The 72,089-nt window shown below is 36.1% G+C and overlaps 1 protein-coding gene and 2 long non-coding RNA genes across 15 annotated transcripts in view; 1 reads left to right on the top strand and 2 right to left on the bottom strand.

Annotated features, from left to right (window-relative positions):
* Positions 1 to 505, bottom strand: part of LOC110007841 (uncharacterized) — a 10,512-nt gene extending 10,007 nt beyond the window's left edge. For all 4 annotated transcript variants that reach the window (XR_016059954.1, XR_016059952.1, XR_016059951.1 and 1 more), the window contains exon 1: positions 1 to 505. This exon is cut by the window's left edge and continues 1,048 nt beyond it. This is a non-coding gene — a long non-coding RNA (uncharacterized LOC110007841).
* A 4,986-nt stretch (positions 506 to 5,491) lies between these two features.
* LOC105421190 (exosome complex component csl4-like) lies at positions 5,492 to 41,956 on the top strand. 4 transcript variants are annotated; one of them, XR_016059955.1, is made up of 8 exons: positions 5,492 to 5,977; positions 6,107 to 6,182; positions 12,751 to 12,837; positions 19,615 to 19,689; positions 20,177 to 20,235; positions 20,358 to 20,760; positions 38,794 to 38,875; positions 41,663 to 41,711. XR_016059955.1 is itself a non-coding variant. In XM_020671576.2 (6 exons), exons 1-6 carry the CDS (start codon positions 5,892 to 5,894, stop codon positions 41,749 to 41,751), a joined length of 495 nt encoding a protein of 164 aa, XP_020527235.1. In that variant the 5' UTR covers positions 5,492 to 5,891; the 3' UTR covers positions 41,752 to 41,956. The 4 variants fall into 4 exon arrangements, 3 of the variants coding, with proteins under 3 accessions (XP_020527235.1, XP_011625911.1, XP_088728966.1); XM_020671576.2 differs by lacking the exons at positions 20,177 to 20,235; positions 20,358 to 20,760 and having other exon boundaries at positions 41,663 to 41,956; XM_011627609.3 differs by lacking the exons at positions 19,615 to 19,689; positions 20,177 to 20,235; positions 20,358 to 20,760 and having other exon boundaries at positions 41,663 to 41,956.
* A 21,404-nt stretch (positions 41,957 to 63,360) lies between these two features.
* LOC105421189 (uncharacterized) lies at positions 63,361 to 70,799 on the bottom strand. Of its 7 annotated transcripts, none has more exons than XR_016059961.1 (4): positions 70,472 to 70,799; positions 70,120 to 70,380; positions 65,325 to 65,455; positions 63,361 to 63,692 (listed from the first exon to the last, which is right to left on the bottom strand). It is a non-coding gene; the product is annotated as an uncharacterized LOC105421189 (long non-coding RNA). The 7 variants fall into 7 exon arrangements; XR_016059959.1 differs by having other exon boundaries at positions 63,361 to 63,722; positions 70,472 to 70,798; XR_016059960.1 differs by having other exon boundaries at positions 63,361 to 63,765; positions 70,472 to 70,797.
* Between the last annotated feature and the right edge of the window lie 1,290 nt (positions 70,800 to 72,089).

Genomic DNA, 72,089 nt, shown 5'->3' on the forward strand with positions numbered 1-72,089 from the left:
TTTCATTAGGACGTTAAAAATGCATTGTTTTTAGAACGAATTAAACGAGCCCAAAAAAACACATTTTTACTTGTATTTAAAAAAAAAAAGAAAAAAAATTCATGATATGTGTAATTTCTAAAAAAACGTATTATTTCCATAAAAAAAATCCTAACAGAGAACACCCATTTTCTTGCAAATTTCATAATCTTCATGTTCCTGAAAAACGTATTATTTCCATCAATAAACCTAATCTTCATGTTCCTGCAAATTTCATAATCTTCATGCTCCTAAAAACCCCCATTCCCAAGAACCCCATTTGATTTTCTCTCTCTAACAGAGAAAACCCCCTTCCCTAATTTTGAAGAAGCATACCCTATTTTCAATGAAACACAGGTCTTCCCAAGACCTTGTTGTTCTATCGAGCTTCCTTATCCGTGAGATCAGGGGAGAAGAGAGTTCTATCGAGCTTCTTCGGTCTTCCAAAGCCTTGCTCCATCTTTTTCCCAAAAGTCTTCAAGCTCACGATTGGTTTTGAAGCGGTTTTCAATGAAAACAACTATATAAACTATAAAGTAAACTTTATATTAACCATAGTTATAAGTGATTTAACCATAGTTAAAGCATTTAATGATAAAAAAAAAATGTACATTTTTTTGGTATATTGATATTTGCTAAAGTATTTAAGTAGATTTGGGTTTTTAAAGTAGATTTTGGGTATGTTGATATTTAAGCAGTTTTGATATTTGTTGATATTTAATTGTGCTTTTTTTTTTTGGTATGGTGATATTTAAGTAGATTTGATATTTATTGAAGTATTTAATGTGAAGATTTATATTGTGTATGTTGGGTATATTGATATTTAAATAGATTGATATTTGTAAAAGAAAAATTGTGCCTTTTTTTTTGATATGTTGATATTTAAGTAGATTTGATATTTGTTGAGGTATTTAATGTGAAAATTTATATGGTATACTTTTTTTTTTTTTTGTTTAAGTAGTTGTGATCTTTGTTAAATTATTTAATGTAAAAGTTTATATCGTGTATTTTTTTTTTGGTATGAAGTAGTTGTGATCTTTGTTAACTTATCCGATTTTTTTACTCCGATTTTTTTAGCCTAGTCCGATATATTGGCGATAGTTTTACATGAAGTATTTTTGCCGATCCGCATTTTTTATCCGTATTTTTGGCGATATCTGATGCCGGTGGCAGAGAAGAAAATGAAAGCCGAATGATCAATTTTGATTCTGAATGTTGTCCTTCTTGTTTCTCTTGAAGGACAACATTCAGCAGGGCAAACTAATTTAGGGTATTTTTCGACACTTATATCCCCAATGAGAATAAAGAGGAAGTCAATCGTGACCTAAGCTCGCAAGTACCAAGTTGCATGCAGACAATGGAAGCACTGTTGAAATAAATCATGATGTGGAACAAATTTTTGAAAGGCAATGGATGGGTCCTAAAAAAAGCATGTGGACGTAGCACTTGACTCCCTAAGGACACCTGCCAAGTTTCGTCGCGATCTGACAATGTTAAGGTAAATCAGAAGCAAAACCAGTTTTCAAGGTCGACCATCTAGCATGCTGAAAATGCACCTTTTAATTACAACCATATCACTAGAGCTTCAAATGAACATCATACGACTTTCATTGAATTCAGAAGGTTCGAAAACCCCCAGATATCAAATTTCAGCTCATTCGCACACTTCTAAACCATTATGTGGCCAACTTATCCAAAAATAATGAGTTATGTGCTTTTCTGGTGCACCTTTGGTTAACCAATTTCCATTTAAGGAAACTATATAATATGATTTCAGGATCACCTTTGAAAGGTCATAACTTCTTCATGTTAAGCCGAATCAAGCCCAAATTTCAAGAGGATCTTCGTCTCATCGTCGCACACATTTTATGTGGCACGCCTTATGATACAACCCGAGACGGAAGAAATCTTAGAGAGAATCCGCTTAAGAAAACTCATGTTTTACAGATTTTTGTAAAGAAGAGATCCCTTCAATCAAACGGTCATATCATGAAGCCCCAATCGCGGATCGACTTGAAAGTGGGTCCGTCACGACCGTGACATCAAGGGCTTTGAACCAAAGTGAACACCATATGTGACAAGTGATTGAAAATGTTGTATTTCGAGGTTGAAGAAAGGGTATTTTTCGATGCCCGGAATCCATAATTCCGCAAACTTCGCCAATTCGAAAAGTGGTGGTCCGATCATGAAATCGAGCCATTCTTGTCAACAAAATGCCCGTGTCAACTTCCCCGTCGTTTCACAATGAAAATATCAAACTAAAATGCCAAGAAATGTACAAGATCCGAGATCTAAGATCGTAAAATCTTCATCTTTTTACGGATTTCACCAAGAGCTCAACACTTTAATTCAAGGATCAAAAGATATGCCAAAACGATCGCCTCGTCGAGACCATTACTTTCACGACATTCTTTTCACCGGAAGGTTACCAGAAAGATTTGAAACGGGCTCCGGATGACCACCATAGCCTATGGCCCCCTTTTGGGGACCATATTGATATTTTCGAGATTGTGGGTAAGGGCAAAATAGTAATTTTATCCCAAAAACGAGATACAAATTTAATTCATAGAAAATGTATTTTTTTAGTAATTTTAGTTAGTTTTGAGCATCCATCCTTTTTTCAAAGGGAGCGTTATATAAGTATTTATAACCCTAAGTTCAAAGGAGGAGAAAAGCAATGAGATTTGACCCATAATGTCAAGAATCAATTGAGTTTCCCTTGGTCTTTGCAATAGTTTTATCTACCTTTTCACTCAAGACGAGGAGAGAGAAAACTTTTCCCATAAGCCACTACCCCTAGAACTTCTTACTCTTCACTTGGAATCTCCTGCTTCTCACTTGAAACTCTTTACTCCCAACCTAGCCAAAGGTTCGATCCAAGGTTCCACTAAGTAACCCTTCATCCTTTCTCTCTCTTCCTCTCTCTTTCTCCTCTCTTTCTCTCTCTTCTCTCTCTTCTCTCTTCTTCTCATTCTTCTCTCTCTTTCTCTCTTCATCTCTCTCTCTTTTCTCTCTTTCTCTTTCTTTCTCTCTCTTAGGATCATCCGAGCGGGCAGCTATGTTGAAAGGTATTTTCCAACGCTTATAATCCCTGATGCGAATAAGAGGAAGCAATAGTAGAATAAGCCCTGACCTAGAGTGTAATCTCCAACAATCCCAAAACTGCTCAGTAATGCTAAAAAATGTGGCTATAGGTCTCCTAAGAATATCTTCCAAGTTTCATTGCAATTCGACGAAGTTAAGGTGGATCAGACGTCAAAACAATTTTCAGAATTTCGCATCTAATGCACTAAAAGAAGGCCCTATAACTACACTCATACCGCCGGAGATTCAAACGATCACCAGACCACTAAATTTCGGCTTATTTGGATGCTTTTGGACCAATATACGGCTGACTTACCAAAAATAGGTAGGTCGCACGCAATCCTGATGCACCCTAGGCGAACCAATTTCTATTTATGAAAACTGTGCTTTCCAATTTCGGGGCAAACTTTCAATGGTTGTATCTCCTTCATCCTGGGTCGAAACAAGCCGTAAATTTGGGATGATGTTCGTCTCATTGGCCCCATCGTTTTGATATATGGTATGCCTGATGGCATAGCCCGAACCGAGAGAAATCGAAGAGAGAAGATCACCTTTGAAATGCTTGAGTTGCAGGATTTTTCAAGAAGAAGGTCCCTTCGATCATATGACCATATCATAGCACTCGCATAATTGATTGGCTTAGAAATGGATGCATCGCGGCCATGAGGTCGAGGACTTCATTCGAGTCAAATCTTACACATGATGGACGGTCGGATTTGTTGCATTTCAGGGACGAAGAAGTGACATTTTTCAACCATCGAAATCTCAATTCCGGCCAAAATTCCCCAATTGGGAAAGTGATTATTTGGGGACCAAATCAAGCCATTCTTATTGCCAAATGATCATAACGACTTGCTCGTCATTTTACAGCAAAGAAATATAGTAAAAAGCATAAAGAAACGAGCGAAATCTCAAATCTAAAATCGCAAGTTTCTCACATCTTTGCCACTTCAAGTTCATGACTCAAAACCTAAATCCATAACTCAAAATCTATACCAAAATGATCACCTCACTAAGCTCATCAAGTTTCCATTGTTATTTTGGGCGGAAGATGGTCGGAAAGACCCCGTACCAGCCATGTGAAATCACAAAGAACGTTCATGGTCATGGAAGGACTGATTTGGAATTAGTAGGATTGTGGGCGACGGGCAAAATTATCATTTTACCCTATTTTTTAGCTTTTATTTAATTCATAAAATGTATATTTTTCAGCAATTAGGTTAGTTTTTGAGCATCCACCCATGTTTTAGCGGTTGCCTATATATACCCAGCATGTAATAACCCAATGGTCCGTTTTGGATTGGTTGGATTAGTTGAAAAACTCCCCCTTGTTAAGATTTTTAGCCCACAGTTAATGCTAAGAATTTTGGACTTTTTGCTTATCCCTTCCTTAGAGAGAGAGAGAAAAGAGAGAATATTTTTGACAATTGATCACTACCTCAGGTTCCAGCCACCGAGCCGAGAACCCTAGGTAAAATCTTAACCCTTCCAACAACCAAAAATTAGTCTTGTATTTTATTTTTATTTTTATGTAAATAAAATAACTATTTGAATTTTAGAGTGCAGGTGTATTTTTATAAATATAACAAAATAAAAATAATTAAAAAATATTTCAAATAAAAAATGACTAAAATATTTCTAAATTTATTTTGGTCAATATTCTTTATTTAAAATATTTTTTTATTAATTTTATTTTTTTATTAATTTTGTTCAATCTTACTTATAAAAATGAACATAAAACCAAAATTTCCAAACAATATCATTTTAAATGAAAAATTTAAAATAAAAAATGAGATTCCTTATTGGCCATTGGATGAAGATGGTTCAATCTGGACCATGTGCACCTTTTAAGTGTCCACTAATGTTGATGCAATAAACCTTTTGTAAAAATAATGTTGTAATAATTTACACTGTCTATTTTATTTTGATACTCTAAATTAAATATTTATTAAAAGATGTGCCATGTATTGACAATATTTTAAACGATTTGTTAAATCTACACTGTCCAAATAAAATGAACGTGTAGAGTATCACGACCTTATATATACAAGGTTTACAAACCACAAACTTAAATAAATGATCTTTACATGTGCAATCACTCATTTCTACTTTCACTCATTTTTTTTGTCCCAAGATTTCATGCTCCCTTGCGAGCATTACTATCCATTACCCCCTCAAATAAAAATCTAGGAGAACTTTTAGATTGAATAGCGACTGCCTAAATTTAAAGGGTAAGATATAAGTGCTAGAGAACTCATTTTTTTTTTTTTTTTTTAAATTTTAAAAATAATCGTGTAGCATTTCTTCAAATGGCTTACAAAATTTCAAATTGAAAAAACAAAAACCTTCTAATAGATCTAATACTCAAGGAAGTAGGAATATATGGTATGTTATGGAGTATCATAGACAAGCTGCTCTTTTTCACCTTACTTTTACAAAAATGAGCCCTTCCCAGCACCTGCCAAGGCCCGTGGCCCTGTCCGGCCTCGGCAGAGGACCGGCCGAACTATACTGAGCCCTTCCAAGCAACTACCAATGCCCGAGGTCCTGTCCGGCCTCGGCCCGAGGACTGGCCGGACCGGGCCTTTGGCCGCCCTAATTAGGTCTGAGAAAATGTGTCCTATAGCATTTGGCGGTAACGCATCCATGAACACTTTTCAATTTTAGCAGGGTTGCACTTCTACGTTTCGAGAGAGAGACAGAGAGAGGGATGAAGGAAGAAGAGGAATTCGCCTGTCCGAGCGAGGTGTTGGGCAAAACAACGGAGTTGATTGCAGGAAGCGGCACTTATGTCTCCCCTCTTTCGATTACCATTCGCTCTTCTCTCTTTGTACGCCGCCACATTCTTCCGGCCCCTCCCAATGCCGATCATCAGGTCCCTCTCTCTCTAGACCTGCTTCTCTGCCTCTTCACCACCCCCTCTCTCTCTCTAAAGCATGCACTCGGAAGCTTGCGTCTCTGCTTTCGATAGGTCCTCTCTCTCTCACGCTTTGGTGCTTTTCAGAAACCCGCCATCGAAGTTGTGCGTCACAAGGCCCATGAATTGGTTCCTCAACCTGGCTCCATTGTCATTTGCCCTGGTAAGCTTCCCCTATTCCTTTACCCCCTCTCTCACTACTATCTTTCAATATGAGTTCAGATGCTTCTTATATTTGAATGCTTTAACAATTTCAGAGTAGAGGCTGGTATTCTATGTGCTTGATTTACTTAAAAGTAGAGTTATATGTTATATGAGGATTAATTATTTGATGTTCGTTCACCTTGAGGGTCCCCAAATATGATTAATCTTTACCTTAATAAGCTAATTTCTAATACAAGTACGAAACACCATTTTCAATTTCCTTTCCTACTACGAGAAAACAAATGGAAGCCTTCCAGGGGAAGGTTTCATGACTTGATGGCTTATAGTCATTTTTAGGTCTATGGAGGATTGCATTTTTACTGCTTGAACTAATGGCACAATGACTGAATATCAGTAATATGACAAAGGATGTAGGGGTTATATTATCTTTTGGACTTTTTATATTCTGGGAGACCTTCCCTTAAATGTCTGCTCCAACATGGGCAGTTTTCATTTTAAAAGAGTAGGATAACTTATTGGGGTTTGCATTTATGCATCACAATGGCTATGCGCCTTGTCTTTATTTGAATCTTTTAGTTTGAAATGAGTATGATCTAAGAAAGGGGATGACCTTAAACTTTTTCTTAGCCCATCCCAAGCTCAGGTAAAAAGGGTGGGTTATGTTAAGTAGGCAGTCAACATAAAACTTTGCCAAAACTTCTCATGAATCTGGGATATATGATAACTGGTTCAAGTAGAAAGCTAAAAAAAGGCAAGGGGTAGGCCCAAAAGGACATGGTTGGAAGTAGTGATAAAAGATATGGGGACTTATGGGTATGATCCTTAATAGAGTGGAATGGCGGACCAAGATTTGTGTAGCGGATCCCAATTAGTTGGGAAAAGACCTTGATGATGATGATGATTTAGAATAAGTAATGCCTTTATCCTGTGGATTATGGTCGAAGTTTTCAACTCCAAATTGAATATATTCTCTAAAACTTTTTATGATAAATTGGAAAGTTTCTAAGCAGTGTTTCAAAAAAAGGATCGCCCAACGCCTAGACGGCCGCCTGGACGGTCCAAAAAGCCTGGGCGCATCGCCCTAGCCTAGGTAGCAAAACTAGGTGGTGGTCTCTGGGCAGCCACCTGGGCGCTATGACACCCGCCTAGTTTGTTATTAATTATTGTTTGTTTTGTTTGGTTAGATTTTGAGAAGTCACTATATACTCTTGTTAGTGATCATTTTCTAAGTCACCATATACTGAACATTGTCTAAGTCACTATATACTCTTGCTAATGATTTTTTTCTTGAGCTGTTCTTCTTCGTAACTGATACTGATTGTTGGCTATGCATTGCATGGCATTGGAACCATGTCAAACCCATAGAATGGGAATGGTTGGTCATTTAGTTCTGCACTTTAGGTAATCTTATTTGGCGTGGACTTTCTCAAAAATTTTATTAGTGTGGGGCTATGATATCTTTTGGTCGGTCTTTTTTCTAATTTCTTAGAAACTTAAAATTTCATTGCATTGAATTGAGAACTATGTCAAAAACAAATGAGATTGAAGCTCTTCACTCCTTGCAAAGTTTGTGTGTGCTAATTGGTTACTGATACATATTTTCATCAAGAAGTGGTTAAAGCACCCACAAAACACACTATTTTACAAGTTTGGTTGAGCTTGGTATTTTCAATTTCATCTCGCTTACAAACCAGTGGCATTTTGTTGGTGCGCTAACTACAAATTGGGATTCTAAAGAAGCACCCAAAGCGACCACCTAAACCACAAGTGGTCCCTCATCTGAAAGCAGTGTTTCAAGAAGCGCTAGGCGGCACCTAGGCGGTCGGGGGGTCCAAGCCGCCCAGCGCCTAGGCAGGCGTCCAGAACCTCGGTGGCTCAGTAGAATTTTTTTTTTTTTGGTTTTCTCTCTCTAAAATAGCCTCTAATGGGTTTTAGGTTTCAAATGAGCCTAAAATTCATAATTTTGTCCCTTTAGTATTAAAAAAATGACCTAAAAATACCCTCAAAGAGTCGCATTTCTGCCCCTAGGTGGGGCACGAACCCTAGGCGGGTTCCTGGGTGCCTAGGCGGGCGCCCAGGGATATCTGCCTAGTTTGGCCGCCAAGGCCTGGGCGATGCACCTAGGCCTTCTGAACCGCCTAGGCGGCCTAGGCGTTGGGTGGTCCGCTTTTCAAAACTATGCCTAAAAGGCCACCCGTAAAGTTCCAGTTCGCGTTTTGGGGCGACAAGCAAATGAGGCCGAAGTTTTGAAAGCTGATTATTAGTTATATGTCCTTTGCAAGCAAAGAAAATGTTGCAAGCTTGTGTTTATGATTTTCTTAACTCTCTCCTTAGGAAAGTTTTCACCCTCTCTTTTATGCAAAGTTAAGTCTTATATGTGGCATGACTGGTGGTCTTTTAAATGGTCACAGCTCTAAGATCCTCATATCCTTCATGTTATCTCTCTTCACATAGCTGTTCTCAGAAAAGTTCATTAGCTCTAATAATATGACTGTTTCTTTCTTACTTAGGTTTTTTCACATTATGGATGATGTAGGACCAAGGCCCGTTGGCTCCTACATGAGTGGGACATGCGAAGTGGGCTTAGGAAGTAAGGTTAAATGATTGGATTGGGAGTTCTCATTATGTTGGGATTTAGGAGCTCTAAAGGGTGTACGTTTCCTAAAAAGCTTAGGACAGCAGGGTGTTGAGGTATTGAGGTCTCCTAGATTGAATAGGACTGGGGGTTTCAATGTCTTATTAGGTAGGGTTAAAGGTAAGGTGATAGGGAAGGATTAGGTACAATCATTGCAGCAACTAATGTTAGGTTAGAAGGTGTTAAGGCGGTTGAAAAGTTGCTAGAAAATTGCAGGTCCAGCAAATGTGATTGAAAAATTTGAAGGGAATGGGGCGAGATTAGAGCCAATTTAGGGTTGGAAGCTTATGGTAGGTGATGAGTTTTTGAATTACAGCTTACGAAGAAGTGATTTGATGAGGGATGAATAGGGTAAGGAATTTGGTTATGGGGGATTTTGGATGGGGATGTACACAAGAAGGAAAGAAGACTAACTTGCTGTGGAGATTTTCCCAATCTTAAGCTAGAGTTATAGAATAAATTTCTCGACAAAAAGAGCTGAGGCGCCTCTCCTTGACGTGAATGAACCACTCCCCCAAAGATGGCCTCGTGCCACCAAAAGAAAGAACTCAAATTTTTGTTCTTAACTTCAACTGAATGGCCTATGGCTTGGTACACCTATTTCTAGGATTATATTCCCTGCAATCTTACTTGGCGTAGATTCCAAGTAATCTTTAGACTTCCTAAACATTCAAAATTTTCTAAATTAGGAAAGGCGATCCTTTATAAATTAGGGCACTATTCCCTTTACAAAATATGGAAGGTAACATCTTTTAGAACTCTTCTATCGAAAGAGGAAACTAGGGCTCTTTGAGAACTTTTCCGAAAAATAGGAAACTTCTGTAAATCCTAAATTGGAAAGAAGAAACTTACCACAAAAATCAGAAGGACTCATACATTCCTAACTAAATTAAACCTTAACCTAAATAGCTAGTCAACTTCGTTTTGTAATTAAATATTTCACGTTACTTCAGGCCACAATTTGGGGCTCAAGATGCCTGAATTAGGAAAACTCCATAGAGTTAAGGGTGGTAGATCTTAAAGAAATCATTCATTCTAGCTTTGGACGACTGCAAATGGAGAGGGGAAAGTTTATGCCCTCTCGAAGTGGTCGCATCAACTGATATAGCAAATACCATCCTTCTGAAAATAGCCTGCCTCCCTGGGATTACATGCCTTGGCACCAATGCCTATCTATGAAAGTTATCTAACTGAACATTGCTAGACCATTTGGCAATCCCAACCTGGCATATTTCACTATCTCTGATTATGTGCATCCCTCTTTGAAAGGACTCATTGGTGTGTATAAAAGCTTTCTAGGCACTTGCATTTATCCTTGTTGAACCACGCTGCATACCTTTCCTAAAAATATTTTAGCTGGTTTTGACATTTATTTATATGGTTTGGTCATGATTTCAGCAAAATTTTGTACGGTACTAATATTAGGAAACAGAGGCATTCAAAATTTTAAAGATTTTAAAATTAGTGGGACAGAATGTTAGGTAGTCAAGAAACAACATACCCATAAGATGAGTGTAGTTGAGATAGATGAGTGACAAGACAAGAATGAATATATTTTGGAATGAATATATTTAGGGGAGTGTAGGTGTGGCTTCAATAGGCGATAAGACGGGCAAGGGGAAGGCCCACTGAAGTAGTGAGAAAAAATATGACAACTTATGGTTTTATTGAGGGTATGACTCTTGATAGAGCAGAATGACAGAACATGAGCTGGCTCCACAGAGTTGGGATAAGGCTTGGATGATGATGATGATGAAGCTTTTTCAAATGTTTGCTTCTTCTCTCTCATGCATTCTTTGAGGCTCAAGTTTGCTTTCTATTACGAAGCCTTTCATGTCTAATTACTGCAATTCAGGCTTACTGGATTTCCTGATACCTCCACATTAGAGCTTCTTATAATGATCTGTCTTTAGATGGTTGAAACAATAAATTGAAAACATGGAAATTTCTTGCCTCAGTCCTTTTAATCCTGCTTAAGTTAATTATTAGCTTGAAGTTTATGATTTATCCTTGGGAAGGTAGCATAGTGATCTCCCATGCATGCTATGGAATGAAATTTTGAGAATTAGGTTAACCTATCTGTGCAATTCTCTGCAAAGGAGTTTCATTTTCAAAGATTTCCCAGTCAAAATTGAGGGTTTATTTACAATTCCAACCTAGTTAAAATGGACTATAATGAAAAATTAAAATGGGAATTAAGAATACATTTATTTTTTATCTGTGTAAGATCATTTCTACTTCAAGGTTCTACTTTTTGGACTGAAGTCATGTTTATGGATCAATTCTGCTGAGATATCTATAATTGTAATCTTAATAAAATGCCAGAATAGTGGACTTGGATTTGTTTGAGGTCTTTTCGTAGCTATATCTCATGCAAAGATCCATAATAGGTTCTTTACAATATATTCAGGTTTAAAAATAAGGTCATTTCTAGATATGATCTCTTTATGCATCTTAAGAAGCATCTGGTAGAGTTGGCAAGCTCTAGTTTAAGCCCTAACAGGGCCCATTTCCTTAGATCAATTTTTGATAGTGGATGAAAGCATTACTTTGTATATAAGAGATCATTTTCGCTTCGTGTGCAATATGCTCAGTCAAAATCAATAGGATCTGCCTGATGTAATTCAGATTCATGAAATTCGCTGAAGCTTTGAAAGGGATTTTCCCAGGGATTTGGTCTTAAACAAACAATTTGAAAGAATATTTTCAAAACACAAAATATTATCTACTTCCGCAGAATATGGTCGCTAAATCTTTTCAATGATTCAATAAGTTTTCCTTCTTTAATAAAACATCTTTAGTAAAATACATAACGTAATCCTTAGCGAAAAATGAAAAGACGTGGGCATCCTCACTAGTCTAGGATGTGTGGGCCTCACGTCCCACACCCACATGTGGAACGCCCCTTGACCTCTCACATGGGTCCCACCATGCCTTAAAGATTTTTGAAAATTACGAGAACAAACTTTTAAGGGTTTTTCAATGCTTAAAATGATTTTAAAAATTTCAGAAACTTTCTAAAAATCACAAATATTTTTTATAGTGAAACAAAATTTCTAGAAGTGGGGTAGAACCAATAGGTGAAGCAAAGTGACTGTCTGTGTTCTCCACCAGACCCAGTAACCATTGTTATTGACTGTCCTTGACCCAAGTCTCATGTAGGAGCTCATGATTGACTCTTCAATGTTGGCCAATAATGCTGGAATCACAATCTCGGAATATGGATTAGAAGTTCTCCCTTAAGAGGAAGTCACACACATATCGTTATAGTGCAAGGGGGACTCTCTTTATGCACATGTACATGTATCCCTTTGAAGGGTTTCTTCTCGATATATAGCTTTGTCATATGTACATGCGTTGCAGAAGGCCTTCACTCTTACAGGCTCACATTACCGTATAGGAGACTACAAGGTTCTCTTGGCCTACAAACCATCCATGGGCATCTCTTCTACCTCAACATGGGATAACTCTCTAAAAATCCTCTAAAACCCTCTATGGTAGTGCCATATGTCTAGGGGAAAAGGTTTTAGATGTGACCTAGCCATAGACTACCTAATCCTACACCAATTAACGAACACATACTCCCACTGAAGTATATAATCCACTATATTATATTATTTACATGTTCTCATAGGCTTTAAAGCCACAAAACCCCAACACATAATAGTTGGAAGCTGGATCAAAATGATTAAGATATCTTCTATCTTTTGTTACATTTGATGCTTCCCTACATCATGGAATTTGTTAGGTATTGATAACCATAAGCTTTATGTTCTGTTATTTATGTATATTTTTTATCTTTATAAAAATGCATTCAGGACCTAAATTTCTTGCACTTGCTATTTCTTTTCTTCTTATGATTTGCATCACAGCTAAATTTTTCTTGTTAAAAATAAATAACTGTGTTATACACTTTGGCTCCCTTTGGCAGGTAACGAAGGTGATGGCTAGAGTGGCTTCAGCTGATATCATGTGTTGGACCAAAGTCTGTCAGAGAAAAATTTACTGGAATGATCAGGTAAGTTATGGTGTAGTATGCCAACATTTGTTTTATGCATACCCACTGTTTCATGTGTTAAGTCCTAGTGCTTAGTGAAACTCCAACCTTAGCTCAGTATTATTTTCATCTTCCTTGTTTAATGATCGTTGAGTATGCCTTCATAGCTTGCTAGTTTTGTATTTTATTTATGATTGCAGTTCTGGCTGGATAGGGTTTATCGTTAGTTTGTTGTCATCTTGAAAAATTTGAACTTTGAAGAATGTTAGGATATTTATGATTCCGAGTTAGAAATTATTTTGGGGAAATAAGCATCCTTTTGGGGTTTGCCATTCATATTTTTTATTTGATTGATGGTTTAGTAATTCATTACTTCATTGGATACACATGTAAGCATGTTAAATTCGATCGATGTTATAGGATTGTGCTAGTCCACTCGGCTCAGATGAGCTACTCGGCCTATGAGCGAGGCCAAGTTACCCCAAGTTGTGTACACACCTTAGGGTATATGAAAGAATTCCAAAATATTGTAAAAAATATGGGATTGTTCGATAATTTTATTTTTTATTTTTATAAAAATATGATTTGGATATTTTTGATAGAGATTGGTGAGTGTTTTTGCCATAATCCCTATTTTTATACTTTGAATTTTTCAAAAAATTTTCTATACTTTCTAAAGCTTATTTGGTGAGTGTTTTTTCCATAATCCCTATTTCTATACGTTGAAGTTTTCAAAATTTTTTCTGTACTTTCTAAAGCTTATTTGGATCTTTTAAGGTTGCTTTTGGTTTTATTTTACCTTTATCACCTTTATTTTATTTTATTTTTATATTTATCTAGGGCTTTTTGGCCCTGTGTAAGACTCGGCCAAGTCCACTCAGAGCATTTATATGCGAAGTTACAAACTTAATACATTTAGATGTATATATCTTTCTGACGCAAAATTCCTGCCTCCCAAAACCTAGAGCATCTATATTTCTCAAATACTTTTGTCTACAAATATGTGTCCTTACATTGAGAACTTGATCTTGATTAGCCTCCTTTGGCCATTCTTTTCTTACCAGGTTGGAGGTCCTCTCTTGGGTTAGACTTGCACGGGTGATCACAACCATAAACCAGAACTCACCTGGTTTTTGCTTCCAATTTAGATCACATTTACGATCTAGATCACCGGCTTCTTATATATTGTGTCAGTTTTAGGTGGTTGCAAGTCCAAAGCCATGATACTATTATTCCTTTGTGTAACCCTAATTACTTCTTCCAACTTCCCCGCTGGCCTCCAATTATGTTGGGTTGTCTACCCATGATGGGAGAGGAATATGATGATGATTATGGCTTCATATGCCTAGTCTACGTATGTCACGTCCCAAGAATTTACAATACTGATATTCTTGAGATGTGACAGTCAAAACATAGATACATCTCTTGATAGGACAAATTTATCGTGGCGAATTCTTACAAAGTAACAAAAGACAACTACAATATCTTCCAGAGTTGATCCTGACGAGCACTCAAAATGAAACCGCAGTTATCCTGAAAAAAATGTTTACCATAATTTGATGAGTTTGGCTACTCAATAAGTGATCATCATAATCCTAAAAATAATCATGGTTGAAAGATATCAATATTTTCAAAAAGGAGATCTATTAACAGAAATGCATTAACAGTTTCACTTTAAAAAATGCATAATTAAGTATAATCCGAATAATTGAAATGTATATAATATTTTAACGACAGTGCATAATTCAAAGGATTTCATAAATTACCCTACTGACATCCCAAGTAGGTCACCTATATACCCCATCAGTGTCCTCCCTATCGGCGTCCTAGATAGGTCCACTTAATCCCTGCAGGTCCACTTATACCTCACCGGTGTACCGGATGAGTCCACTTAATCCCTACCAGCGTACCGGATAGGTCCACTTATACCTCACCGGCAAACCGGATGAGTCCACTTGCATACTTAAAGTATTTCTAAATCTCTTTAAACATTCGAAAGCAGCAATATCATGTACTCAACATATCACTGAAATTATTAATATGAATTTCATTGAAACCATTAATAACAATCACTTTCAATAACATTTAAAAAATAACCAGTCAAATATTTTGGGTTCAAATTTAGAAAGGTAGCAGTTCGTAAAGACATTATAGCATAATTGCCAATCTAATATGTATAGAAAAACTCTTATAGAAATTCAAGAATACGAAATTATCACAATTTATGGGATGTTAATTAGCAAATAAAAATTTCACAGATAATGCTATAATCAATTGCAAAAATATCAGTTTTCAAATAATAGGGCAGTCATTTGCACATGAAATTTGAAAAGTCTAAATATTCAAAAACAAAGTCTAAATATTAAAAAACAGTAGAAAGAAATCTCACAATTTTACTAAAAGCAGAAATATCACCTTTATTTTTAATAATTTTACAGTATCTAAAATTTTCTAACAATAGACAAGAAAAATAAAAGAATTTACAACATTTAAGATTTTTAACATAGATAAAATATCACAATTTTATTAAAAAGATTATTTTTCAAAATAATGAGGTCACTTGCGCATAAAATTTATCGCGCTTAAAATTCATGATAATAAGCAGAAGTAATTATTTCATTTCATTTTAAAAGAACGGATTATTTTTCAAGACAATGAAGTCACTTACTTAAAATATTTGAGAGGGAGCTTCCGATAAAAATTCGGCTAAAGAGAGAGAGAGCTCACTGCGTTTCGACTAGAGAGAGAAAGATTTCAAAAATTTTCTAGGGTGGGAGTCCTCGCCTCTCCTATTTAAATTCTTAAGATACTTTATTACATTATCTTATTAAGTTGCACCTCATACATGAGGTGTAACAATTATATTACACCTGAACGTTTAAAGCCCACATTCACTAAAGGACGTGGCAAGGCAGCAAAAACTTAAACCAAAAGCTTTTGAAAGTAGTGATGGTCCTTAATGACCATCATGCTCATATAGACCATCACTTATTAAAAGTTTCCTTTTTTTTTGAAATTTTAGGATTATTACATTTTTTTCTGTGTCAATCGAGTCAATGGGGTTGCAATTTGAGAAAATCCTTCTATAAATTTTATGTAATATTCTGCCAATCTCAAGAAGCTTCGAACTTCAGTCACATTACTTGGTTGTTTCCAATTAACAACGGCTTCAACCATTGAAGGATCAACTGATAGACCTTCCTTTGATATGACATGTCCTAAAAATGTCACTTGTTCATGCTAAAATTCACATTTACTAAGTTTGGCATACAATATATTTTCTCTTAATATTTGCAATACCATTCATACATGCTGCTCATGTTTCTTCTGATTCTTGCAATAAATTAAAATATCATCAATGAATACCACAATACTGATATTCCTGAGATGTGACAGTCAAAACATATATACATCTCTTGATAGGACAAATTTACAGTGGCGAATTCTTACAAAGTAACGAAAGAAAGTTTAAGCACGATTACAATATCTTCCAGAGTTGATCATGACGAGCACTCAAAATGAAACCGCAGTTATCTTGAAAAAAATGTTTACCATAATTTGATGAGTTTGGTTACTCAGTAAGTGATCATCATAATCCTAAAAATAATCATGGTTGAAAGATATTAATATTTTCAAAAAGGAGATCTATTAACAGAAATGCATTAACAGTTTCACTTTAAAAAATGCATAATTAAGTATAATCCGAATAATTGAAATGCATATAACATTTTAACGGCAGTGCATAATTCAAAGGATTTCATAAATTACCCTACTGGCGTCCCAAGTAGGTCACCTATATACCCCATCAGCGTCCTGATGGGTCCACTTAATCCCTATCGTCGTCCCAGATAGGTCCACTTAATCCCTGTAGGTCCACTTATACCTCACCGGGGTACCGGATGAGTCCACTTAATCCCTACCGGCGTACTGATAGGTCCACTCACAAATTCGACCTTTGAATCTTAGCAAATCCTCACTACATATAGAGAATTCGTCTCTCTTTCTTAGCTTCACCTCTTCTACAATTGTTATAAGCTGAGGGTCTTTCTTTTGTACGGATTCGCACGACGTACACTTTGGATCGACTGGCCCAGTTGTACATTAAGGAAATAGTGCGGTTGCATGGAGTTCCGGTCAGTATTGTATCGAACAGGGATACTCGGTTTACCTCTAAATTTTGGGCTAGGCTACAGTTAGCCATGGGGACGAAACTCACCTTTAGCATTGCCTTTTAACCCCAAACTGATGGACAATCGGAGAGGACCATCAAAACCTTGGAAGATATGCTGAGGGCCTGTGTCATTGACTTTACAGGAAATTGGGATGAGCATTTACCCCTGATTGAGTTTGCTTATAATAATAGCTTCCAAGCCAGTATTCATATGGTACCATATGAAGATGAGGTTGGTGAAAGAAAGCTTTTGGGGCCAGAAATTGTCCAGATAACCACAGATTAGATAACATTAATTCTAGAAAGGCTCAAGATAGCTCAGAGTCGGCAAAGAGTTATGCCGATAATCGAAGGAGAGATCTTGAATTTGAGGAAGGTGATCGAGTTTTCCTTAAAATCTCACCAATAAAAGGCATTATGAGATTCGACAAGAAAGGAAAGCTGAGCCCACGTTACATCGGACTATTTGAAATCCTGGAAAGAATCGGAGGTGTCGCTTATAGACTTGCTTTACCACCCGAATTGGCAAACGTCCATAATATCTTCCATGTATCATCACTACGAAAATATCAGCCCGACCCATCCCATATCTTGAAATATGAACCCTTACTGATCAGGAAGGACCTATCCTTCATTGAGCAGCCAATTTTGATACTGGATAGAAGGGTACAAGTGTTGCACAACAAGGAGATTCCTTTGGTCCTTATATTATGGCAGTACCATTCAAGAGAGGAGTCGACTTGGGAACGAGAAGACGACATCAGAGAAAAATATCCCTATCTTTTTCAATAATCAGGTACAAAAATTTAGATGATTAAATTTCTTCAAGGGGGGAAGAATGTAATAATCCTAAAATTTCAAAAAAAAAGAAAAGAAAAGGGAAACTTTTAATAAGTGATGGTCCATATGAGCATGATGGTCCTTAGGGACCATCACTACTTTCAAAAGCTTTTGGTTTAAGTTTTTGCTGCCTTGCCACGTCCTTTAGTGGACGTGGGCTTTAAACGTTCAGGTATAATATAATTGTTACACCTCATGTATGAGGTGTAACTTAATAAGATAATATAATAAGGTATCTTAAGAATTTAAATAGGAGAGGCGTGTACTCCCACCCTAGAAAATTTTTGAGATCTTTCTCTCTCTAGTCGAAACGCAGTGAGCTATCTCTCTCTTTAGCTGAATTTTTATCAAAAGCTCCCTCTCAAATATTTTAGGTAAGTGACTTCATTATCTTGAAAAATAATCCGTTCTTTTTAAAAATGAAATGAAATAGTTACTTCTGCTTATTATCATGAATTTTAGGCGCGATAAATTTTATGCGCAAGCAACCTCATTATTTTGAAAAATAATCTTTTTAATAAAATTGTGATATTTTATATATGTTAAAAATCTTAAATGCTGTAAATTCTTAGAAAAATAAATTTATTTATTTATCTTGTCTATTGTTAGAAAATTTTAGATACTGTAAAATTATTAAAAATAAATGTGATATTTCTGCTTTTAGTAAAATTGTGAGATTTCTTTCTATTGTTTTTGAATATTTAGACTTTGTAAATTTCATGTGCAAATGACTGCCTCATTATTTGAAAACTGATATTTTTGCAATTGATTATAGCATTGTCTGTGAAATGTTTATTTACAAATTAACATCCCATAAATTGTGATAATTCCGTATTCTTGAATTTCTATAAGAGTTTTTCTAACATATTAGATTGGAAATTATGCTAGAATGTCTTTACGAACTGCTAGCTTTCTAAATTTGAACCCAAAATATTTGACTGGTTACTTTTGAAATGTTATTGAAAGTGACTTTTATTAATGGTTTCAGTGAAATTCATATTAATAATTTCAGTGATATGTTGAGTGCATGATATTGCTGCTTTCGAATGTTTAAAGAGATTTAGAAATACTTTAAGTATGCAAGTGGACTCATTCGGCTCGTCGGTGAGGTATAAGTGGACCTATTCGGTACGCCGGTAGGGATTAAGTGGACTCATCCAGTACGCCGGTGAGGTATAAGTGGACCTGCAGGGATTAAGTGGACCTATCTGAGACGTCGATCAGGATTAAGTGGACCCATCGGGGCGCTGATGGGGTATATAGGGTAATTTGTGAAATCCTTTGAATTATGCACTGCCGTTAAAATGTTATATGCATTTCAATTATTCAGATGATACTTAATTATGCATTTTTGAAAGTGAAACTGTTAATGCATTTTTGTTAATAGATCTTCTTTTTGAAAATATTGATATCTTTCAACCATGATTATTTTTAGGATTATGATGATCACTTACTGAGTAGCCAAACTCATCAAATTATGGTAAACATTTTTTTCAAGATAACTGCGGTTTTATTTTGAGTGCTCGTCAGGATCAACTCTGGAAGATATTGTAGTCGTGCTTAAACTTTCTTTTGTTACTTTGTAAGAATTCACCACTGTAAATTTGTCCTATCAAGAGATGTATATATGTTTTGACTGTCACATCTCAGGAATATTAGTATTGTAAATTCTTGCTGCGTGACAACATAGCTTTGCATTCTTTTGATGGCTTGTTTGTTTCAAGGACCTTTGTAACAAACTGTGCATAGCTAGTTACAGAATTTGATATGAAGTGTGCTTGTGAAAGGGAAAAGCACAGTCAAAGAGGAGTAGGTGGGTTTTGTGGAGAAGACAACTCAAGTCATTCTCATTCCTAAGAAAGGTATTTATATAGGTCCCATTTGGAAGGCTGAATGTTTCCAATAAGCATGGGAGTAATTTATGAATGGGAAAAAACCTTTTTTTTTTCCTTTTATTTTTGTACTCGGTTAGGGGCATTTTGATGGTGTTTTGTTGATAAGCAGGTTACAAAATTCTGTATCCCTAGAATAGTGGAGTGGACCAAACTGAGCCATTTTTCACTCCTAAATTGGAGGGAAAAAGAATAACGTTTCCCAAAACTTGATTTGTCCAAATGGGCCATATGGTACAATTAGGCCTGTTAGCCCCCCTTATTAATAGAAAATAATAGTTCTAGCCCAAACTAGGTACCAGGAACCTAGGCATGTTCGTAATTGCCCTCTCAAATACAAAAAGGTAATGTGTCTTTAATCAATAATTAAATTCCTGATTCACCCTGATTTACAACCATATAAATATTACATCACTCCCACCCTCTCCCCTCCCATATCTGATGTGGCCATGTGCAGAGCATCAGTTAATTCACTAGTTAGGCACAACGTTGGTGAGTCATGGCCTTTGTGAAGAGGTATTTTGTTCTTGTAGACTCTCAATTCCTCTTGATCATTTGATATAGTCTGTTGTTAGGTTACTTCGTCATACATCTGTTTTATAGCCCTCCATGCTGATCCTTCTTGGTCCTTCACCCAGGCCGTTCAACTTTCATGGTGGCATCGAGCTATGCAAGAGGACCTTGCAAGTCTTGATTTTAATAACACTTGTACTCCAGTTTCTTTGCTTATTGGGAAGCAATCCATTGGCTGCAAATGAACTTATAAGTTCAAGCAAATGTTTGATGGTACGCATGACAGAAACAGGCGCATCTATTGCCACAGTATGCGTGGGGTTTGACTCTGATGAAACAATTGCGCCTGTGGCAAAGTTGATTATGCTTTGTACCTTGCTGGCTCTCATTACTGCTCAAGAGTGGACAGTGAGGCAGATGTTGTTAAGGAATGCTTTCGGAATGCTGATTTATGGAAAGCTGTATCCATGAGGCAACCACAAGGCTACACTTCTCTTGTTTTCACCTTTGGCATGCAAACTTTGTGAGGTACTTTATGGTCTCAGGCAGGCACCTTGGGCACGGTTTGATAAGCTTTGCTACATTATCTACTCTAATGTAGTGACACATGGTGGTTTGCATCCTGCTTATTCATATGAAACTCTAAGCATGATATTTGCATGCTTCTAGTGTATTGATGGTATCTTAGTTTCAGGCATTGATATCCATGGCAGTAACAATGTGAAAGCGCAACTTCAGGGCTAATTTAAATGGAGGATGGTAGTTTTCTACTTTCTTTGTCTTGAGATTTTGGTAGCGCTCAGGTTCTAGACTCACAATCTTGCCTGCTTTACCTGCCTTCTTGAACAGAAGAGCATAGATACCTTGGAGTTGAATGTGAAACAATTTTGCCACAATGATGACCCTATTCTTGATGCTACCACCTATCATCAACTTGTGGGCTCCCTTGTGTACCTTACCACAAATGACCTGACATCGCACATTTCTACACATTGTCAGTCAGTTCGGGTCTCTGATCCGCACCATCCACATATTGCTGTCCTTCAGTGGGTTGTCTCATACATTTCTGAGGCAATTTGTCAGGGATGATCATAAGTTTATGACTTTCTGCTACATATTTCTCGACTTGTCTCTCATCTCTAGGAAATCAAGAAAATGCTGGTGGCTCCTAGCAAAAAATTTCCTCACCTTTTCTAGTACTTTACTTTGTAGACAAACACACATGCTTTCCTGAGTGGGTGTTTTTGTTTCTTTCTTTGTTGATAAGCATTGATAGATATACATGTATGCTCCTTCCATTTGTTGCTTATGGTTATGCTTGGGTTTTGTTCATGAGATAACTTTTATTGAAGTTAAGGATTATTTTGTTAGAGGTACTTAAGAAGGCCAAAGCCCAAATAAGTACTCTTAGGGATCTTTATCAGAGACTTGCGGGGATTCTACGTGAGTGCCCCGGCCAATATTATAGGTAACTGTTGATACTGGTTTCCATTGCTCTTATCTTTCTCTGTGTAGTTCTCGGGTTATCTTTTGGTTCTTTTGTTGGCCAGATAGTGTTTTAAAATGCAGTCTCATCAAGCGGTATGCGGTGGGCACCGCATCGGGAAAGACTGCATATGCGGTTTGGAGGTATGCAGGCGCATATGTGCCATATCAGAGCTGCATAGCGCATCCGATCGCATACTGTTGCGCGATGTTATTTGCGATTGCGCCCCTTGGGGATGGGTAAAATGGTCTTTTTGACCATAAAAAATTGGGGGAAATAGTTTGGGGGGTATGAAACCCCCTAAGCGAGCATTTACAGCCACTTTTGTGGCTTTTTTAGGATCAAATTAATCAAAAAAAAAAAAAGGCAGAAATTGTTTTTCATTGAGATCTTGGATTTGGGGATTGTTTGATAATTGGATCTTGATTTGAACCTTTTGGTTGTTGATTTGGGGAAGTTTTGATGAATTTGTGACAAGAAATCGGGGGTTTCAAAGGCCGTGAAAAAATTGACTTCAAAATTATCTCTCAAGATGACTTTTATGATGAATGGATGATTGTATTAACGATTAACTCTTCTTGAGCTTGACTTCAAAACTCTTTAATCTTCATGGAGACATGCTTTTTGGTTTGTAGTATCACTATTTTGTAACTTTAAAGTTTGTGGTTGCAAATTTGTGCTTATGGTTGTTGATTGTTGAATGTTTTATGAAGCTAGTTTCAAGTTTCTAGTTTCTATCAGGGGATGGTGGATACAGAATCTTCGACAGCTAATATTTTTGTAGTTAATGAGTAAACTAAAATACCTACTATCACATATATCACCTCCATATTTTTTTTCTATGTATTAACCTACTGTTTTAGATTTTTTAGAATTTTTTTATATTTATTAACCGCATCGTCTCGATGCACCTGCATCCGGACCGCATTGAGCCGCATCGTCGCATCGCCCCCCTCACCGCTTTTGGCCGCGTCCCGCATTTTAAAACACTGTGGCCCGAAGATATGTAATGCAAAAGGGTTCCATGTTCAGTCATGGGTAAAAAATGTAGCTTTGAATGACTTCTTATTTGAAACAATCGACCCCAGAGAAGGATACGGAAGACATCAGGTGAACTATGGTACCATCAAGCATTCAAGATACCAGACACCATCAGGCATTCAAGACCCACCCACCAGAGCATTCACTTCCCGCCCACCATCACCAGCCACCACCTTACTGCACGTGTTGGGAGATGAATACAATATTACTCCCATTGACCTTGACATATATACAATAGTCCTCTTGGTTAAGTACAAAACCACCTTTTGACAATGTTCCTTGAAACTTGCGTACCACTACCTTGAGGCTTGCTTAAAGCCATAAAGGGATTTCTAAAATTTATACACTAGGTTTTTCTTTCCCTTCTCTTTGAAGCTCTATGGTTTTTAAATGTAAATATCTTGTTCTTACTCCCAATTTAGAAATGCATTCTTAACATCAATTTGGTGGAGTTCAAAGTCTAAATGAGCTGCTATAGCTATAAGGATCCTGATGGATGGTAACTTAGCTATAGGGGAGAAGGTTTCATCATAATCTATTTATTCTTTCTGACCAAACCACTTGGCTTGTAATCTAGCTTTATAATTCTCTAATTTCCCTTCCAAGTTCAGTTGCATTTTAAAGATCCATTTGCAGCCTTTGGGGACATAGGTTCACTGAGTCCCAACTTGGTTATGTTTGAATGAGTTAATTTCATCAATCATGGCTTCTCCCCATTGTGTCTTTTTTGAACAGGTAATAGCCTCTTGGTAGGAACGAGGTTCATGTAAGGATTCTTCTTCAGCTCTCTCATAATATTCTCTTTCGGAAGGTGAAGTTATCAGGTCTTCACCAAATTTTGTTACTTCTCTTAGGATGAGGTGGTTCGCGATCCTGGGCTTATGTCGCGTCACTCATTATCTCATAGAAATCAGCTTGTTTGTGAGTGGCTCATCCTTCAAAGAACTCATCCTCAAGGAAATGGGCATCCCTACTTTCGAGAACAACACATGTCAGGGTTGTAAAACTGGTGTCCCTTACCATGTGGTGGGTATCCTATGAAGATGCACTTAACGGTCTTGTGTTATGATTTTGTCCTATTCTGATGAGGTATTAGGACTTGAATAGAGCATCCCTATACTTTTAGGGGGTCAAGGGACGGAGCACGACTTGTGAAAATCTCATGAGGAGTTGGTAGGACAACCTTTATGGGAGTCTAATTAATAATGTAACTGGTTGTCAAAACTGCCTTTGTCTAAAAATCTAGGAAGAGAATAGCAATACCATCATGCTCCTCACCATTTCTATCAAAGTCTTATTGCGTCTCTTGTCTATCTCATTTTGTTGGGGAGTGTAGTGTATAATATATTGGTGTATGATACCATGCTAGGTATAGAATTTGTTAAATAGTGGTAAGGAATATTCTTCACCTCTAACGGTTCTAAGCACTTTTATTTTCTGGTTTGTTTGGGTTTCTACCTCATCTTTGTATTCTTTGAAACAGTCAAAGGCTTTTGACTTTACTCATTGTAAATATACATGGCCCAAAAGGGGAGTTGTCATCAATGAAAGTGATAAAGTACCTCTTCTGACCCTTAGTGACCTCATTTATATGTCCACAACTCTCACTATGGAGTTCTTCTAAAAAGCTAAGCTTTTGTATAGGATTTCTTAACCAACTTTCCTTGAACACATGATTCACAAACTTTGGTTAAGTCTCCATTCAAGTTTTTCAGTAGTCCTTCTCTCTTTAATCTCTCCATTTTCTTATGATTTATGTTCCTCAATCTCATATGCCATATGAATGAATCATCATCATTATAACACAAGGTATTAGATATAGACTCCTTTACTGCAACTGAAAAGGATCTGTTTATCTTGTAGACCATTCATGACTAATTCTTTCTCTAATTTCACTTCCACCTTGTTGCCAGTAAAAATGGTGGGGTATCCTGCCTTAACTAACCTAGAGATTGAAACCAAACTCCATCTTTGGAGCATAACAAGTTTGCCTTAGGACCGTGCTCTTTCCATTTTCTAGCTTAAGAATATAATCTCCAATATCCAAAATCTCGGTCTTGTGATTTCCACCCATGAAGATATGCTAGTACCCCTAGGCAATAGGCGTGAAGTTTCTAAAGCCATCCTTGGTATTAGATACATGGGCAGTGTACCTTGAGTTGCCTTTTTTTAGAATGAGCTGGGCATGCCCTCTATGATATCTGTGGATGGTGTGCCACCCCAAGCTCCCTACGGTGGTGCATGCCACCCCCTTGGACCTAGAGAGGAGAGAGAGGGATAGAGAGGGGCCCGTGGAGATAAAGGCTGGAAAATTTCAGATGAATGAGAATGAGGGGGGTCTGCCCTCTATTTATAGCCTTCAAAAGGGTCTAGGTATGCCTATCGGATTTAGAATTAATCTTAGCCATGGGACTCCTAGCTAATATGAGAGGTGAAAGAGAAATAAATCTGAGCCATCAATCCCATGAATCAGCCATCATGATTAAGAGAGGAATCTAGAAAGCTTATCCTCTGAATCCCCATCCACTTCTAGTCAACCTGTGGTAAGACCAATAAACCACACACCTTCTATTTTGGCTAGAAATTCCTTTTCTCTCACAAAAGATTGTAGGAACTCAAAGCCAAAAAGATTTGGTTAAAATATTCTCTACTACTACAAAATATGGACACAATCTTTTTCAAAGATCGCATTAGGTTTCCTTCTTTAATAAAACATTTTTATTAAAAGACAGCTTAAATCATTAACAAAAATGCAAAAAACATGCGTCCTCACTAGGTTAGACGTGTGGGCCATGCAAGCCCCATAGCCCACACCCCTGTGGAGCTGCCACCTTGTGGTGTTGGGGCCTTGGCCCCCCACTAGGTCCCTTAATGCCTCAGAGATATTTGAAAATTATGAAAACACCCTGTTAGGGTTTTTAATTGTTGAAAATGACTTTAAACTTTCTTAAAAATGTCTAAAAATCATAAAATCATTTCTTAAGCAGAACCAAATTTTCAGGAAGTGGAGTTGTACCAAGGGGTCAAGAATAGTGACTGTCAGGGCATTGCACCCTGCCCAGTAATCATGATCCTCGATTATCTTCTTAAACCAATCCAACGAGACCCATGACTTACAATCTCATGCAGGGACTCATGATTGGCTTTTCAAAGCTTGCTAATGAATATTGGAATTATGGTCCCAAAATGTGGATTACAAGTTCTCTCCCTTAAGAGGAAGTCACACGCACATATCACTATAGTGCAAGGGAGACTTCTCTATGCACATGTACATGTATCCCTTTGACGGATTGCTTCCCACTATATATTTATCATGTATACATGTTGTGCAGAAGCTTGTTGAGGATTCATCTCTCACAATCACATGCCTACATCCGCATACAGGAGATCACGAAGCTCTCCTAGCCTACAAACCATACTTGGGCTCTCTCCAATCTCAACAAGGGATGACCCTCCTGGGATCATTTTGGTAGTGCCATGTACCCAAAGGTAAAGGGTTTTGGCCATGACCAGGGCCATAGACCGCCTAGCCCTAGGTCAGTCAACCAACACACACTCCCATTGAAGTGTGTAGTACACTATAATTTTTATTTACATACTCTTTCAGGCTCTAAAGGTGACAAACGCCAATATCTCCCATTTGGGGGTCTAGGTTAGGGCTCCTCATCCGAACTTGTTGGTTGGGTGCAGGTCCAGGTGTAGGTCTAGTGGACCTGCACTTGACCATGTCCAAGTCCTAATATGGTCGAGTAGGTTAGGATCGGCGTGACTCATACCTAGCTTGTTAACATGTTGAGATATCTGAGATATTAGTGGATGGGAGATTGAAAATAGTAATATGAAATATTAAAAAAGGAAAAATTCAAATTAAAAAATATGGCACAAAATCATATGGTGTCTACCTAGGAATATTCGTCTTTTATGAGGATATATGACATAAGTTATTATGAAGTTTTAGGAAATCTCATTATATGTTCATTGGATTTGAGCATGATATTTTTGTTTCTTTTGACTCAAGAAAGACAGTTGATATTCCATCCTTGAGGCTGGAAGCCAATAGCAACCTCTAGATGATTATTACTTGGGAAAAATATGATTAGTGGAAGGGTCAAAATGTAATTTTCCACATGGATTTGTGTGGCCAAATGTTTACGAATCTTTGCATGGAGTTTAGTGAGGTTTGTTACTTTGGAAATTGAAAAAAGTAAAACTCCTCCACATTGAAACAACTAATACGGTGTATACCATGGCAATTTAGGGACAATTATTGTTAATGAAGGAGCAATTGTGCAACCATGCAAAAATAGGGTTGGTATATTAATGGTTGTTGATGACAATGTAAGTGACATTACGAGGTCAAAAAGTGTAGATGACATTATGAATTACAAAACTACAGTTTTTTTTTGTTCACAATCAATGTTTTCGAAAGTGCAAGGCTCCACCTAGGCAGGTGTAAGAAGACTTGTTTTATGCCTATCTTTGAATTTTCTTGTATTTGGAAATATTTACGTGTACAAGGCATTTTTGTAAAGCTGTTGCCCTAATGTAACACCATTCATTTAATATAAGGATTCATTATCCTGGGCATGGTACTCCAGTTCTGTTTAGGCTAAAGCGTAGCATGCCACTTTGTCTTCTCTCTCTTGTCTTCCTCTTGTTTGTGTTCCAGGTGCAAGATTTGTCGACATAAATAAAGTTAACATGGTATCAGAGGAGGTTTGAATATGCTCTCAATGTGATCAGCTCTAATCAAGGTAACCTATATTTCTTTCTTGAAGATTCATAATCTCTTCCTTCTCTAAACCCTAATCTTTCTTTACCTTCTTTCATCATATTCTCATCCTTCCTAAACCCTAGTATTTCTATCTCATATTTCCTCCATAGTGTTCACACTATTGTTCATGTCGCCATGCACATTACTGTTCACGTTACTGTTCACATCACTGTTCACATGCTGTTCTTTCCTTCAAAGCCTCATATTTCAGCCACAAAACTCTTGATTGGAATCTATAATACTGCTTTTGCTATTCTCCTTTTCGGTTCTTGAAATCTAGTCCAAAACCCTAACTACTTTTCTCTCTCCTACTCTATTTCTTGCTCTCCACTCCAACCCCCTTCTATATTCTCTTATAGTCTATCTCTAGATTCTCTCATTCTCTATAGACCTCTTATTCTCCTTTTTTCATATCTGGTGCGATTATAATCCGAGTCCATTTTTCTCACCATGGGATAATCTTTGAGTTCTAATTCCTTTTCATTCCCAAATCCTCAATATGTCTGAGTTAAACACACTGATAATTTTATTGTCTTGAAAGGAACTGTTGCTCCCTTCATCAAAGGTCAATGCCTGTATGGCCATTTGGATGGATCCAGTATAGGTCACCACCAGAATACATTGTTGAAGAAAGCACAAATTCAGATGAAACGAAAGGGACCACTACAATGCTCAATCCTGCCTCTGAAGAATGACTCGCTAAAGATCAAAATCTTTTTGGATGGATTAATTAAACCTTGTCTGAAGAAATTTTGGGTCAAGAGGTGAATCTACCTACAATATATGATTTTTGGATAACCTTAAGTTAGTTTGACTGTCAAGAATCAGAGGCTTGTGTTATGCAATTCAAATTTGAATTTCAAGATTTTAGGAAGGGGAAGATGTCGGTATCTGAATTTAAAACAAGATAAAGGGAATATGCAACCAACTAGCAAATAATTAGCTACTTGTTGAAGATAAGACAAGTTCCAATAGCACTATGAGGGTTGGGTGAAGACCATAGAACTTTTTGGATAGCCCTAAATGAGTTCGACTTCCTTGATGACAAGGGATTATCTCCCTTTTGTTGCCAACCTTCTACCAATGTCGCTACAACATGAGGCATTGCTCTTTTGCAAAGAGGCTCAAAACTTGTCTTCCAGTAATGAGACCACGTTATCCTTGTTACTAACAAGAGAAATGCTGCATAGAATTCCAATAGTTTTCGAGGAAATAACATAGGTCGTGGTGGTCGAGGTGGCAGAAACTTCTATGATGTTGGTCGAAGTCTCTTACCTACTCCTAATGGGACTGGGAAGAGAGTCATCCGTCAAATATGCGGAAGAGGGCATTTAGCAGGCCAAATGATAGGTTTTTCCATTGGATTCTTAGCAAAATGCCACCAATTATGCAGAGATTTTCCGGCAACATTCACTAGAATTTTCCGTTCACCTCCACTCAAAGTTGCAGAAGAAAAACTTGATTTGGGACTATCATGGCCCTCACAAACTCCTTCAGAAATTCATGGACTCAGAAAAACCATCAATCTTTGGTTTAAAGGATTCATTCTCATTAAGGAGAGGAAGCAATGAATTGTTTATCAGTTCTTCTGTCCCGTCTTGTTCTCTACTGATGTTACTCTTTTATATTAATTGGAGACAGATTTGAACTTGAAAATTTAGAGGGAACGGTGTTTTCATTGGATTTGTACAATCCATCATTAGCTGGTTTTCTTCTGCATGTAAATTGCTTGTCGATAGAGCAATTTGTCCCTTTGCAGGTTAGATTGGTTGTGTTCTTGAACGTAAGGAACCGGTCGTAGGGCGTTGAGGAGAGAGAAACCAGCGAGATGTCTTCTTCCTCATTTTGGTCTTCCAAGGGGATGATTCTTCTGATACTTTACTCACTCTGTCTCTCTCCAAAAGTTAAAAAAAAAAAATAGCTTCTACAGGGACAAGTTGTACGGTGGACTGAACTTCTTATGGGAGAAAAAGAAAATGAAGTTAACGTGCTAAATTTTAACTTCTGATTTGAGTTAAGATGGACGGTTCACGCCACTATCTGTGGAAGGGTCCTATAGGATCACTACTCTTTTTTTTATATGAAACACATAAAGTTGTTTCCTTCTATGTTATCTAGTTTTGTTTTTTCTATTTTTCCTTTATTTTTTTAGGAACCCACTTTCCTTTTTTTCATGGGTCATCTATCTTAACTTTATTCAGAGCTCTGCATGTATTTGGTCATTTCATTTCAATAAGCATTTGTTAATGAAATTTTGTACTGAGTTGTCTTGTTTGAAATTTTTTACTTGTACCCATTTTCTTTAATTTTTCATGGGTCGTCTACCATGTATTTGCTCAGTGCATTTCTTGAAATTTTTTTCTTATGCTAATTCTTAGTAACCGTCTCTCTACTCTCTCTTCTCTTGTCCTCCACAGCTGGTCGATCTCTCTCTACTCTCTCTCTCCACCCATCGCCGTTCTTTCTCTCTCGCTCCCTTGCTATGCCTCTTCGATTTTTTTTATTTTTATATCCTCGCTCTCTCTCCTTAATGGACTTTCTCTCTCTTTTGCTGTCTTGCTTTCATGGAGGGAGAAACTAAAAACATATAAAAAGCAAAGACAAACAAAACATAACAATAATGGGTTTCACTCTCTGTCTCAGAGTGTCTCAGACCAAACCTCTAATAAATAGAGTCACAAGAACCACATATACTGATCCCACCATTTTGGCAAGAACACCAATCATTATGGGGGAACCCAATATCACATTGACAATCACACTATCTTGGGTAAAGGGAAGGCCACTGGTAAGCGATAGTGTTCCCTTGTCTTAGTGCGCAGTCCACATGTTGGTGAAATACTTTAACGTGGTGATTTGCTTCAACCTGAACTCTAGAGTTAAGGATGCATTTATATGCAAACCGCACCCTTATTTTAAAGTTCCGATTCTTTTGACTTTTGACTTACAATCTCTCAGTGGATTACGTCCTACACTTAATCAAACATAGTACACTTGATTTTTTATTGGTCAATAGTAGTGAATAAAATGAGAAAAAGAAAATTGCATCCTGTAACTTGTATATAATCCCACTCAAAAAATTTGACCCTCTGGTGTCGTAGGGACTAGGGACTTCTCCTAAACAAAAAAAATGGTTTCAAAGATAAATGATGTTCTAAAAAATAAAATTTATTATGAAAAAATCATAGTGCAAAACAAACCTACAGTGTTATATGCCCTGTCATAATGAGCGTGAAGATGTGGAATATTTAAGTATGAATTATTATAAAATTCTGACTTACAATCTCTTTGTGGATTACATTTCACATTTATTGAGTGGTCAATAGTTGTGAAAAAGATGAGTAAAAAATATTTGCATCTTGTATCTTGTGATTAGGTGAAAAAGATCGAGTATAAGATCATTGCTTGTTCCTTGTGATTAGGTGTCCACCTCGAGATAATTTGATGCTTTGGTGTAGTAGGGACTGCTTCTCTTAAACAATTAAATAAAATGGAATTCACATAAAACAGATGTTCTCCTAAACAAAAAATATTGTTGAAAAAACTTAGTGCAAAAGTAACAAACTGAGTTGTGTACTTTTTAATGAGGGTAAAGATGTGGAATACTTAGTCTTAAGTTCTTAACTCTAAATAACTCTTAATAATCACATGGTCACGTCCTCTTAGTTTCAAAAAATCTATTCGAAAAAATCTAAACTTCAAATGGTCCGATAGTTATTAAGTTATAACCGTCTTTGTTACCTGCAAAAGACATCACCGTCATGTTTAGTAGTTAGTACTTTAAAACTCTAAATATTTAAATTTGATAGTTCATTCTCTTGAAGGGGCGAGTTGGTGTTCTAGTGCTAGCTTTGCCAACCACATTCTCCCGCAGATGATACACTAATTCTCCTGCAGATGATACACTAACACATGTCGATGCCACCATCTTTGCTTCATGCACAACATGCAGCCTTGTAGCTACAACACTGCCTACAGGCCCCATACCACACGCCGTCATGGCTTGAGCTTGAGAAAACCCAAACTCCTCTAATGTCTAAACAATCTATGGAGTGACACTTGACACTTCCTAAATGGTATTGCAGTACTTCTAATGTCTAACAAGTCTACCCAGTGACACCTGACCAACTCGCCCCTTCAATACTTCAAAAACTTGATTCCAAATATGTTAGAATCACGATTCTACACAGCAACATATCTATGTACCACATATGTCAGAAACTCGAATCAAGTGATATCGGAAACTCGATTCCGCTTTTGTAAGTCTCGATCTCAAACCAGCATGGATCTCTGATCTATATACTTCAGAAACTTGATTCCAAATATGTTAGAAATACGATTCCATAGATGATGGAAATTCAATTCCAAATATGTTAAAATCACGATTGCATAAATGATGGAAGCTCGATTCCACACGTCGGAAAGTTGATTCCATATATGATGTAAACTCGATTCTGCATGAGTCGAAAACTAGATTCCATAGATGACGAAAACTCGATTCTGCATATTTATGAAACTTGACACTTGGAGCGTCGAACCTAGGGGCATGGGAATCTCGATTTCAAGGAGGCCAGAATCTCGATTCCATTTGTGGATGAAACTTGGACCTATTTCGATCGATACTCGATTCTTGAAAATTAGGAATCTCATTCCCAGCAATTCCTATTGTACGGACAACGATTCCTACAACGGGAAACTTCCGGCCAGGCATGATTCCGCGATTCCGGTTCTTGAAACGATACGGGTTCCCAGGCGTTTCCAATAACTATGGTTTTAACATCCATTTGGTGGAGCTCAATGTCAAAATGTGCTGCTATGTCAATCAAGATCCTAATGGATGCAAATTTAGCAACTAGAGAAAATGTTTCATTGTAGTCTATCCCTTCCTTTTGGGTGAACCTTTTGACTACAAGTCTGGCTTTGTATTTCTCTAATTTTCCTTCAGAGTTCAATTTTTTTTTTTTAACATCTACTTGCATCCTATAGACTTTTGGTCATATGGTAGAGGCACTAAATCCCAAACCCATTTTTGAATAATGGAGAGGTATTCTTCATTCATGGCTTTTTCCCATTGGGTTCTTCAGGACTGGATAAGGCTTCTTTATAGGTTGAAGGCTCATTGTCAGGTTCTTCTCCAACTCTTTCATAGTGTTCCCCCAGATGGGAGAAGAAATCAGGTGGTCTTCTAATTCGGTTGCTTCTCATAAGGGTTTGTGGTTCGGGTTCTCGAGTTTCAACCCTGTCACTGGTCATCTCAAAGAGATCAACTTTCTTGTGATTACATCTTGCTTCGAGAAACTCATCCTCGAAGAAGCAGCATCCTTATTATCTAAGAGTGCTCCATTCTCTAGGTTGAAACGATAGCCCCTTATCATGATCTCGGTATCCTTTAAAGATGCACTTGATGGTTTTGGAATCAAGTTTGGTTTGGTTTTGGTGTGGGATTAGGACATGGGCCGAGCATCCCCATACTCTACGATGGTCAAGGGAGAGAGCACGACCAGTGAATATTTTGTGTGGAGTAAGTGGGGCTGCCTTTGTGGGAGTTTAGTTGAGGATATACCTTATCTTTAATACTGCTTCTCCCCAGAATTCTAGGGAGATCTTTGCATGCCCCATCATGCTCCGCACCATCTCTACTAAGGTCCTTGTTCATCTCTTGTCTACACCATTTTGTTGAGGTGTATAGGGCATGGTAATTGATGAACTATGCCATGCTCTACAGACATCTCTTTAAATAGCTATGAAGTGTACTCGCCTCCTCTATCTGTTCTTATTATATTTATTTCCTTATTGGGTTGGTTCTCTACCTCGGCTTTATATTCCTTAAACATGTAGGGCTTCGAACTTTGTATGCAATAAATAAACATAGTCAAAACGCGAGTGGTCATCTATGAAAGTGATGAAATATCTCTTGTGGCCTTTGGTTGCCACATTAATGGACCACATATATCGTTGTGGATAACTTCTACAATGTCAGAAGCTCTTTGATCTTTCGTAAAGGGTTTCTTTACCAATTTTCCTTGCACACACGATTCACATACTTTAGAAAAACCCCTTTTGTAATTTTCCAATCAACCATCCTTCCTTAATCTTTCCATTCTTTTATGATAAATATGCCCTAATCTCATATGCCTCAAATAAGCATCATTCTCACATTCTGGGGATGAGACATAAGCAACTCGATTCTTTATTTCAATTTCAAACAAACCATTGTTTAACATATCAGTCATAAAGACTTCTCCACGAGTTTTAACAGTCACCTTATCAGCAACAAAAATGGTGAAATATTCAACTTTAGCCAATTTTGAGACTGAGATCAAACTCTTTCTCATTTCGGGAGCATAAGGTATTTGTTTCAATATCATCGTTCCCCACATTTAAGATTCATAACATAGTCCCCAACGCCCAAGATCTCAGTCTTCTGATTTCCACCCATGTAGATAAACTGCTTTCCAGGGGTCCATGGGTTGCGGTATCCTTTCGTGGTGTTCGACACATGGGCTGTAGCACCCCAGTCAAAACACCAACTAGCATCCTTGGGATCAACAAGCATAGATTCAAATACAGCACAAGCATTTTCTTTATTCTCCCCGGCATTATTTCTTTTTTGTTTGCAAAATCTAGCTGTGTCCCACTTTACCGCACTTATAGCACTCTCTCTCCCCTTTCTTATTTTTGTTTTTGTTTTTAATAAAGTTACCCTTGCCCTTACCCTTTTTCTTAAAACTTGGCGCATTAGGCTTAAAGTTAGCCACATGCACCGCATCATGGGGTGCGGGTGCATCACACACACTTTTTCTCTTTTCCTCGGCCTTAACAAGGACATAAAGTTCTTTTAACTCGGGAGTATTCTCTTGGGCAGAGAGAGATGATATAAACACCTCCCAAGAAGCTGGGAGAGTGTTCAAAAGGTCACAAATCTGCATGGGCTTGGGAGGCTTCATATTGATAGGTTCGAGTTCATGTACTAGTGCCCAGAACACGTGCACATGATCTGCAACTTTTGCTCCATCCGCTATCTTTAGCTCGTGCTACTTCTTTAGAGCTAGGGTTTACTTGACCAAAGAAGGATCTACAAATTCCTTATCCAGTTTTTCATGTATCGCTTTGGCGGTCTTCAAACTCTTATATTCCGATGCATAAGAGTCTTGCATCGCAACAAGCAATATATGCTTGGCAAGCATGTTTTTCCGCTCCCACTGAGAATAATCATCTTTTACGTGTTGCCTCTCATATGCGTTCCCTCTTGGAACTGGTGGAGGGTCTTAGGTAAGCGTATCATGTAGATTCCTCTCAAAGAGGACATATCCCACTTTATGCTTCCAAGACGCGTAATTGCTTCCATCGAATCTTTCTGATTTCAAGAGTTTGGCCATGAAAAATCTTTGCGGTAATGACTCTTTGAATCAAATTACAGCAATAATAATAAAAAATAAAATAAAATGGCAGCAAGAATTCCCAGCTTTGATACCAATGAAAGATGAACTATGTGACCGGGCAAGTCAATAGCAATTAAAATTTTTTCTACTCTTTTATACTTATTGCCACCCGGATCACTTATAAGTGTCCAAAATACAATTTTGACTTAATGAAATAACCAAGACCTATCACTTGCATGCTATTAAAAGAAAATTACATTCATCATGTAGAACTGAAAATTACATAAGAAAGCAAAAGAAGCAACAAAAGCACGAAATCATGAAACAACTGGTACCTTGCCTCAGGTTACCCCCACGGACTTTGTACACCCCAAACCGGGTGTCCTCCACCTATGGTGCATGGGATCTTGGTTCAAGAATACACTTCACAATTAAGGAAGCCTAGGCAAAACCCTTAGAGATCATTACATGGGATTTCCTTGAGCAAGGCTCAGCACATGTGCATGAGGCAAGAACTTAAGGCTAGGGCTTGTGTGGCTTGGGCATGCTATCCCTTAGGGTTAACCTTCCTAAACCCTAATTTTTTATGAGAGAAAGCAAGAGAGGAGAGGCTAGAGTGGGGTGTGCCCCCTTTGGTTGCGTGGAGAGAGAGAGAGAGAGCGAGAGATAGATTTGAAATAGAACCCCATAGCTACTATTATTAGACAAGAGACTAGGGTTTTGCTATTATTATGAAGTTTAATCTTGACCTTTGATCTTGGAGACCTATGGGGTAAAAAGATCTCAACCATTCATTCCTTAGACCGACCATCATGATTAAAGGAATGATGTGGAACCTTATCCCTCAGTTTCCATAACTCCATTCGCATCAAATATTTTGTGTAGAGAAAGTATTTAATAAATATTTGATATCTTACACTTTTCTATCTAGTTTCAATTCAAATCTCTGCAACTTAGCTTTCGAAAACTTTAAAATAACACATGCCTTAGAAGGCACATGAAACAATAAGGAAAGCTTGCATGGAGTGGGGCGCACCGCCCATATGGTGTCCATGTGGGCCCCATGCCCCACACATTGGTGGACCCATTGAACCCCATTGGGCCCTCAATACATTAGTATTAATTTTTAAATATTAAAACAAATTTTAGAAGACCTCCAAATATTTTATTTTTCTCTCTGACTAAAATAAATCCAGAAAATTAATTTTTCCTCATATAAAAATCATCTTTCAATAATATAAAATACCCAGCTTCTAATTGGGTATACAAAGTGAAATATAAACCTATTGGGAGCATTGAAAGGTTTAAGGAAAAACTCATGGCAAGAGGATTTAACCAACAGCATGGCTTGAATTACGAGGAAACCTTTAGTCTAGTTGTTAAAATTGTACGGTAAAGGGTTGTTATATCCCTTGCTTTCATGCACGATTGGACACTTTATCAATCAGATGTTAAAAATGGTTTCTTGCATAGAGAATTAAATAAGTATATATGGAACAACTACCTAGGTTCAATGCAGCAAACCCAGTTGGATATGTTTTTAAGTTAAAGAGATCTATATGGGCTGAAGCAGGCATCTAGAACTTGGTTCTCTAGTTTTTATGATACATAGAGATCTTTGTTGTGAATTTCGGTCTTCACTGTCCTTTTGGCTTGGCCATTTGTTGGCATTTTTCTTATTACATTTCTTAGTATAAGTTTGGACTTGAGTTTTTCAAATTTTCTGCATTCTTCTCTTCCTATTTGGTCTGATCAGAATATTTAGCAGTTTTCCTTCTATGGTAAAAAATCTTTTATGAGTTTGAGCATTATAGTCTAATGTATGGAGCTGTTTGTCTCAGCCATTAGGATTTAGAAGGTCATGTGAAATTCCCTTGTGTGGCATCTTGATTGGCACAAAATGATTGAAGATTTTTTAGTACTTTAATGCTTTATTATTTGTGACTCCACCTAGTAATCTTTGAGAATGGATCCGTTTGACTCCACCTAGTAATCTTTGAGAATAGATCCGTTTGACTCCAATTTTCATTAGAGCAATGGTTGTATCCTTTGTTATGTATGAGATATACCTTTTCAACATACTGCTTTTATGCTTTTTGCCATGTATTTAGACGTATATGTGACTGGTGGAACTTTGATTATTACTATTGATTTTATGTTCTGCATATTTGATCCTAGGGGACACTAGTGCCACTTCATTTGACAATGAGTTCATATTGGTGATTTAAACCCTTGTTTACTGAGTTATCAGTGAGGTCGCCGCGCTGAAATCTCAAGTAGCATCTAAATTCGAAATCTCTATGAAATCAATTGGGATGAATACTTTTTTTCCCCCATTCTTGAAAGGATATGGTACCTGAGTCTACAGATCAAGTTGTTAAGCCTTGCATAACTTATGTTGGTTTCATATAATCTGTTTCATCATGACATATTATGGTGTTTATTCTATTCATGTTAGTAGATTACTACATTGCTACTTTAAAGTTCTCAAGCTTATAAGTGTCGAATATATTTCTTTCCCAGTATTGTGCCAGGAGAACATTCACAAGGCACCTTATCATTGGTTACAGTATTTGAATGTTTGTGTGCGCTTGTGCTTGCCTAACAATTTATTTATCTTCTGAATCAATTGATCATTCTTGTCTACCGTATGGTAGCAACCCTGGGGTCACGATTATCCCTTTTCACATTGGAGCTAAGCTATTTCTTTTGTCGTTGTTGCTGGACCAATTTTTAGGTATTCCATCTAATAGTTTCTTAAATAATGGATGGGCATAGTTAGGGCCACATTAATTCCCGTCAAGAAGTTTTATTACAGAATACCTTTAAGGGAGATCTGCAAATTTTGTAAATATACCATGCTGCTTGATCTTAGGTTTTTTCTGATGTACTAATTATTCAAGGCCTACCTTTTTTATTTGATTTAACTTGACATTGGTCTGAATATGAATTTAGCTTGGCAATATATTGACTTTGCAATGGCAGATACGATGAGAAATCCAAAATCTTACAGCCAATTCTCTTCCATTTTAAGTCTAAATATTACATGAGAATTTGATGATTACTATTTAAGTCACAGTGCGTCTTAATTACTAGAACTGTGACTTATGATGGTGGTTCTGGAAACTAATTGCTGTGACATCTTGAACCATGCCTTACTATTCTTTAGTTCATTGATATGGTTCTTTACCAGATGGACTGTTTATTTTTGGGAAATCTATCATGCCAAACCTAAAGTATAAAGTGTTCTGACCCATGATTATGTGTACTTTGATGATTTTCTTGAAATTAAGTCCAAAGAAACTGATGATATAAATAGCTCATCTCTTTGGCTGCATTTTGGTTTATTTTTCTGTATTTTTTATGTTTGTATTGTCAAGTGGTAATTTATGAATATATCTTTCTTTAGTTCATTTTGAAAGTCACTGTGGTCTCTTGAATACTGTAATTGAACCTTTTCTTAGCAGTTTCAGGTTTTGCCTTCTTTTATCATCATTCAAGACTTCTCCCAATTATTTGGGGTCTGCACGTTTCATTTTCCTTAATTTTTTTATATTTGTTAGTATTTAGAAAACACAAGGGTTGTTTCACTTGGATTGCACACAGATTATTTGAATTTTCTTGGCCAGCAAATCAATTCTTTTTACTGGTTTAAAATTGACATCATTGATTCTACTAAGAAAACATGAGTATGAGAAGCTTTCAAATATATCTGTACTATGCATGTTTAATGTCCATGTGACCATATTTTCTGTTGATTATTATAGTACTATGTATGTTTAATGTCCATGTGACCATTTTTTCTGTTGATTATTATGCTGGGTACAGTATATTCTTTAAGCACGTGTTCTTAAATATAACTCATTTCCTTCTATTAGCTATCTCTTGGGGATGCAAGGGCTTATTATCTTTCAACTGCAAAGAATGAACTGGGGGTCGTATCTGCACAAAGTGCTGCAGGTATGAGTTTGTATTTATTAGATTTTCTGTGGAACCATATGCATAGTTGAGACGTCAGCTCCTGAAATGGTCTTGTAAATTTCCTAATCCAAGCACCATGTGCTTAATATAATTGCTCATGATGCACCAACGTGAATAAGCTTCCTTGTCTCTTTTTCAATAATGTTGAGCTTACCATGCGTCATTTCTGGAAATGCCTTGATTTTAATTATGGTGTGGTCTCAAATTACGTTTGATGATGGATATGCTTAGACATTGAGCTCACTATTTTTGTTGTTCATTGAATGATAAATATAATGGATATTATGGACTGGTTTTGAGTTCTTCTAAAGCCGTAGAACATAATTATGATTTTTGTTTCTCATATAGCGCGGTTGGTTCAGTACGGTTCTAAGGTTTTGTAGTTATGTCATATTATGATGCTAATGCCTTTCACCCCGTATTAGGCTGGACGTCTATTGTACCAACATCATAGTGGAATATGTAGAATGTGAATTGTTTTCTGCAAGTATCTTTTGCAAGTGCCCAGTAAGAATAGCCTATGGGACCTTAGAATGTAGGTTTCTGTCTCTGTTTTTTGGCTGATTGATCAGAAATTGGTCTCTTTACTGAACTTTAATGCCTCTTATTTTAGGCTGCATCAATGCCCCCCCTTTTCTGTGAATGCAGTACAATAGGAATGAAAAGACCTCAGGAGCTCTTTTCTTTCCTATTGTAAGACATGGACTGAGTGGAATTCTCACACCTACCAAATTTTAAAAGATGTTGCAATCGGTGGTGTTTTGACCACATTACCACATTAACATCCCTAAACATTTCTGGTGTGCATTGCTGAAATAGCCCTTTCCTGAACATGGCCTAACCATATTGGGTGTTCATTGCTGAAATAGCTGCTTCCTGAAAAAACAAAAAGCTTTTCACCAACATTTTTGTTCTTTGCCATGATCATTTATGTGACTTGCAGGTTTGTTTGAACCACATTTTGCATTCAGGACATCACTAGGGAGTTCAATAGAGAAATAATGGATGGTTATTTGTACAGTATATAACATGTTGGTGAAAAACTTCCAAAATTTTTTCTGCTTATATTTTTCACATGTATTTTCTTCTAATGTGTGTAATTCTTGGTGATCATTGAATTTTGATCTAGTATTACCTTTTCCAAATCGCAAAGAGTTTATTTGAGCATGTGGAAAGGCTATTTAAGAACTTTTTCATGCTCCGGGACAATTGATCATAGTAGAGTAGCTGGGTTGTTCACACAATTGGTCCAGGCTGAGTGGAGAAAAGATCTGTCATATGCCACTGAGGCATTTGGTGTTCTGCTTTTGTTAACACTGATAATTGATTCTGGTTTTCCAATATGGTAAATGGTTCGCATAGCAGTCATGATGGACACTATATTGGACCCTTGGATCTTCAATCTGAAAGCAAAGATCAGGAATTTATTTTAATATTGGATCTTCTGCTATGGCATGGAGGCATGCTTTCAAATGAGTATATTTGTATGCTTCAAATGTCATTATGAAACAATGAACGAAAGAAATCATGGTTCGAATGCGGAGCTTGGACCCAAGTGACTCGGGCGAGTTCGAGTGGACTCACCTAAGTCCCTGCAATGAGCTTCTTAAAAACCCAAAGAAATTTAAAAATGGTAAAAATCCTGAAAATTGATAAAAATCAGGAAGAAAACCTAGAAATAGCGCAAAAAGTATATAAAAGGTGATAAAAAAAGTTTCCAAAAAGTAGAAAATATAGAAGGCTGGTGATCATTTTCTCAAAAAAATTCTCAAAACAAGTGTGGAACAATAGAAGAATCATTAAAAATCATAAAAGCATCAAAAGTATATAGAAAGTTAATTATAAATTAATTAGAATTGATATAGTCCAAGATTGAATCAATTATTGATATATTAATTAGTTATAAATATGTATACCCCGAGTTGTGCGTGTTTCGCACTCAACAGCCTGCTGAGTTTGAGTGACTTAGGCGAGTCCTAGTCAACTTGACTGAGTTTTCTTATTCGGCAAGAATCTGTCTATATGAAGAGAGAGAGAGAGAGAGAGAGAGAGAGAGAGATGTTTTTCGCCTTCTTGCTTTATGCAGTAGCTTAAAGATTTTATTGTGTACTTCAATATATGGAAGAAAACAATTGAGTCAATATGCATCCCCAGTGTACATGTTCTGACATGCCTTCATGTAACATGCATCCATGTATGACTGCTAATCAAGAATGCTCACTTTCATAAATGTGAACAGATGTTAATTCATGTGCATGTGCCATGCATTCTCATGCTTACACTCTCCGAAGACAAAATTGCACCAAAGGGATTTATGGCTTGCCTTGCAAGAGGACAATGAATCTTCTACATGTGTTTTATTGTCTGCTTAGATTTATTTTATTATTTATTTCTTTTTCAATTGCCACTTGAGCTATTTTGTACTTGATCTGCTCCTGTCAAGTTTTCTTGGGTAATATTTTGGTCGAACACTAACTCTGCTAAAAATAGACCCTGTGGTTTTCATGGGTGCTTCTATCGCTAGTAATATGTTTTGAGAGCTTGGGGACCTGTTCTTTGAATGGATGTCACTGGTGTGCAATTCTAGTTATTTTTTACTTGAACCATGCCTGATTCATAGCCCTACAAAATGATTTGGTGTTTGGCTAAACTGATTTTATAGTTCCATAAAGGGAGGGCATTGAAAGATGATGTGTAGCAATATCTATTCTACTACATCCATTTTTACTGATCATTGATTTAAGTTTGTTTATTGGGTTTTTGCAGGTGCAACTATGATACCTATCAGTTGGACAGAGATGCAATGCCCTCAGACCGGCCAAATCAAGCAAAGAAAAGTTGCAAAAGTTAAATGATATGGTCCCATTTGTAGCCTTCAACTTTGACCTTGTTTGTATATTTGTCGTCCAGGCTAATGCTATTTTTTCCTTTTTTAAGGTTTATTTGAGTGCTTGTTAGTTGGGATTCTGAATAAGTACATGTTTTATTTTGCTTAGCGGGAATTCATGATTTATTTTGGTTAGAGGAAATTTGAGAGTTATTACCACCATTAGTACAAAATGGCTTTGCTTTGTTCCCCTTCGGTGCTGATACTATGGGAAGAAATCCCTTCAATAATTAAGGCAATCTTTAATTCCGTTTCTCATTAGATTATCTCGTTTAGGTTGGTATTTACAAAATTCAAACCTTAAATCCTTCTTGAACGATTGAGACAAGTAGCTTTATACTAGGTAACTTGCATCACTTAATCATCATCCTCATATTTATTATCGAGAAATTTACACTTACGTTCCCTCAATGTTTGTTATTGTAAAGATTCTCTCAGTGCTTTCTGGGACTACATGCTTCGCGAGATGATTGGCTGTGGTGTGCCCTTTGATAGACTCATGTTACTACATATTGAATGTCAAACTCACTCAGCATGAGCCGCCAATTGGATAGGCGAGCATTAAGAATTGCTTTTGAGTTGCCCATTTAAGTGCTAAGTAGTGCTACTTAATATTTATATATCGGGTCTCATAATCTATGGTAGTACTACTAATGTAGTAGATTGTTTCTTCATCATTGTATTTGCCCAACATTGGCCTCATGGTCTTCTCCATGATGGAGATTTGAAGGAACATAAGGCGATCTTGGATTGGAGGGCTAAGGACCGGCACGTCAAGTGAATAATCTGTTTTCTAATCAAAGGCCTTTTGACAATCCTAGTTTCGTATAAATGGGACATCCTTCTTGAGGATACGATTAAATGGCACACATTTATTTGCAAGTTGAGAGATGAAGTGTCTGATGGCTTGAATTCTACGTTGAAGTCCCCTAAGTTGTCAGATATTGGTAGGGGATCACATATCTATAATTGCCTTTATCTTAATAAGATATGCTTTGATTACCTAGTGATTGATGATGAAACCTAGCAGCTTTACCGTATTCAATACTAAAGGCATACTTCTGGGAATTGAGCTTTAACTAATATTCTCAAAGCTTCTCGAACACTCATAAGAGATTTAGAATGTGTTTTTCTCTTGTTTTTTACTTTAAAGTATTCCATATTATCATGCGACATGCAATGGAAGATCATAGTCATGGCTCGATAAGGTGCTTTTTTCTCTTATTTTTTGAGAAACAATGACATGACTTGGTAATAGTAAATCCCTGGTGAATGCGGTCTTTTGTTAGTTTCCAATGGCCATCTTTATCTGATTGTAACCTGAGAAGCCATCCATAAAAGAATACCTCATGTTGAGACATATTCTTGACCAACATATTTGTATTTGGCAAATGAAAAATTTCTTTTGACATGCTTTATTCAAATCCCGATAGTCAACACACTCGCACACATTCTATTTCTTTGGCATGATGACCATTTTGGAAGCCATTCAGAGCAATCAATTGGTAAAATGAATCTAGCTCTTGAATAGCATATCGATTTCTTTGATTTTGAGAATGAAGTGAGGCGCTTGCTTGTACAGACGTTGCTGAACTAGTTTGGCATTGGATTAAAGGATCAAGTAGTTCTTAGCGAGGTTAAGGTCACTGTATAACCATGCTAAAGTTTCTCGGTGCTCTTTAAGAAAAGCAACGATATGCTCGTGGACATTGGAAGATAGTGAGGATTTGAACTTGGTCATCTTAGGTTCCTCGCCTGTTCATAGGTTGACATAAATTGTTTCCTCAATTGTAGCTGCATACTTCCATTCCAACCTTTGCTTAAACCTCTCCACTTAGCAAGAGTTCTTCATGATCCATCTCTCATTAGGTTCTCGCTTTCGACAACTCTCGTCGGTGGTATTAGACTCCTCTTATTAGAAAGGTTTGGTGGTTTGTGGGCCTTTATTTCTAAAAAATGTGGGTTAGGCTATCCTATATCTCTAGATTGTTTTTATTTTTTTAAAAGTTATTTTGTATTGACTTAAGATATTTGGGCTGGTTGTTGAGACTTTTTGCATGGCATAACACTATGTGCCCCACACCTACTTGTTTTTTGGATCTTGGACGAGTAGGTACCTCTCATGGTCAACCAAGGCTAGGTACCTCTCATGGCCAACCAAGGCTTCAATGGATAATAGGATGATAGTAAAAAGGGGTGTTTTGAAAAATACTTGAGAATCTACGTAGTTGTTCAAAGAGGAACTGAACATGTAGAACCCCATACTTAGTTTGGAAAATTGTTTTTCAAAACTTTCAATTGTTTGGTTGACTGAGGGGAAAGAAGGGCAGAAGTGGATGACATTGAAACCACTGAAAAAACAAGGGAAGAAGTCTTTCTCTCGTCAGGCTGAAAAGAAGTTGCCACATCAGAGAGAAAAGGTATTGAGTACCTCCAAAAACAAACAACAGGGGTTGATGATTCCCTTGGTTTATTTCCAAATAGGACCATTCACATCCTACACTCAGTGATTATGACACTCCATCTGAGTATAACGAGAGAAGGGGATGGAGATGACTGAAAGAAAGGGCAATGTGATCTTGCCGGGATTTTTTTTTTTCACCCCTTTTCTTTTCTTTAGGCAAAGATCACATATAAGTAGCTTTATTATAATAATTCTTGCTTCAAAGAAAATAAAACCTTACAAATCCAAGATCATAAAGACTTGGATGCCATTAAGACAATTTTATTTAATAAAAAAAAATTACTACAAATCTTGTTCTTGAGAATATAAAGGCTATACAATTAAATATACAAGAAACAAAATAAGAATGCCGAATATTACCTCAATCGGGCTTATTACACCCCACATAGGGTCACCACCATCATATGGCGTGGGATTGACCATCGTAAGGCGAGGGATTGACGGTCTTCGTTCAATCTCAACTGCAAAAGCTAATTTCAGCCGTACTCTTCAATGGAACCCTTATACTCACACTAGATTCTTGGGATCAATCCCCCAAAATACAGAGACAAAATTTTTCTAGAGCCCCAGGTTTTTGAATAAAATTGGGAGAGATAAGAATTTTTTTCTCTAATTGTGGAGAGAGACGTGCCACCTCTATTTATATGAGGTTGAAGAAGGGAGAGAATAGAGGAGATGGGGTGTGCCCCTTTTAAGAAGATAAAGATGAGAGGGAGAGTGAATGTGGAACGTGCCCTCCTTTTGATTAAAGATGAGGGAGAGAGGGAATGGGGGTCGAGCTTCTCCCCCTTTTTTGATTAAAGATGAGAGAGAGAGGAGAGAGATATGATCGTATAATATTTGGTTTAAGGTTTTCATTGCTTGCCTCACAAGATTAAATTATACCGTCGATCAAAGATGACTTGTGGGGTGAGAAATCTGAGTCATTCATTCCATAGATGAGTCATCAACATTACGGAATGTGTTGAACCATTATCCCCCTTTCCTTTGACCATTATCCTATCAAATAAAAATTAATTAAAAAATTTTTGTGCTCTATCCAAAATATATATTCATAAGCCTTATAGGCCTACTAAAAGATTTACTCAAAACTCTTAAGGATAAAACACTTTATCAACTCAAACCAATTTGATATAAAATATATCAACAAATCCCATAAAGAGGGGGAGGTGCCACCCATGCAATAAGCCTCCCCTCAAAAGGTGGCGTGGGACTCATTGGCTCCACCTTCTACAATATGGTGGGCCCATGTGCACTATGGGCCTCCATAACTTTATATATATATTAAAAATGTAAAATAAATTTTAGAATATTATTTGAATATTTAAATCATTAAAAATTAATATCTTTACTTATATAAACCCAAATGTTATAAATAAAATATCCAAGGGTTTATAAAAATTCAAATAAAAATTTTAAAATAATATCTACCATAAAAGAAACATAATTAAATTAATTTGATGGAAAAATGATCCATATAGTCAAGGAACGAAATCAATAATGGGGCACTCCACCTTCAACTGTAGACTACAGACCATGTTTGCTTTATCATACCGACCCAACGTTGCCCATGATCCAATCCAAGCAGGGGCTCATTTGCAGGTCACCAAAGTCTGGTCGATGAGCCAAGGGGTCGCAATCTCAATCTGTGGATTTTTGGTTATCCTCTATAGACGAGTCAAGGTTACCTAGACTTGATGCGACCACAGCTGGATGTCTCGCACATGCATATGCTTCACCCTAAAAGGTGGCTTACTAGCTTTTCCCTAATGGTTTATCAATATGTATTTCGTGTGATGGTACATGGATGAGGCTTTGGCCCCCGTCTCTGTAGGCCACCATCACACACAAGTTGGTCATATAGTCTCTCGGCTCACTCATCCGAGCATACTTCGATCTCATCAAAGGATGATCCATTAGAACATTTATCGGTTTATTCTTTTTGCCCAAGCAACATGGATTTTTTTCCAACCGAATGGCCTAGACTGTTAAGCACAATCTGGTATCTGTAAACATCGTTTGCATGATATAATCCACGAGGGACCACACTCACACTGAGTTCATGATCTACTATATCAAATGTCATCTCACAATCACTCATAAGGCCTTTAAAAGATACATAAACCCAACATCTCTCACTTGGCCTTTGAATGCCATACACTCTCTCTTTCTCACTTTCTCTCATCTCCATTTGTCTCTCCCAATTACAATCTCTCTCAATACGTGATTCATGACTTTTACCATCAATCTTTTCACAAAAAGAATCATAGAGGTAATGGCTCTTTCTCTTTGCTTCTCAGATCTCATTCTGAAAGTGGTGGTAGTCCATCTTTCATATCGCATCGCAAATCATGGGCCTGTTGTCACATAAAATCATCACCTATCCTCATCACATGGGCTCAAAGGAGTTCTTCAAACAAGCCATTTCTTTCAATGGCCATACAACCAGTGCCACACTTCTAGGTTCCATGGGTAAATAACACCATAGTCAGTTGTTCTAGCTGGCCTGTCAAACACTAGGTGCTCCCACTGAAATATTTAGTTTTATATGCTTGGAGTTATTATAGAATCGTAGCTCCCTTTTACATGCAAATCGCTGCCGTGTTATCGTAGAAAATCCTTACTGCATCACAATGCATGGGTTGAAAATCAAATCGATTAAGAAATTTCTTAATCCATACGGACTCCATGGCCGCCAAATAGCACGCCACGTATTCTGCCTTTAAGATGAACATTGCCATCGCATCTTTGATTTTCAAGAAGCTATACTCCCTTCAAGCATGAATACGTATCCAGATGTAGGTTTTACTAGATCCTTGAGATAACTTGTATCTGTATATTTGAATATCCAAACAGCTAAAAAAAATGTGGGACTATAGCAACTCCCACTCAATTATTGTACATACAATATATACAATCTCAACATTCTTATGCCTATATCATGAGGTAGCATAGCAAGTCTCATGCAATAAGTAATTCAATGCCCATTGGTTTCACAATATACAAAACCTTTACTACAAAGATTCAACTATACTAGTTATCATTGTAATAATTCCATACAAATCAAGTTATCTAATCAACATAACATGTATCAAGGAAGCCTAACAAGATAGCTTTCCTACAACATTCCCTATGGTTCAAGGTCTTAGGTAATTGAGGATTCTAAATAACTACAAACATGAGTCAAGACATATGGGTATTTTAAAAACCTGTGCATGACAGACTTTCTCCCAATTTTATAAATACCTTGAAGGCATAATGGTTTTCTCCCTTTTAAAAATTGACTTGGTATATATATCACAAGAAGCAATGGTTAGATAATAGTATGACGGTTTAAAATGATTTTCTTATATAAAGACTCCGGTTTTTATCAAAACATCTAATTTAATATTAAAATATATGTTTAGTCTTTAAAAATCATTTTATTGTATTCACCTATAAGTCATGTTTACAGCTAGAAAAACAAGCCATAAATTCCATATTACAATTATATTTAAAACAAAGCATGACTAAATAATGGTTGTCAAATTCTTAACGAAAATTCTTTTACATCAAATATGGAGACTTTATCAAGAGATCATCGTTACATGCAACATATCATATGACTGGACATTATCGGGAGATGGTCACTAAGACTGAGTTCCATCAGAACACTCCTTTCGTGCTTACATATTTGAATGAACCATACCCATATCTCGTATTTCATACATAGGACTTAAAACCCTTAATCAAATCACATATCCATGTGTCACTACCTTAAGTAGTTCGTACTCTTAGCACAAGGAGGCATCACAATATATAGTATTTATAAACATGCTCTTTTAAATTTGTTAGCACATACCACTCAATGTCCATGTGTTCTATATATAATCATAAAATAATTAGCCAAAATATAACCAAAGCATATAAAAAGTTACTGAATCTTCTTTCCCTATATGACTTTACCATGTAATGTGAGATAGATTTCATACCTCAAAACTATATAGTGTGGGGGCTTTCTTGATTCATTGCTTTTACAATCGTTTGACGATGTTGGAAGAACATACAATTGATGAAGAATATATTGGTCTTTGATTTCACATGTCACGATGTATCTATCTCTTCGACACTTGGGCTCTTTCTTGTATCACACTGTGAAGAAAAATGTCTTCTTCATCCCATCATTTCAACTATCACAAATTTGATTCTCCCACCGATCTTTTGCTTTTCTTTGCTACCTCTAAGTATTTCTATGTATCCCTTCATTTAGAAGAAATACATATGCTTTCATAGGTATTGTGTTTCTCCTTCTTTCTACTATTCTTGGATCAAACATTCTTCATATAGAATGTCATGCCTTGCCAACTTTGTATTATCTCTCTCTTAAGTTTCATTATAATAAACTATACACATGACACACTATAAAACCATTTTTAAATGAGCCCTAAAAGAAAAGGTCTAAATTACCGAGAATCCAAATATGTGCCTTAACATGTCACTTCTTTTAATTTATTGCAGAATAAAACATAGGCATCCCATGATAAAAATATGATATCTCTCAACTCATAAAGAATTTCTCTCTGAATCCTTTTGAGTATTAAAATAAAAAAATATATAAAATAGTGCTCAATTTCATCCCTAAATCACACCATTTAGTGAGTCTACTTTTTATTGACTTTTTATGTCACAATGTAATTTTCTCAGCAGAAAATCAGATTGAGCATCTCTGAATAAAAAATTGTTTCTATCAAGCGTCAAAGAATTTCTCTTGAAATATCTTGTGTTGAAAATTAGACTCAAAACCAAATCATAACATCATAGTGTGAATCCCAAATAATAACTGCCTTCAAAGAAATAAATAAGGTGACATACCCATCACAAAATAACTCATACTGTAGAATTACAGGATGAACACTGTCTAGTAAAATTGTATATTATTTTTACCCTTGTGAAGTTTTTCTTTCAAACTAATTTTGTTTAAAAGTAGACACATAATGGTATTACATATATTTCCACAAGCCTCATATCACTTTGTTAAGTAGGCTTGATAATTATAGCTATTTAAGTCTCAATGAAGAACACACTATAATTGTAGAAAATTCAGGATGACCTCTCTTCAATCCAAAATTTTTATTCCTCTCTTCCCACATATATTTCTCTCTCAAATAAATTTCATTAGAAACTAGACTCAAAATAGAAGTCTAAAATCTAGGTATGGTCCATAAAACATTATGTTAAGAATGGAAATAAAAGCATGACTTCTAAGTCATTGAAATAGTTTTCGTTGCAGAAAACAACACTTACGCACCCTTCAATAAATTAATCATATCTTTCAAATCACATGGAATATCTTGATGAAACCTTTTTTGTTTGAAAGTAGACTCAATTTTATGAGTTACAGTCCAATTTTACTTGAAATAAAATAATGTGATTGGTGAGAAAACTCAGGCAACTTAATGGACAGTTCTTGGATTTTGCAGTGTCAAAATTGACACCCTTCATTCATGGGTCCATAATTCTCAATTCTCTTAGGATCTCCCACTGAAATTTTGTAAGTAGATCCTAATCCCAAAGACACACAAAAACACTGAAGTATGTAATAAAAAACATACATCATTATCTTCTTCATATAACTGCTCCAAAATAGCAAAGAATACCTATTATGTAGAGTGCCTTTCTTGGTGTTTAGAATATTTCAATAACCCTTAATCGGGATGTATTACTTGACCACAAAGATTATTAGCTTTCTCATATCTCATTTTCAAGCTTATTCTTGGCTCAATAAAGAGAAAAGACATCTAGTGGAATCAAATATCAATATCGCTCTGATACCAATGAAACAAAGGCAAATGTGATCTTGCCGGGATTTTTTTTATTTTTTATTTTTTAACTCATTTTCTTTTCTTTTGGCAAAGATCACATACAAGTAGCCTTATTACAATAATTCTTGCTTAAAAAAAATTAAAACCTTACAAATCCAAGATCTTAAAGACTTTGATGCCATTAAGCCAATTTTCTTTAATCAAAGAAAAGTACCACAAATCTTGTGCTTGAGAATAAAAAGACTATAAAATTAAATATGCAAGAAACAAAATAAGAATACCGAAGATTACACCTCATACCGAGTCACCACCATCTGTTGGCGCGGGATCAACGGTCTTCGTTCAATCTCAATTGGAAAAGCTAATTTCGGCTAAGCTCTTCAATGGAACCCTTATGCTCATGCTAGATTCTTGGGATCAATCCCCCAAAATACTGAGACAAAATTTTTCTTGAGCCCCAGGTTTTTCAATAAAATTGGGAGAGATGAGAATTTTCTTTATCTAATTACGGAGAGAGACGTGCCAGCCATATTTATAAGAGGTTGAAAAAAAGAGAGAATAGAGGAAATGGGGCGTGTCTCTTTTTTAGAAGATAAAAATGAGAGGGAGAGAGTGAATGTGGAACGTGCCCCCCTTTTGATTGAAGATGAGGGAGAGAGAGAGAATGGGGGACGTACTCCCTTTTTTTGATGAAAGATGAGGAGAGAGAGGAGAAAGAGTGGTGCGTGATAGAGAGGAGAGAGATATGACCTTATAATATTTGGTCTAGGATTTCCACCGTTTGCCTTATAAGATTGAATTTTACCGTCGATCAAGGGTTACTTGTGGGGTGAGAGATTTGAGCTATTCATTCTATAGATAGGCTATCAACATTACAGAATGTGCTGAATCATTATCCCCCTTTCAATTTACTATTATCTCATTAAATAAAAATTAATCAAGAAAATATTATGCTCTATCCAAAATATATATTCATAAGCCTACTAAAAGATTTACTTAAATCTCTTAAGGATAAAACACTTTATCAACTCAAACCAATTTGAGATAAAATATATGAAAAAATCCTATAAAGAGGGGAAGGTGCCACCCATGAGATAAGCCTCCCCTCAAAAGGTGGTATGCCACCAAAGATAGGGACTCATAGGCCCCACATTCTAGAATATGGTGGGCCCACATGCACAATGCACCTCCACAAATTTTTATATAAATTAAACGTAATAAATAAATTTTAGAATATTATTTGAATATTTAAATCATTAAAATCAAAATCTTTAATTTTATAAACCCAAGTATTATAAATAAAATATCCAGAGGGCTTATAAAAATTCAAATAATAATTTTAAAATAATATATACCATAAAAAAACATAATTAAATTAATTTGATGGGAAAAAAGATCCATATGGTCAAGGAACAAAATCAACAATAAGGCACTCCACCTTCAACTCTAGACTACAGACCACGCTTATTTTATCATGCTGGCCCAGCGTTGATCAGTGCAAGCAGGGGCTAATTAGCGGGTCACTAAAGTCTAGTCAATGAGCCAAGGGGTCACAATCCCAGTCTGTGGATTTCAGGTTCTCCCCTAGGGACAAGTCAAGGTCACCTAGACCTGATAAAACCACAGCTCTATGGTGCATAGGGGTATCTCTTACACATGCATATGCTTCACCCTAAAAGGTAGCTTACTCACTTTTCCCATACAGTCTTCCAATATGCATGCCATGTGATGGTGCATGGATGAGGCTTTGACCCACGTCTCCATAAGCTACCATCACACACAAGGGTCACACAGTCCCTCGGCTCACTCATCCGGGCATACTCCGACCTCATCAAGGGATGACTCATTAAAAACCTTATCGATTTATTCTCTAGGCCCAGGCAACACAAGTTTTTTCCCAACTGATTGTTCTAGACCGTCAAGTACGGTATCTACAAACATTGTTTGCATGGAAACATCATTTGCATGGTATGGTCTACGAGATACCATACTCCCACTGAGTTCATGATCCACTATATCAAATGTCTCCTTACAATCACTCATAAGGCCTTTAAAGGCCACATAAACCCAATAATGACTACCCCTTGACATTCCCGACCTAGGCCATTATCTCAGACGAAACCTTGGGAAATAATCATTTTTAAGCATTAAAATATCTACATTCCTAGAATTTTTGAAAATCAATGGCTACCTCATCTAGTACGAGGTGACCATGATAACTGGACTGATCACCCTCGTAGGACACTACGACACACTATGGCTCTCTTGAAGAGTGGGAAGGAACCTCAGTGGATTCCTTGTTCTCTTCGTGCTCTTTTAACTTGGTTCTTCCTTCCATATCCATAAAGATGAAATCCAAAGGGATTCCAACCAATCCCAAAGATGTTAGTGTAGAGTCGAGGGATAGCTAGCGTCTTGTGGATCCAGGGTCGCCCCAACAAAAGATTAAAGGAGTCCTCAACATCGAAAACATAAAAGCATACCTGTTGAATCATGGGCTGGTGAGAGGCAAGATTATGAAGCGTGCCATCTTGTGTTTTCATAAGCTACGATGGGAAGCTTGAATGGCTCCAGCTTTTCTTTATTAATGTTAAGCTTGTCTAGTATCATGAAGGGCAGAGATTAAATGTTGCCCTATTGCTTGCCTACCATCGCACGTCGAGTGGTGCATCTTGGCATGTGCATTGTGATGTACAAGGAATAATTATGAGAACAAGAATGTCTGTGCATGATGTCATCATCATTGAAGGTAATCAGTGTGGTTGCAATAAGTTGACTGATCATGCTAGAGAGTTACTTTGTCATGTATATGCTAGAGCATGCATTCTTACACAAGGTCGTCTTTATCTACTTCCTATGGACTATGAGCTAGTTAACAACTCAAGGATAGATACAGAAGCTTGAATCCACCCTAAGTGTTTGGATAAATTGTACTTTGATGGCATTTGAGAGGACTATTGAACCTCTTGGGTGGGCTGGCCCGTTCTTTCTTGAATAATACTAGCAGTGAGCCTTATTGATTTATAGACTTATCCTTGCCTAGTGAAGGAGCTCAGGGAGTCATTAGAGAGGCGAAACACATGGGCAAGATTGATTGCTGCTAGTGAAGAATGAATATCAGGGTCCTCACTTCAGATGAAGAGGGAAGTTGTTGAGACTATCTCTTCTTCATGGGGGTAGGGGAGCTCCATATCACTAAGATTTTCATGGCAATGTCTTCTTTATCCTCTTGCAAGTGACTTTCATGTGTGATATGAAAGTGGGATTTCATTGGATGATTTCTTCTTGCTTCACCATGTCAAGGATTGTGTGGCTTTGATGCTCTCTAGGTTAGAATATTATCATGACAATAGGTGTTGCTTGATGAATTGGGTTAGAGACATGTTGTGGGAGGGGTTGTTGAAGATTCCTAACTTCTAGATCTGCAATTAGACATTCTTTTGCTCTTCTCCTTTCAATGTAATGTTCTTGTTGTCGTCGTGAACTGGCCGTACACAATTGCTTTTTTGTTTTGGCCTCATATGACCCAAATCCGACCTTGTACAAACCCTTTCCGGGTTGCATGCAGGTGGGGTTGACCCATCCTCAATTTACCCTAGACCATTTCCAGGTAGGGCAACAACAATTGCGCCAGTCTGATAGTCATATGCGGTTACTAGGCCCTCATGAATACATGCACCCCTTTGCTGGAGTCCTAGTTAAGGTTTGAAGAACTTAAAACTCAATGAGTTCCACAGTAGGTGACAAACTCTTTACTCCCCACTTCTGCTCTTCCATGTCTTGGGCTACAAGAATCATGGGAGAGAGCAGTTACCTCTCTCTTAGGAAGAAACAAGAAATTGAGGAAGAATAAGACTAAAAATAAAAAGATCCAGGTGGTAAAGAAAAGGGTCCCACCAAAAATATGTTAGGGGTGTTTGTGTATATTTTCTATTACAAATGGAAAATTGTACCCCATTTGTAATCGGAGTGCAGGTATTCGAGTATTACATCATCCAAAAATCCTTAAAATATGGGTGTGGTGATGGTTCTCAGCAAAAAGAAGGCTCACCGGTCAAAATGTGTGAAGCCATCAGCCCGATAGGAATTTGCTGTTATATATGCTAAAAAAACTGTTGGAAACATGGAGAGTGGCAAAAGTTCCCAAAATCGATACATGTTGGGCCCAAATTTGAGGAATAATGACCATGAGTTCTAGAGTCACTTATGGCCCAAGTCAATAAAAGGCATGATTGCAAGCTGGAGAAAAAAGTGCAAATGAGCCCCAAATTGAGCTCAAATCTAATCAAAGATTCCCCTAGGATATACCCCAAATATGAGCTCAAAATGATGATTGAAGAAGGGCATACAATGAAAATGATCCTCGGACTATCATCCGTAGCATGTAGAGCACATAAAAGAGGGTAAAATTACAAAGGAAAACTCAAAAGTCAGAATTGACGGGTCATAAACGTTTAGAAATGGTAGCAACTGGTCAAAAATCCTTAATTGTAAAACTTGGTGTCAATCCGACAACATTTGACTATTTACTAGAGGTTTTGAGTTGTAGCATGCTGATGAAAAGTTAACCCGTGTGTTGCTATGGTTTTTTGGTGAAATAAATATAGCAAAATGACCCATTTGGTGGTTTTTCAATCTTGGTAACTCCCAAACCCTGTGGAGATAGTCCGGACTTTAGATATGTTGTTCTATGGATTGAAAGTTTTATGGTAAGGTATATATTCGGGGGGTTTTGTCACTAGATCATGGTTTATTTTAGAAAGAAGTTACATGTCTTTTTAACGTCATGCAATCTTCAAGTTCCATCTCTTGTGTTTGGTTTTCCGGCAATTTCCCACAATTTGGGAGAAGCTTTTCAATAAAACTTTGTGCATCAGAATTAGGAATCAACTACCTTTCTATTTGTGTATGGAAAGCCTTGATCAACCTGGAGATGAATGGTGATTTCAGGGTCAATTTGTTCTAGTTTTTTAAACATTACTGAAAATCATGGTTTTGGCTCCTTCAAAGACCCATAACTCATTGGATACATAGAAATTTTGGGGTGAAACTTGGTGTAAATCGTTCATAGGATTGAGTTCTATGATGCTATGGCACCGCAATAAAGAAAAGTTGACAAAAGTCTAACAAAATAAGAACAAAATATATATGGAAAGTAGCACGTTGTGGATTTTTGGATATCCCTCTGCAAAAAGATTCAAAAACTCTATATCTTGGAGTTTTTTACTCAAATTTGTTGTAAAACAATCGTAATGCGATTAACTACAATTTTGGTAGTGTTCGATTGTTCATTTGATTGCCAAGAATGAAGAATTAAGGGCTCAAATGGATAGTTACGAGTTGAACCAAGTTTTCTACGAGTTGTTCATATTTTCGGGCATTTTCACCTCAACAAAATTACTCTTGTGCATTATGATGGGATAAAATGTGATGATCCATCCATATATGACCAATATTTTTAATAAGCTACCCATTTTTTAAGGCCTTTCTAAAGAAAGGCCAAACCTTTCCCATTTTGAAAGTTGGAAGTCATTGCTTGGTGTACATAGTAGAGGATTCTAAAGAAAGAAACCTCGGATAGAGAAACTCTAACCCAAATCTATCATCCATACTTACTTTCCATCTCAACCCTAACCCTAGGTTAGCCTAATGTCAAAACCTTTCAAACAAAACCCACGTAAGATGATAGTTAATACAAATTCCTAAGGCCTTTGACAAGAGAGATAGGACACGACTACCATCCAATGCCTGAAACCTTGGAGGCGAGTAGGGGTTTGACCCATTTTGCCCCCTTTTGGAGATCTTCTTATGTTTCCCTTCCTCTTTCCTTGTCAAAACTGGGTTGTCTAAGAAGGTCGCTTAACTAGCTTGGTACTACATGAATCCTATAATCGAGGTAAGTGTTTGGTCATTGTACTCATTTTCCTTCTACAATGGAAATGGTGTAGCTTGTGTTTGTGTATTTTTAATTTACTTTATGCAATTTCTTTTTGGAGCCATTATAAAAAATACTTTAACGACACACATGACCACTGGCACCACACCATAGGGTACTTCTACTCTTAGCATATCACTTAGGCAACATCTTAAGTTTCCTAAACCATTTAACCAAAAAGGAGACTCGCATAAGAAGCAAAGGAAGAAAATAATGTGAATTTAATAAAATTAAATAAATAAAATAATTTAAAACGAAAAGAAAAAAAGAAAGTACCTTGTGTGAAGACTGATGAAGCATATCTTAATGCATGGCTATCATAGACATCATGGTGGAAATATCCTTAAAATCACAGTCACTGAGGCGAATAAAATTGATATATGATATATGATATAAGAAGGGACTAATATAGGATTCTTGAGGTCAGATATAGGGTTTTAGGATTTGGTCTAGAGTTCCTAGGATTAGACTTGGGTTTGGATCTTGATCTAGGGCTTAGGGATGACCTAGGGCTGATCCAGGGCTTAGGGCTAACCTAGGCCCAACCTAAGGTTTTTGATCTTAGGACTAGGATACCTAAGGGTTTCAGTCCTAGATATAGGGTATCTAGAGTTTTTCTCTTTCTTTCAAAGAGTATGGAGACTTCCCTAGATTCTAAGAGCTCTCTTTAGGGTTTAATTGCTAGGGGGAACCCCTATTTATAGAGTTTGGAGGCTAGGTGTCTTAAGAGTTAAATATATGGGATTAAGATTTCAAATCCGTACAAAATTATAAGAGAAAAAGCCTAAAGGACTGAACTAGGATTAGGTAAGTCGTTTTCCATAGAGGATTAGATGGTTACTTTAGATATTGTTTAGCAACTTGCCCAAAATTTTCAAACTGTAAATCATAATTGAACTATTTTTAGACTATTGGAGAGCTTTTTTAATTCCCTACGACAAGGAATAGGTTTGACGTGCAAATGTTTAAGTTTTCCTAGGGTAAATCTTATGGAAAGTATAAGGTGTTAGTATGGTCTATTTAGGTATTTGTTGGGTCCTACAATGTACTTGAGGGTTCTTGTGGGTGATTGAGAGTTTTACCTATGGTCTAAGATAAAGAGACTGCCTAAACTAGGTCTCGAACAGGATCTTATGCTTTTAGGATGCCAACAGTAGGCATGGAGCCTTGCACTCGAATCCATAAAGAGATTGACCTTGGATTTGGGATATGGGGCAAAGCTGCTCCTTTTTCAATCCATTTATATAAAGTGAGAACTTGCCCCTGCCATGTACAATGGGCCTCCACCTAATGCCTTTACTAGATCCTCCCTATTTTCAAATTGTATAATTGGGTTGCCATTGCCCTTTGGCATTATTTTGAAACTGCCCTTTTAGTTTCCATCCATTTTCAAATTGTATAATTAGGTTGCCATTGCCCTTTAGCATTGTTTTGAAACTACCTTTTAGTTTTCATATCGAAGAGTCTCTTTAATGTAAAATTCCATGGGGTCCTGGACAATTGAAGCATCGAAGTAGATATAGTTTGAAGTTTGAACTCCTCTTTTATTTATTATACAATTTCTTGAGGTAATCGAATGATCAATCTTCCTTTACTGCTCTTTAGAAGTTTAATCTTGCCTTGCTCAAGCAATGGTTGCTTTGATTTTCTAGAGAGAGTTTCAATATAAGAGTTTCTACAGAGTGTGTAGGAAGAGAAAGCAGGATGATAGGGAGACCAGGAAGTTCAAATAGGCAATTTTGCAAGTTAAATGGGAGAGTTTTACTTTTAAATTATTTTCTATGTTAATGTTCTGTTTTTTTCAGAGCAAAATTTGAATCGCTATGAAACGGGAAATATTAGAAATAATGTGCTCTGAATCTCATGAAATCTTGTCCTCTCTTTTTCTTAATTTATCTCTCACCCAATTAACAAATAATGTTCTAAAATATTTTGGTATGAAATTATGTGATTTTGTTACCTTATTTAAGGGGTCATGGGCCTCAACCTTGAGTCACATTAGTTATTTCAAGAAATAGCTTTGTGGGTCATCGAGTGATCACTCCCTGATCAAAAGACATAATTTTGGAAAATACCTCCCCTATTTATAAGTAATTTACTAATGAAGATTTGAAACATTTTTGTACTTTGGGGGACTGACCTTGCCCATTTCATGCATTGCTCTGATTCCAAGCCATTGGTGATTCAAATTTAAACCATCCTCCACCACACACTAGAGAAACTCCAAAGGAATTACTTTTGGGGAACCACAAAAAATAATGACAATGAACTTTTGTTACAGGGAGCACCATTTGGAAACCAGAACGTAATGATGGACTTGATATAACTAAAGGAAAATAGCCAAATGGGGATGGTTTTGAAATCAAATTTTTGTTTGATCCCTTTTTTGTTTTTTTGGTGAGTCAATGGGGAGAGGGCCCCTACCCTCGGTAGAAATTGAGCTTAAGGCGTAGCGTTGCAAATTGTACCATCCTTGCATGATATGTTTGAGGAAGAAATTTCAACGGATTGGGGGCCTAGAAACTCCCCAACTATCTCTGATTCGGAGATGCGAACTCATAGAGAATCCCTCTTCCAACTGTGGGAGGAGATTAAAATAGTTTCATGTAGGTGGGGTGGGGATGAGATCTCATGAGTGCCTATTGAATTTGGGGAAATTGCTTCAAAACTTATTATAGAACACTGGGTCAAAGAAACAAGCCACATAGGATAAAGCAATGCACCCTATAGCTTTGTGGTTCGAATGAATCTTTTATTAGAAAAGGTTTCCAACAAGCAACATTGTAGAAATGGAATTTTTATTTTTGCAATAGCACTCCCCATGTAAGGCCAGCCAACATAGAAGATCACGAGAATCATGAATTATTTCATGGGCTTTTTGATATATTTCCCTAAAATCTCTATAATAGGTTCAAATGGGAGCATAATAAAATGTGTTTGCTTATTCTCTAGATTAAAAGCCTTTTAAAGTAGTTATTTTTTATTTTTTATTTTTTAATGATCTAGTTTGTTTGATGGACCACGTCTAAAAAATAAAAAGGAAAAGAATCACAACGCTAATTCTGATCCACCCAAAGTGGGCTCCAGACCATCAGGGGAGGGATCCGAGTTCACTGAAATCACTCAATTTGAATGTACAAAAAATAATGAAAACCCATCCATTACCGGTCTTTCCCCCTCATTCTTCACTAAAAATCATAAAATTAATTTAAAAAATTATATAAAAGTATCGTATCAAAATTATAGTAAAAAATAATATCAACTGACACTCATACATGAAACGTGTTACATTGTTCATATATTTTGATAAAATAATGAAAGTCTAAAATATACTACTACCCCATTTTAAACCCAAAAAACAAGAACTGTATACTATGAGATCATATATCTTTCGTCCAAGGAAGTCGCAATTAATCTTAACTATTAGATATCCAATTGGATGGCTTGAGATAGCCATGAAGTTCAAGAATTTTTTTGTTGAGATTTAGGTTTAGTTATAAGTATACTTACAACCAATGGTTTAAAAACCGGATCGGTGACCCGGATCGGGCTTTTCAAAAACCGATCCGGATCGGCGAATCGGCGATCCGGATCGGCGAATCGGCGGTCCGGATCGGAATCGGGTGAATCGGTCAGAATAAAGCTTCAAAAAAATCCGAAAAAATTATTAAAATTCATTATAAATATTGTTTTTTAGGAATTCAATAAAAAATGAGGGTACTCCATTAAGAATTTTCATGTTTTTGGATGAATATGCGAATATTGATATGTCCTATGTTTGGCAATTTTTTTACCTTTGCTAGCATTAAGAATTGCCACCATCTGTTTTTTTACATTACTAGGGACACTAGTGCATGCAGAAATTTCTCCCTTAACCCCTGCCAAGTGTTGCTTGAACCTATGTACCCCACTACTTATCACTCTTTGACAGTAATTACAAATAATTTTGTCTTTCTTGTTGAGATCAAGTCTGACCCCATGTTGCCATGCAGGGTCTTCTATAGATCTTGACATGATTCAACTGTTTTAAGATGTAAAAAGTTTAAATTAACCTGACAGTTCAAAAAGAAAAATAATCACAATATGTAGTGATAATATGTTGCGGTAGTTCATGTAGTCATATTCGTTGTTATTTGTTATTGCAAAATACCTTTTTTGACAATAATATTTCGTACATATCAATTACAAACATTTAGAATAATACAAAATGCAAGCTCCAAACATGGCTACAACTCAATTATCAAGAACATACATTTTTTGCATTAAAAAATTAATAATAAAAACAATTCTTCAAAGAGCCGGCTAACATCAGTCATTCCAACTTAAAAATCCATGAACAACAAATAAAAAAAATACAGTTTTGTATTGAAAATATAATAACATGCATTTTTTTGCATAAATAATCCATCAACATACAATTTTTTCAACAAAAACTTTAACAATAAAAATTTAAAATATGGTTTAATACCTCATGATAATTAAAACCTTGTCACGATTTTCACATCTTTTCGGAAAATCATCAATTTTCAAAAAATTCGATCATGAAAAAAAAAAAAAAAAAAATTACAGCAAACTCAAACAATAAAAATTAAAAATTAGGTTTAAATGTTTAATACATCATGATAATCAAAACTTTATCACGATTTTCACATCTTTTCGAAAAATCATCATTTTTCAAAAAATTCGATCATGGATAAAAAGAAATAAAAAAAAAAAGTACAGCAAATTTTCAAAAAATTCGATCATGGATTAAAAAAAAAATTAACAAATTTTCAAAAAGTTCGATCATGGATTAAAAAAAAAAATTCATAAATTTTCTAAAAATTCGATCATGGATTACAAAAAATTCGATCATGGATTACATAAAATTCGATCATGGATTACATAAAATTCGATCATGGATTACAAAAAAAAAAAAAAACATAAAAAAACAAAAAATTCGATCGTGGATTACAAGAACAAAAAAAAACAATTCCATCATGGATTACAAAAAATTCAATCATGGGTTACAAAAAAAAAAAAAACACAAAAAATTCGATCAAGGATTACAAGTAAAAAAAACAAACATTTTGATCATGGATTACAAAAAAGTTGATCATGGATTACAGAAAATTCGATCATGGATTACAAAAAATTCGATCATGGATTACATAAAATTCGATCATGGATTACAAAAAAGTCGATCATGGATTACAGAAAATTCTATCATGGATTACAAGAAATTCGTTCATGGATTACATAAAATTCGATCATGCATTACAAAAAAAAAAAACAAAAAAAAACAAAAAATTCGATCGTGGATTACTAAAAAAGAAAAAAACAATTACATCATGGATAACAAAAAATTCAATCATAGATTACAAAAAACTCTATCATGGGTTACATAAAAAACAAAAAACAAAAAATTCGATCATGGATTACAAAAAAAAACAAACATTTCGATCATGGATTACAAAACATTCGATCATGGATTACAAAAAATTCTATCATGGGTTACAAAAATAAAAAATAAAAAATAAAATTCGATCATGGATTACAAGAAAAAAAAACAAACATTTTGATCATGGATTACAAAAAATTCGATCATAGATTACAAAAAATTCTATCATGGGCTACAAAAAAAAAAAAAAAAAAAAAAAAAAAAAAAAAAAAAAAAAAAAAATTTTGTTCTTCACAGAGTCGTTTTACATAAGCGATTTTAACTCAAAAATTCACCTCCAAGTGAATAAATTACATCCAATTGACTATATTTTCTGATAAACAACAATATAAGGAATCAAAAACCTAAATTTTTAACACATTATTTCTAATATATCATGAAAACAAAATCAAAAGGCGGAAAAAAAAAAAAAAAAACAGCGGAATTTTTTTCCCCTGACATCTCACTGTTCATATCAAATTTCTTGCTGTAATTGACCAGATTACGTAAAATTAAAAATTTTAAATCATACTAGACACAATAAAGATTAAAAACCCTAATTATTGAACTCATTTTGTTCAAAATATACCATGAAATAAATCAAATGGCGGAAAAACAAAAAAACCCAAAGTTCTTACCTGTTTTTGTGAACCGAAGCCTTCAATCTCCAAAAAAGTCTGTTTTTCTCAACGATTTTCACAAATTAGTAACAAAATCTTTTGATTCACAGCTTTAAGATCAATATGCCAACAAATTTTGAAAGATTCATGCCCTATTTGGCATGAAATTTCAAAAATGGCGGAAACCCTAAACCCCGAATTTTTCTTGATCCAAAAAAAACCAATTTTTCCACCATTAAATCGTTAAAAAAGCTGAATAAAGCTGTTTACAGCCTGAAAAACAGATCACGTGCCGAAAAAAACAAAAAAAATGATCAAAAATGACAAATTTGAAAAAAATCCGTGAAGAACACTGTGCAACCCGTGTTCTTCACGGACTCGCCGATTCCGCACAGTGAATCGGCGAGTCACTGTGCGGAATCGTCCGGTTCTCTCTAGAACCGGACGATTCCCGGTTTTTGAACCGATCCGGTCCCTTTTTCGTAAATTCCGAGTCGAACCGGGCGAGTCCGGTTCGACTCGGCGATTTTTAAAACGCTGCTTACAACCATTTGATTTGACTGATTAGGATTTGAAAGATTTAATAAGACCTTTATTAAATTATTTTGCATGGTGGCTTCCATAGAAGCATAGGCTAGGCCTCTCTTCAACAGCAAGGGACTAGTTTATATCCATTTCCAGCCTACTGGTTGTAGACTGGACCCTCTAAACATGATAAGATGGTTTAGTATGCATTTCCTAAGCCATAAAAGACAGAAATTGCTAAGAGAAGTTTCCTGCTGCTCAAAGGCGATCTCATTCCAAATGCTCATAAGAGTAGCAAATGACATGGTGGGTCTAATAGAGGCAATGCTCTCCAAAAATCCAAAGAGATTTCATGTGGGATTTATCTCTTCCTTTCCTAGTGATCTATTGTAGCCATTGTGAAATCATGAAGAGGCCAAGAGTGTTATTCATCAAAATAGAAAAAGATGCACATCAAGAATGAAGGCAAAACCCAATCATTGAGGTCATTGACATTGGTCTGAAATTTATTAGTACACATGCTAAAATTGGCAATCGACTTGTTTATAGCAATGGTTTAAAAAACGGATCGGTGATCCGGATCGGGCACCCAAAAAACCGATCCGGATCGACGATCCGGATCGAGAATCGGGTGAATCGGTCAGAATAAAACTTAAAAAAAATCCAAAAAAATTATTAAAATTCATTATAAATATTATTTTTTAGAAATTCAATAAGAAATGAGGGTACTCCATTAAAAATTTTCATGTTTTTGAATGAATATGCGAATATTGATATGTCCTTTCCCTGCATGAACCGTCATTCAGCATTTAATTTACATCACACAAAAGGATAAACATAGAATTATCGTGAAATAAGTATATCAACATACATGGACTACAATAAAACATAAAATTAGTAACATATGATCTAAAAATAAAATGATAGACGACGTTATTGTTCTTCTTGATCACGCTGGTGCCATTGATTGAATTCGTTTAACAATTCATTGATTCGATCTAAAAACGAATCATCGATATTAGCAAGCGTCTGACTATTCCCAAATCCCTGAGTGTTAGTTTTTGTTGTGTTCCCAATCTAAAATCCCCGAAGCTTGTCCATCCTTCATGCTCACCTGCACTGTCGTGCTCATCTCTACACTGTTGCTGTTGGGACTCGATATGTGAATAATATGGCTGAGATAGGTTGGCCTCAGAATCATCATCTCTCTCATTTTCTCTTTGAGTAATATGGATTAAAAAAAAAAATTAACAAATTTTCAAAAAAATCGATCATGGATTAAAAAAAAAGAATCACAAATTTTCAAAAAATTCTATCATGGATTATAAAAAAAAATTCGATCGTGGATTAAAAAAAAAAATCACAAATTTTCAAGAAATTCTATCATGGATTACAAAAAAAAATTCGATCATGGATTACATAAAATTCGATCATGGATTACAAAAAAAAAAAAAACATAAAAAAACAAAAAATTCCATCGTGGATTACAAAAAAAGAAAAAAACAATTCGATCATGGATTACAAAAAATTCAATCATGGATTACAAAAAATTCTATCATGGGTTACAAAAAAAACAAAAAATTCGATCATGGATTACAAGAAAAAAAAACAAACATTTCGATCATGGATTTCAAAAAATTCATTCATGGATTACAAAAAATTCTATCATGGATTACAAAAAATTCGATCATGGATTACATAAAATTCGATCATGGATTACATAAAATTCGATCATGGATTACAAAAAAAAAAAACAAAAAAAAACAAAAATTTGATCGTGGATTACAAAAAAAGAAAAAAACAATTCGATCATGGATTACAAAAAATTCAATCATGAATTACAAAAAACTCTATCATGGGTTACAAAAAAAACAAAAAACAAAAAATTCGATCATGGATTACAAAAAAAAAAAACAAACATTTCGATCATGGATTACAAAAAAAAAACAAACATTTCGATCATGGATTACAAAACATTCGATCAAGGATTACAAAAAATTCTATCATGGGTTACAAAAAAAAAAAAAAAAAACAAAAAATTCGATCATGGATTACAAGAAAAAAAAACAAACATTTTGATCATGGATTTCAAACAATTCGATCATGGATTACAAAAAATTCTATCATGGGTTACAAAAAAAAAAAAAAAAACAAAAAATTCAATCATGGATTACAAAAAAAAAAAAAAAACAATTCGATCATGGATTACAAAAAAATCAATCAAGTATTACAAAAAAATCTATCATGGATTAAAAAAAAAAAAAAAAAAAAAAAAAAATCCTTACGGGACTCGCCGATTCACTGTACGGGACTCGCTGATTCTGTTCAGTGAATCGGCGAGTCACTGTGCAAAATCGTCCGGTTCTCTCTAGAACCGAACGATTCCCGTTTTTTCGCCGATTCGATCCGTCCATGGCGATTCTCGAGTTGAACCGGGCGAGTCCGGTTCGACTCGGCGTTTTTTTAAACACTGGTTTATAGTGTTGCAACATTTATGTAGAGAACACATCGCATAAATTATAGTTAATGAAATCATGATGCACTCATGAACTTTATGCAGAAATGCATGGAACGGAAACCAAATACCCTTCAACAAGGGTAATTTTTTTCCTTTATCTAATTAGGTTTTTAAGAAAAGTAAAACATGAAGATATAACATCCATGAATTACATGACTGAAAATTTTGCCTAAATCAACCTATGACTCCTATTCAAAGAAACAGGGCAACTGAGAACAAAACATCAAGCATAGATTAACGTCAAACAGGAATTGCATACATTAATAAGCCCATCTGAGTGGTGCTGAGACCCTTTTGAAAATCTTTCTTCCAGGACAGCAGTTTTAACCTTTTCCTCCAAGGTTTTCCCTTCAGATGGCAAGTTATGATGAGTCTGCTTCTTAATGAAACCTGAGGAACTTAAACAGCACCATTCTTAATCAGAAATAAACACTTAATTAGAGAGATCTGAGGAAACAAAAAAAGAAGAAAGGAAATGTCGATGGAATTCCTAGCTAGCATACTAGTATATTTCTACTAAATAGAAACAGGTTACCTGAATCAAATACATCATGCAAACTATCTCAGTCAGAGAGTAAATATTAGTTTCAATAGAACTTTTATGACACATACAATGAATAAACAAGGACATATAACATAATAGTCATGGATCCTCGGTACCTATCTTTAATTTTGGACAACCAAGAATACCTTTTCCAAAATACGAAGTGGCATCTTTATACTTTTAATTACTTTACATGCCTTTATAGCAATATATAAGGCCAAACTTTTGAAAATAAGTCAAACACAAGGGTAAGATAGTCATATTTGGAGCTGAAAGGTGATTTACATGAAAGGATGGAGCTTTTAAGCCATTTGAGAAATAGCCTTTTGCTAATTTACCCCAAAAGTAATTATAGAACACAGATGAGCTGCTCAATGCAAATGCCTTTCCATTAAGCAGAATCAATGGCCATCCAGCTATTCAAAAAATCTCTTCAACTTGAAATCGTACCTCATCCAGCTATTCAACTCGATTCTCCATGGACACTTTATTGTCATAGTACTAGTGTGTTTCAAGTTATTTCTAATCAGTATTCCACGATAGGACCAGAATAGATTAGATCAGTGTTTCAGACTCAGGCACGTCAACCTGGACTCGCCTGGGTAACTCAGACTTGGCAGGATACAGCCTATGTCCCCCCAAAACTTGTGTTGTATATAAGTCATTTATAATTAATTATAAAGGATTTGTAATTAATTTAATCTTTGACTAAATCAATTATAGTTGACTCAAAATTAGTTTTCTATGTACTTCTACTGTTTTATGATGTTTTTTGTTTTTCTAATTTTTCTAAGAAGATAATTATTTTTAATCAGTTTTCCTTTTTTCCTTTTTAAACAAATTTTCTCGTCATTTATATACTCTTTGTTTTTCCCTTTGCTATGATTTTTTAATATTTTTTTGGATTTTTGGCTCTTTGGCCAACTCAATGCGAACTTGGTTAAGTTGACTCGGACTCTCCCGAGTAACTCGAGCAGACCAAGGCCTGAATTCCAAAAAAGGAGCCAAGTTTAAAACATTGGTTGATACAGGTAGTCAAGTTTTTTGAAGAAAGCATACTATTTCTCTCTCCCAATTAACCACAAAGTAATAGTTGTATATTTTGTTCAGTAAGGCTCTAACAAATTCTCATCATAATTAAAATAGTGGGGAAAATATTTTCCTTTTTTTGAGAACTCGGGCATAATATTTTTCCCTCATTGGTTAGACGATGAGGGTGAGTTTGGAGCACTGACAAATTACAGGTTCTCGGAACATAGCTATCGTTTTTCATCAGCTGCAGTTCTAAATATGTAGTTGTCTAATAACAATAACTTGGGCCTTTGTGCATATACCCTAACCAGCTAACCAAGAGAGATTAGATAAAAACAAATTTTTAATACTAATCTAAATAAAACCTTAATAAATATTTACGTTTCTTAATTAATTTCAAAGTTCATTTATATTTCCATGTTTATTGAAACTCACATAATTAATCTTTACTTGAACTTTTATGCTTAGTTTTATTTCTTAGATTCCACCGTTTTCTACTTTCGTTCTAACATTGATACCTATTTTTTTGAAAAAAGTTATCTTGTTATTATGATTGAAATATCTATTTTCTTAGAAATTCCTTTTTAACAAGTGAAATGGAATTTCTTTCTTAAATTTTTAAATTTTATTTTCATTTTCTTATATTACTTCCCTTGTTCCTATTTCTACTCTAGTTCATCTTTAAAAAAAGGTGGGACAAGTTTTAAGGGGAGAGAGACATGAATTAAATTCTCCTTGGTCAATTATGATTAGAGAGAGAAGCCTATCAAAGAGCCTATCCTAAAAAAGCTTATCTACAAGAGTAATAAATAGAGAATTTAGGGAGTTTGGACTTGTTAATTTGAACACCATGTGTGTATGCATGCATGTATATGTATGGGTGTATTCTAATTTGGACCAACCATTATGCCAAGATCTTAGAACCTTAAGTCCTTAAGTCAGGGAGCCTGTCTAAGGTTTTTAAGTGGAAGTACTTTTACTATTTTGCCCTTTCTCTCCCTCCCCTGTTAAACCATGCCCCGTTGTCTTTCTTGCCCTTTGCCAGCAAAACCAGTGCAACAAAGAGAAAAGCATAGAGGCTAGCAATAAGAGGCCAATATTCTTGATCCCAAATAGAGCATCGTCACTGCATGTAGTCATAAAAACAACATCACTATAACACCTAGCCCAAAACCATGAGATTGGACATTTCGTTTTCTTAGAGAGGGATCATGGTTCTCCTTGTTACAACAATTATGGATAAAGTACGGGGTTAAGAAAAAGAAAATCAAAACTTCTACATGAACTCATATAAGTAGTTAATGTTCAATCTCACGAAAATGTCTCTTATTTATCCTTAAATTGTATTTATAGGCAAGCAGAGCTCTCCACACCACTTATCAAAACTTTGTTTCCAGGGTGATTGCCTTCGTCTAACTCTTGAGACTGAATCAATTTGACAATATACAAGCCCTCCAAAAACCTGATCAAATACCACATGCCTCATCGTCATACAAACCCATCATAATTTTCCCCATTGGCTTCCCAATAGTTATATTATAATAAACTTTCTTGGTGACCCTCACTTGCAATTCCAGAGTCTTCAACTGTACAAACAGAGAAAACTAATGTGACTCTCCTTTGTGTGGAAGAAGGGTGACATAGAAGGAGCTTTGAGTCAGATTATGAGAGGGTTGAGGAGAAATTGCTCACTAGTAGGAATTTCCTAAATTTCAGGAAATAAAAATAGTGAGAGATTGGATTTGTTGGTTAGTTTTGCATGAAAGATAGATGGAACGCAATTTTGGGGTATGAAAGTGACTCTTTAGTGGAAACCTCGAGGATGGAATGAGTGTAGCATCTTGAGTGCTCATCCTAAAACAAAGTGTGGGAGACAAAGACGAAGGATGAAGAATCACAAAGGAAGGGAGTAGGAGAGAGTGAAAGGATAAAAAGGTGCCTAATACACCGTAACAATGTGTATTTAAAATATATCGGATTGGATCATCCTGCCTGTATATTAATATTATATATAAAAATGCCATTTCATAAGGGTACATATGTACCTGCAGGGAATCAATCCATAATTACAATATAACTTGATCAACAAACATTACAAAATGAGAATAATACATGTTTTTACAACATGTTAACCTCAGTACTTTTCCCTACATTACTCAAGACTTGTTTGGCTCTGCTTTGTTTTAAGTTTCCATCATTCCCAAATGTATTGTTTTAGACATCTACTTATACATTTTACAAGAAGAAATGAAATTTCATTAACCATAAAAAAAAAAAATATGTTTCCCACAATGTTCAAGTATGTACAAAATAATCATGAGTGTAACAGTTAGAAGGCAACCTTTTCCAATAATGTGATCAAAAGTTCTTATGTATTTTGATGTTCTCTACTGACCTAGTGCAGATGAAGACTGTTCCAGATAAAATCAAAACAAACATAACAAGTTCTCAATGCAAAAGCCTGAAGGCAAGGATTCAAAACTTTAAATAAAACATCAATGATATAACTGTAATAAACGTTCTCAAAAGATAAAATTTTCTCTAATAAAAGCCAAAAATAAACTTCATATCCCAAATGCATTCTTAAGACTAAATTTTTCACCAATTTTATGGCAAACTTGGGCTTTTTTCATTACCATTGAGCACAATTCTAGGTTTTCTACAGATCATCAATAAAATCACTAACATTCAAAATCACTTAATTAAATTTTCAAAATAGATCATCATCATCATCATCATCACCATCCAAGTATTATCTCAACTATTTGTCTACATGAATCATGTTCCGTCATGCCACTCTGTCAAGGGCTATAACCTCATTCAGACCATAAGTTACCATATCCTTCTATTACTTCCATCCATGTTCTTATGGGCCTTTTCCTTGCTCTTTTAAAACCTTCGACATGAACCAAATCCCCCCTCCTAGCTGTTGTTGTCAACATTGCATATGGCCAAACCACCTAAGTCATCTTTGTTGTCAACATTGCATATGGCCAAACCACCTAAGTCATCTTTCCATCATCTGATCACCTACTGGAGCCACCCCTAAGTTCCATCAGATATACTCATGCTTCCATCCATACCGTCAAAATATATTGTGATAATAAACTTCTTAAAGACTAATGAAGATAATAACAGCACCCCTTAGGCTTCAACTTGCTCATAGACATATCGGCTTGCACAAGGGAGGTCAAGAGTTCAAACCTTTGAAGTATGTACCCAAAATCCCCAACGAGCAGACTTAGCCTCTTTAAAATGAATATAATAATAGTACAAATAATACTACAACAGATAGAAAGGGCATAGTAAGCACTATTACTGCTGCTACTGATGATGACGGACCTGCCAAAAAGTGGATATTGACAATGGTGAAAATGATACCGTTCTTGATACTAATAGTAGAAATTACAGTGAAATTTTTGCTACTATTACCATTATCAAATCTTTCATATTTAAAAAAATGCTATGGAGCACTTACAGGTAACTAACATCAGTGTCTTTGAGGAGAGCTGCAATCCTACTAGCTTGTGCAAGTATCTCAAGACGATCAATGAATTGAAAGTTTTGATAGTCGAAGACTGAGAGGTCTGAGCTGAGAGCTCCGCAAAAAACTGGAAGGCTGGGCAAGGGCAAGCAAGGAGAAATCTCTGTATATGAAGTGCTGGATAATCTATAGGCCTTTTTTGTCGCTGAAATCATTGCGTTTTTCATGACTTGAGCTCATCATGAAAAACAAAAACTAAACACCAGAAAATTACACTGTCAATGCCCACATTAGGGCTCATCTCTTCAGAACTACACCATTAATGGATAGACATAGTGGTTTTCACCTGAATTTCTCAGGAACATGGCGGGAATCATTGCTCATAGGCTCGAAAAATACATGAAAGACTATAATTAAGATCAGAACCGGAAAATCACACAGTGATCAATGGAGCTAGAATGAAGTCACTGAAAACTCGAGAAGAACAGTGACACAAACTGTAATGGATGAATTACGGCAAAGAAATGCAATTACGGGAAAAAATAGGACTAAAGCCTATTGAATAGCCTGATGAAGGCTTGTAAAAATCCAATAATTCTAAGTTGCAGAGAAATGGCGGGTAAAAGAGGAGAGACAAAATTTAGGTCAATACCTTTACTTGCATTTACAGACAAATGCGGGATGCGTTCGCGGGTGCTAAGATGTATTGGTAGAAAAATTACTATTGTACCCTTATTATTTATCCGATTGTCTTAAAGACCCCGGGTAGGGAGCGGTTTTTTTTGGGGGGAAAATATTTAGTTTAAATTATGTGAAAAAAACTCATGATTTGAGCCATCCGATTTATTCATAACCATCCGATTCACTGAAAATTAGAACAGCGTCTTTAAAGGCATCGAATTCATATACCAGAACTCCTTTGGTTTCCAGGAAATAAGTTTTTGGGAGACCTATTTCCATACAAACGGCTGGTAAATGTTGTTTGGATGCCCCCTTAGGTTAGAAGTCACATTTTTACTTGGAGACCGATTTTCACGTTTAAAAATGTTTTTTTTTTCTTTTGTGGAAATATCAATTCCACCAAAATAGGTGGAATTCACATTTTTGGGATATCGTAAGAGAGCCGCAAGACCTAAAAACTTGAAATAAGTGGTGGTAATAGGCAGGGTGGTCCGGCCCGACCCTAAAAACTAGGGTATGAGCGTGGCATGAGGGCCAAGCAACCATGGCCCAAGGGTAAGGCTTGGGCGAGCCTAGGCCATGGCTAGCCCGGTTTGGCCATCTTTCTCTTTATTTTGTTTATATTTTTTCATTTTATTAATCATGCCCTTGATGTGGTTAGGGCTGAGCCTGGGCCAGGACCCTTTTGGCCCAGTTAGGGCCGAGCTGAGCTTGAGTCGACCTTTTGGGAACTAGGGTTGAGCTAGGTCCACGCCTGGCCCTACCCTTTGGGGACTAGGGTTGACCCAATTTAAACCTAATCCAATAGATAAAAATTAAAAGAAAAATACAATTGTTCTTCAAAAGTAGGACTTGAATATAAAATAAAAATAAAAATGACTAATTAAAAGTTAAATTTCTCAATATAATTTAAATCTACACCACAAACCCGTTTTTTCTCCAAGATTGAGACTCTAAAAAGCTCTAAAACATTCAAATAAATAGTCCTTCAGGAAAATTTGATTTGGAGCTCGTGATATGCTCCATAACTGTTCCATTTATTGAAATGGACGTTTAAGATTAGATTTTAAAGCAGCAGCATAAATGGCGCACATTCAGGGTCCAAAAGATTGCATTTTGGGTAATGGAAAATACTATGTTTGGTTAACCACTTTGGAATTACGGTGGGCTTTTGGAAAACTATCTTTGATTTAAGTTGAGATATTGAAAATTAGGAGATCTGAAAATTAGCCACTTTCAACCCATTTATTAAAGTTTCCATTAATGAGATAGAAATATTTGTT

This window comes from Amborella trichopoda, chromosome 7, assembly GCF_054954075.1.
Source record: "Amborella trichopoda isolate Santa Cruz 75 chromosome 7, AtrichopodaSantaCruz75HAP2 v2.0, whole genome shotgun sequence".
NCBI lineage: Eukaryota > Viridiplantae > Streptophyta > Magnoliopsida > Amborellales > Amborellaceae > Amborella > Amborella trichopoda.

Bases quoted from the DNA above. Each gene is read 5' to 3' on its own strand.
- LOC105421190 (XM_020671576.2), top strand. From the start codon at position 5,892: ATGTCTCCCCTCTTTCGATTACCATTCGCTCTTCTCTCTTTGTACGCC. The intron at 5,978-6,106 runs GTCCCTCTCTCT...GGTGCTTTTCAG, and splicing joins CTCCCAATGCCGATCATCAG to AAACCCGCCATCGAAGTTGT. The intron at 12,838-19,614 runs GTAAGTTATGGT...TGCTTGTGAAAG, and splicing joins AAATTTACTGGAATGATCAG to GGAAAAGCACAGTCAAAGAG.